This window comes from Callithrix jacchus, chromosome 1 (genome assembly GCF_049354715.1).
Source record: "Callithrix jacchus isolate 240 chromosome 1, calJac240_pri, whole genome shotgun sequence".
Lineage (NCBI taxonomy): Eukaryota > Metazoa > Chordata > Mammalia > Primates > Cebidae > Callithrix > Callithrix jacchus.
Genome location: NC_133502.1, coordinates 67,040,733 through 67,112,821, shown reverse-complemented (window position 1 = coordinate 67,112,821; position 72,089 = coordinate 67,040,733). Strand labels below are relative to the sequence as shown.

The 72,089-nt window shown below is 39.7% G+C and overlaps 1 long non-coding RNA gene across 1 annotated transcript; it reads left to right on the top strand.

The window, feature by feature from the left end:
• Positions 1 to 67,508: 67,508 nt before the first annotated feature.
• LOC118151557 (uncharacterized) lies at positions 67,509 to 71,741 on the top strand. The gene is made up of 3 exons (XR_004739935.3): positions 67,509 to 67,673; positions 70,877 to 70,970; positions 71,344 to 71,741. It is a non-coding gene; the product is annotated as an uncharacterized LOC118151557 (long non-coding RNA).
• The last annotated feature ends 348 nt before the right edge of the window (positions 71,742 to 72,089 follow it).

The following is a 72,089-nucleotide window of genomic DNA, read 5'->3' as shown; positions in this document are numbered from 1 at the left end:
TTTGTGCCCAGAAATTGGCCATTGGGGAGTGCTTACACCACAAAAATCCTATAAATCAGGGGTGAGGTCCCTCTAAGAGCTGGCTTACCATCACATCACTGGACCTGTCAGCTTTTCACCAACATGTTAAAAAGTCTATATTTTGATTTAGTAGGCATGAAGTCAAGTCTGAAAATTGAATACTTCTAACTTTAGTAATAAAAATAAAGTTTTAAAAGTTTCAAAACATACATAAGTTTCTCTTTTTAAAATTTCAATAGCTTTAGGGGTACAAGTGGTTTTTGGTTACACGGATGGATTGTATAGTGGTGAAATCTGAAATTTTAGTGCTCCCATCACCCAAGTAGCATACATTATACCCAATATGAAGCAAAACATACATAAGTTTCTTAATCACATTTTCAAAAGAAAAGAACAAACAGTAACCAACACTGTCAATTGATGGTAGTCCATCATACTGACTTTTCCATATCTAATTGGTCTACATGGAATGAGCATACATACTAGTTATTTTCTTTTAGAAATAATTTTCATTTTATTACAGGAATGTGGCTGTGTGCAGTGACTCACACCTATAATCACAGCATTTTGGGAGTCCAAGGCAGTCGGATCCCTTGAGGTCAGGAGTGTAAGACCAGCCTGGCCAACATGGTGAAATACCATCTCTACGCACAAAAATTAGCCAGGTGTGGTGGTGCACATCTATAATTCCAGCTACTCAGTAGGCTGAAGCAGAATTGCTTGAACCCGGGAGGCAGTAGGCTGAGGCAGGAGAATCGCTTGTACCCGGGAGGCAGAGGTTACAGTGAGCTGATGTCATGCCACTGTACTCCAGCCTGGGCAACAGAGCAAGACTCTGTCACAAAAAAAGGAAAAAAAAAATATAAGAATGCAATCAGCAAGATCCAGACTACAGGAAACTGTACAGGACATAAGATCAATTTCTTTAACAAATACATTTCCAGGGTGACAGAGAAAGAGAGAGGTGGAAGGAGGAGATGAACCTAAAGATTAAAGCAGTATTTTCCAAACTTTTATTACACATCAGAATCACCAGGGGGCTGCATGTGGAGTCGCACCCCCAGATTTTTTAATCAGTTGGTTGTGCTAATGCCAGATAATTTGCATTTAGGAATAAGTTCCCAGGTGATACTGCTGCTCATAATTGTATTCTAGCTGTGTTTTTGTTCAAAGGCATTTACATTTTTATATGGGCTGCATATGTGTCCCAGCCCAAATCTCATGTGAAATTATTATCCTCAGTGGTGGAGGTGGGACCTGGTGAAAGGTGATTGGATCATGGGGGTGGTTTTCATGGTTTAGCACCATCCCCCCAGTGCTGCTCTTGTGCTAGAGTTCTCAAGAGCTCTGGTTGTTTGAAAATGTGTGGCACATCCCCCCTCACTGGCTTCCTCCTGCTCTGGCCTTGTAAGACGTGCCTGCTTCCCCTTTACCTCCCACCGTGATTCTAAATTTCCTGAGGCCTCCCCAGAAACCAAAGCCAACATGCTCTTTATACAGCCTGTGGAACCATGAGCCAATTAAACCTCTTTTCTTTGTAAATTACCCAGTCTCAAGTATTTCTTTATAGCAGTGCGAGAATGCACTAATACAATTTTAAAGACATATTCTAAGACATTATAGATAAAACAATATAATATCTGTAATTTATGGCCAAATTATCTGTGGTGTGGTGGTGAGTAGTGGGGATACTGCAAATGAAATGAGATTGGGCAGAGTGATAATTCAATATGGGTGATGGGTACAAGAGGCCTTCTTATGTTCTTCTACTTTTGTGTATTCCATATTTAAAAGTGTTAAAAAGGAAGAATTAAACCTAAATTCTTTTGAATGTCCCCTTCACACTTCTAGAAAGAAGTCATCTTTCTTATTTAATCACTTCTCATTATAAAAAGAAAGACAGAGGCATCATTCATAAAAAGGGCGAAGCTTTCATTAATTATTTTTTTAACCAGAAAATGCCGTAAATTCAATCAATCTCGTTGTAACTCAGATGTCAAGGATAACAAATGGTTCCAGCACTTCCACCTGCCAGTATGCATGTGGGAGAGACACCTGTCCAGAGCAGACACTGCCCTTTCTCTTCCTCACCTTTTTTCTTTCCTCCATAGCAAACCTATCCTATTCAGTGATAACGCCTAGAAGCCAGATAGACCAGAAGGTGTCTTCCCATCCATTTTCAAAGCCTGGGATAGGGGAGGCTATTCTCCCCAGCTCTCATTACTAATAAATCTTCCACGATCACTGGATATGTTTCTATAGGTTGTATCTGCAAAGGAGCCCCAGATACAATTCTCATGCTCCTTTATATAAAATCATCAAAGCTGGGTACAGTGGCTCATGCCTGTAATCTCAGCACTTTGGAAGGCTGGGGCCAGCAGATCACTTGAGGTCAGGAGTTCAAGACCAGCCTGGCCAACATGGTGAAACCCCATCTGTACTAAAAATACAAAAATTAGCAGGGCATGGTGGCAGGCACCTGTAATCCCAGCTACTCGGGAGGCTGAGGCAAGAGAATCACTTGAACCGGGGAGACAGAGGTTGCAGTGAGCTGAAATTATGCCACTGCACTGTAGCCTGGGCAAAAGAGCAAGACTCCATCTCAAAAACTAATAACAATAATAATAAATCTAAATCATCAAAGTTTGGATTTAGTCAGAGTTACAAATACCTACATTTATTATGAGGACTAAGCTCTGATTTTTTATCTGGCTCAAATTCCTGTCTAAGGGGTCTGGGGAGTCATGCCCTACAAACCACAAATTCTCATCAGATGGGTTTTATTTAACCCTATATATTGTAACTTACTTTCCAATCTGACTCTGGCATAATATTCTGTGACAAAGAAGAAAACAAAAATATTTTACCCCAAAACATGTTTCTGTGCCATATTTTGAAGTGTCCCTGCAAAGCCATCCTTGGTGGGGAACAATTTGCATCTGTAAAGAAACTCTATTAACATAGCTAGATCTTCTTCTTCCAGGACCTCCCAATCCTGAAGAAATTAACTGACAGTCTAGCAACTTTTACAGATCTGAACAGGAAACATTTGTCATCTATTGTCTCTAAGGACAGACACTATGAGACTTCAAAAGAACCTTACTCTCCACCATCTTTTATCTTAACCTGAACATTTCCTAGCTATGAATTCCAGGTCTTTAGACAAAACCAATTGTAAAGCAAACTATAGGGAGCCACCCCCACCTCCACCCCCACCCCACTTAGAATTGTTCTGCCTTACTGGACCAAACCAATGTATTTCTCAAATGTATTTAATTGATCTCATGCCTCCCTTAAATGTGTAAAACCAAACTGCACCCCAACCACCTTGGACACATGTTCTCAGGACCTCCTGAGGGCTGTGTCATGGGCCATGGTCACTCATATTTGGCTCAGAATATATCTCTTTAAGTATTTTACAGAGTTGTCTCTTTCCACTGACAGTTACAAATGCTCAAAATGGGAAAAGAGAGACGTAATGAGAAGAAATTGTATCTAACTAGACAGTGGCTTTTCTTTGTATGAAGGTGTTTCCTCCTCCCCATGAGGCAACCACTGATCACTGCATTTTAGAACCGGAAGAAATCATCAGAATCTCTAAGACCTGTCCCATCCACTTACCAAATGAGGAAACCAATACCCAGGGAAGTCAGATGACATGGCCAGAGTGTAAAAACTAGCTACTGGCAGAAACTTACCTACTTCCTAGTGAAATAAAAATAAAAAAGTAAAGAAGTAGGGGAAAGAGGATTAACTCACAGAAGAGCTGCTTTCAGGAAAGTTGCCCATACAGTGAAATTTTTAAATAAAATTATATGTACCGGTTGATTTTTGTTCTAAAACTGGAAATACAGATAGGGCTGTAGTCTGTCAATGGACTCAGTTGAAAACATTTGCTAATTTAAACATCAAAGAGGGAGCCAAACACCCCTGGAATGTTGCTGCTATTGGGCTCCAGTGTTGGGAGCAATAGCACTTGGGGTACTTTTCAGTCAATAACGATTACCAACATTTGTGAGCACTAAGCACTGGAGACTAAATGCCCTTTTCTTTATTCCACACTTTGTCCCCATGACAACTCTGCAAGGTAAATTCTACAGATCTCCTCATTGTGTAGATATGGAAACAGAGACTTAGAGAGATTAATAAGTTCCCAGGTTCATATGTGGGATGGATCTAGGCTGTCCTCCCCAGCTCTCAATACTAATACTTCTCCCAAGATCACTGGATATGTTTCTATAGGTTGTATCTGCAAAGGAGCCCCAGGCTGCAGATAGAGAGGGTAGGGAAATACAAAGGCTAAAATGTGGCCCATGGTTTGCTTATCAACTTATGGGGCTGCCTTATACTGGTGGAGGCAGTCATTTAAAATACACACAGACACTTTTATGAGCCAATGGTGGCCCAACTCCTTTCCCAACTAGTTCCCATGCCTTGGGAATCCTAACTACAAGGAGTCAACATTCTTGGAATTTTGTCCTGTGTCTTAATGGCTATTACCTAACAGAACCAGAAATACTATAGCTCATGCATTTCGTCCATAGGGGTTGCTGTAGAATGTGTCACAGTCAGCAGCATTCCCTGGGCTGGGATGAGAGTGGGAAGTGACTGCGAGTGGGCATGAAGTAAGTTACTGAGGTTCCATGAAAGTGTCTAAAACTGGAATGTGGTGAAATTTAATAAAAATCCAACTATCCACTTACAGTGAGTGAATCGTATGAAAATTATACTTCAATAAAGCTGATTTCTTAAATACTATGATCAGATCAGCAACTCCTTAAGTTGGAGTCATTCTATAAAATCACTCTATAAAGATAAAACATGTCCAAGAATGGATAAAGTCATGATAAGATTAGCTAAGTGTATGGGATCTAGAGACTCAAAGACCAGGGCTTCTTGGGCTTAGGAGACCTACACAGTCACACAGAGCTCTAAGCTCAGAAGACTCTGCCCTAGGCTTAAAGACATGTGGTTTCCATCCATCTTGATATTCTTAATGATTTCATTTTTGAACTTGTGCTTTATAAGTGAAGACCAACAGGACAATGATGCACATGGATGTGCAGAGGAGATTCCTACAACATGTGTCCACACCTTGCCACCCCTTTGGCTTATGGCATACAGCACTCAACGTGTCCTGTGAACACAGAATTCTAGTGACCCACAATGCGTGGGAGTTCCGTGAGATTTAAAGCCAGTCAAAACAAGCAGATTACTTCTATGACTAAGCATGAGCAAACAGGGGAAGGACAGCCCCCAAGAGGCCACACTTTCTGTTTGAGATGGAACATGCTTCAAATGCAGACAGAAGGCTTTCTAAGAAAGACGAATGACCCAGAACCATAACATTTCCTTCCTGACTCGTTAATTCCCTGCATGAGCCAACCACTCTGAAAATGCCGACATCGGAGGAAACGAAAGATAGAGCAACCCATACTTCCTTTTCCTACAAGCCTTTCCTTACTTATCAGTAAACTGAAGGTGGAGAGCATTGGTAGAATGTGCCCATATCAAAAGCTGAATGAAAACAGTTGAGTCTCTTTTGTGCAGCATTTCCATTGTTCTAAGAATGAAATGCATACATATGCAAAGAGCTACGAAATACAAATCGTATGTCAGTAATTCCATGGGAATTTAAATGTCCTTACGTTAGCGTTAAGGCTGTCATTACACAATATAAAGATGAATGCTAAAACTCATGTGAATTTAAAATTTTTAAAATTTTGTTTTTTTCTTTACTTAGAATGGCATTAAATAGCGCATTTTTTAAAACACAAGTTGAGAGACTATAGAAGAAAGGAAAAGGTGTTATAGTACCTGTAACAGCACTTTGTTCTTGCATTTTAAATAAGGGCTCCTGTGCTCTCATTTTGCACCAGACTTCACAAATTCTGAAGCAGCCCTTTTAAAGATAAGTGTCTGGCCGGGTGCAGTGGCTCACACTTGTAATCCCAGCACTTTGGGAGGCTGAGGTGGGTGGATCACCTGAGGTCAGGAATTCGAAACCAGCCTGACCAATATGGTGAAACCCCATCTCTACTAAAAATACAAAAGTTAGCCTGCTGTGGTGGTGTGTGCCTGTAGTCCCAGCTACTCAGGAGGCTGAGACAGGCGAATTGCTTGGGTCGGGGAAGCAGAGGTTGCAGTGAACCGAGATCCCATCACTGTACTCCAGCCTGGGCAAGACAGAGAGACTCCATCTCAAAAAAAAAAAACAGTAAGTGTTCAACCTCCTCACTTGACATGACAAAAATGAGGCTGAAAGAGATTTCATAACTTGCCCAAGATCACAGTTAGAAGCAGACGTGGCCCTATAGCCCAGGTCCTACTCCCAGGCCAGTGGTCCTTCTACCATTGTTGTAGTCCAAAACAAGAAGTTGATTTAAAACTAGGGATTTCTATAAGAATAATATTTCAAGGCCTGGCACAGTGGCTCACACCTGTAATCCCAGCACTTTGAAAGGCCAAGGTTGGCAAGTCATATGAGGTCAGGAGTTCAAGACTAGCCTAGCCAACATGGTAAAACCCTGTCTCTACTAAATATACAAAACTTAGCCAGGCATGGTGGCAGGCACCTGTAATCCCAGCTGCTCAGGAGGCTGTTGCAGGAGAATCACCTGAACCTGAAAGTCAGAGGTTGTAGTGAGCTGCGATCACACCACTGTACTCTAGGCCTGGGTTAGAGTGAGACTCCAACTAAAAAAAAAAAAAAAAACCTTTAGTTCAGCAAGTTCAAAGAATGACCAAATTAGACACAGTTGCAGCAAATGGCTCTCAGAGGCTTTGAAAAACGGCATTGTGGCATTTTGTTTTAAGCAAGTAAACATATTTTCTGAGCCTAGAATTTTCCGTGATCACTAGAGAGCTTAAATAGATTATAAATACAGCATAGAGAGTATTCATGCAAAACCATTGCAGCTAAATGCCTATTTGTAAAGCCAGCTGGTTTCCAGTTAAAAGTTTGTAAAAGAGAAAAAAATATATACTTTATTCAAGTATGAACAGAGAAAGGCCTAGGTCCTGCCTCTTTCCTGAGTGTTTAAAGTTCTGTGCCCATAATGGATACAGGAATCAGATGACCATACTGGACAGAAGAAGTCAGAAGTCTTGCTCCTCCTTTGATGTGAACAATAATCTTGGTAATTATTGACAGAGAAGTAAATAAAACCTGCCCTCTAATTTTTGAATTCACAGTAGTAATTATTGTAAACAAGCTCTAAAACACCTTCAAAAAATCTGTCTTTAAAAACACAAGATGTGATATGCAAAACAAATAAAATAAAAACCTAAGTCAATCTGGTTTGGGTTAAAAAGAATCTTTTTGGTGAAATGTGTGCCACTGATTAAATCTTCATGTAGCCCGTAATGCTTTGAGTCCCATCCCAATGTGGCTTATTCATTACCCACTCTCTAGTTTCCCTTCCTCTAAACCCTCTCCTCCTGCAGTGCCACGGAACCCATAACCAGCTCCAACGGTGTGGCAGGTAAACACCAAGGATTAGAGCCAAGAGTTGGGAGAGGGGAGTGACAAACATAAAAATTATAGCTAACATTGTGTTGAGCCCTTCCTATTTGCTGGGCACTTTGCCATGTGGTTTATGTTCATTATCTTAATGATTCTTCACAACAGTTCTATGACGGTTATCCCATTTCAACATGAGAATACAAAATCCCAGAGGTAAAATCTTGTCCCCTAGGTCACACCAAATCTGGAATTCAAAGCCTATCTGACATCAGATAATGAGATGTCTGTGTATTTGTTTTTCTCTTTACTTCCACCCTGTATCTTATTTTCCCCATATTGCCCATTCTTATAGCATCCTGATGCAGAGACATTGTTCATTCAGGTGGTCGAGTATGGATGGTGATGTATGCAAAGCACTTTATCCAAGGCCACCATTGACCAGGGGAATTATAATAGAAAAAGGCACTCTCCTTTGAGCTGATGCAGAACAGGGTAGATTTACTCCCACTCTTTGCTGGACACCTTTGGAGAGGCACAACCTCTGCAGTATACACCAAAGTCCTGAGCTTACTGTAGTCATTTTGAACAATGGTCATCTGAATGTCCAGTAATTTTAAATGACAGTGATATGATGACACTTCACATGATTACATGTGGACTATCATGTGGTCTAGAGAAGACAAATATGTCCTTGTAAATATACACAAGGGGCCAGTGGCAGTGGCTCACGCATGTAATCCCAGCACTTTGGGCGGCTGAGGCAGGTGGATCACAAGGTTAGGAGTTAGAGACCAGCCCTGCCAACATAGTGAAGCCCAGTCTCTACTAAAAATACAAAAAATTAGCTGGGTATGGTGGCAGATGCCAGTAATCCTAGCTACTTGGGAGTCTGTGGCAGGAGAATTGCTTGAACCTGAGAGATGGAGGTTGCAGCAAGCTGAGATAGCGCCACTGTACAGCAGCCCAGGTGACAGTGTAAGACTCTGCCTCAAATAATAATAATAATTTATAGGCTTGTTTCTGTAGTTCTCTCTCTCTCTGAGCCTTAACTCCCAGGAAACTGAATAAAGCCTAGAGACTTGGGTGCTGTTGAATAGACTCATTAAACTCAATAGCCCTTAATTGGCAGACACGCAGGAGGAAGCTCCATGTGTCTTCTATATCAGCGTTCCTGAGAGGAAGCGGAATGCAACCATTATGGAAATAAATTGAATCAATAACAGTTTGCCCAAACACAGTGCAAGCCAGTGGGTAAGATAAGAACTAGGTCTGCTTTCAAAACAATGGTCTGATTCTAACCCTGTTAATAACTTTCTTCCTAGTCAAGAACTATGCTCTGTTCAACTTGTCTGAACCTTCATGTAGCCATTAATATAGGAAAAATGAGTTGTTTCCTTTGTTGTAAGGGAAGCCCTCAGAACACTTTGTCACTGTAGAATTCTCTAGAATTTACAGCAGGGAATCACATATTTTACTGAGAGGCAAACAAGAAAAAAAAAAAAAGCAGCAGCTAATCATTTGGTATAGCTCAAAATGCTAACATTTCCAGGTGGATACAAAACATTCTCATTTCTAAAGCAGACTGTAAATGTTCATATATTATATTAGGGTCTTGATTTTTTTCAGGAAGTAGTAAATCAGCTATCTTATTACACCACCAAAATTTGGCTAATTGCAAAATCAGTGCATTATATCTACTGTAAACCATAGCAAGTTTTCTGCCAGCATGACTGCAGCCCTTTTGAGGCCCAACCTCAGAGACCCACATAATAACAATGGCTGCCATTTTAGGTGACAAAGACTTGGACTGTATAAATCTCAAATCGAAAGAGACTCCAGTGAACCATCACAGTCTTGCTAGTCTTCAATAACTGGAGAATAGAGCTATAATTTAGTTTGAAGTGTGTATGGGGAGAATTCACGGTGGGAATCTGAGCCTCAGAGAATGCAAAGTCAACTCGCTACTAATAGAAGTCACATCAGTGGCAGCAAATCCTCTGAAGTGGCAAGTTTCTTTCAGGAGACACTGTGCTAAGATTAAAGAAAAAAAGTTTGTAAGGAAAGGAAGCAAGTGTCAAACAGATAGCAGACTTATTTTCAGGATTATGTAAAGCACAAAAATGAAAGGACTTCCACCGTGCAGTGTTGTCATGGTTACCTGATCTCTTATCAAAAAGGAGAATAAAGCAGGGAAGGGAAACCTGGAAGAGGCAGTAACCAGAGACGCCTGCACCTCCACATGGGCTTTTCGTCTAATTGAGGTTATTTATGAGGGTATAAAATAATTTTGCTGCTATAGATAATTTTTAAAGGAGCTTCTTTTGCTATGCAGAGTAAGTACTTCATTCTGCTGCTCTTTCCAAAACATGAAAACACGATGGCTAACCCATCATTGTTCATGAGAATCTATGAACAGAGGGAAAAAAAGGTACGTTTAAAATTTCCCCCCAGTGCAATAAAAATAAAAAATCGTTTCCCAAACTAGAAACTTAGTATATAGGATGAGTTCCTTTCTTAAGAAAGCTGCATTTATCTCCTCCAAAAAATGTTAGAGGATTTTATTTGGAGGTTACCAGTTTAAAAGAAAAACTGGTAAATTCTTTTTAGAGATTAAAAAGAAAAATCAGGAAAGATGGGGGTGGGGGTGGGGGGGAAAGAAAAATCTCCTTGGTTTCCATTTCACAATTAGCATAGAATGAAGGACAATTTACCAGGCTGTCCTTCCCCCTAAGCTCCACCTATGTCTACAAATGTGTCACCTTTCTGCCCATCACCTCCCCTAACCCTCATAAACCATTGTCTCCGATAAACATAAACATTGCTGGGCACAAGGTTTTGCTTTTCCAAATCACAATCTTGCTCTCAACACACCTCACAACAGCTTGCAAAGTGCCCTTTTCTCCAGTGACAGGTAGTCAGAATATCTATAAGGCCACTAGCATGAAAAGACTCAGCCTAAGAAATGGAAAATTGACCCTATTTATTTTATCTGCTTGGGAAGGGGGAGGAGGAAGAAAGCAATAAAGATCAGTTATTTCTTTAACAGCTCTGAATTGCTCCCACTTCTCATTTCCCCTGGTAGAAAGACAGTACCTCTAACTGGGTAAACCTTGCAAAGGGGACAAATAAGCCTTAGATTCACAGTAACTTTGACTTCTCTCATAGAGAACATGTTGAGAATTAGCATTCATTGAAACCCTACTATGATCTAGACATCGTACTAGGTGCTTTAGTGGTAATAGTCTATTTATACAAATTGCATCCCTGGGAAACTGTGTCCTCATTAAATATGAGGAAGCTAAGGCTCAGAAAAAAGAGGTAACTTGCCCTAACTCACAAAAGCTTACTTCTAAACTCACTTCTAAACTCACTTACTGCACCACCTAACACTAGAGAAGGCAGAGCACTAAGTGGTTCTTATCCAGATTCATTCCACTCCCTATGAAATGTTTTGGAAATTTATAGAATTTCTCTTCAGTTTTATCATTTACATATTGAAGCACATTATTTTCCATTACTTTTTTTTTTGAGACAGAGTTTCGCTCTTGTTACCCAGGCTGGAATGCAATGGCGCGATCTCGGCTCACTGCAACCTCTGCCTCCTGGGTTCAGGCAATTCTCCTGCCTCAGCCTCCTGAGTAGCTGGGATTACAGGCACGCGCCACCATGCCCAGCTAATTTTTTGTATTTTTAGTAGAGACGGGGTTTCATCATATTGACCAGGATGGTCTCGATCTCTTGACCTCGTGATCCACCCTCCTCGGCCTCCCAAAGTGCTGGTATTACAGGCTTGAGCCACCGCGCCCAGCCCATTACATTTTTTAACTTTCTATTTTATATTAGAATTTGTATTTCATATTTTGTGTGATTATGTGGATAATTAGGTTATATTATCTACAAATTTCATTTTAGAATAGAAAAAGGATATCTCAAAATATATGTTACATAAAGGGAGTCTTTGGGCCTGAGAAGGCTGAGAACCACTGCACTAAATTGTTATTCCCAGAATAATTGAGAATTGACTCTAATTTTTCCTTAAATTGTGGGACACAATCATTTCTCAAGTGTAAAAAGAGAAGTCCTTGTTAGTGGCATATAAGTATTAGTTTCTTACAATAAATTAAACATATTTCTGAATAGTTAATGATGGCGCAGGATAGGTGGTGACAGGGAGAAGAAAGGAAATCCAAATTCATTTGTAAGGAGACATCCCTGCCTTTTCACTGGAAAGTTAATTTCTTTGATACATTGACTCCTCAAACATTTATTTAAGGCTAGGTACCAAGCCTAGTGCCCTAGCCTCAGGGAGAGAGAAAGCAAACTGCAAATTGAAGCTACCATTTCAATGCTAGTGTTATGCGCTGAGCTAGAAATAAGAAATAATTAAGCCTTCACTTAGCCACTAGGAAAATGGGATACAAGGTGGCTTCTCATTCTTTTGTTTCTGAGTATCCTGCAACCGAAGCCATTAGAAGGACATTCCCAGGTTATTTTATCTGAAGAGTCTCTAGAATCCTAGCATATTCTCTGGAATAAGCACTCACTTGGGAATTGCTCCAGGGAAACCTGGACTTCAGGGCTACTTTAATGTAGCAAGTAGTTGCAATTAACTCACCTATTTGGTTTTCTGTGTGATACAGAGATACTGCTTTTTTCTCCAACTCTTTTAGAAAGAAGAGCTAAAGATAATATCAGAGATAATAAATTCTTTCATTTTTCTTTTATTATTTTAGGTCTAATACCTTTCAACAAGTGCTTTTATTCAACATGTATACAATATAAGAAGAAACCACAGGATATCTCTAGAGCTAAACTGACTTCTCAAAGTTTATTTCTTTTGATAAGAAACCATGTTTTAATGGAGGGAGGAAACTTTATGGAGAGGAGCTGAGGTTTCAAATTTTATTCAGGTTGTATTTTTACTAGAAACAATATTGTTTTTTCTTTGTAGAATACTAAAAGATTAAATTTCATATTTCAATTTTTGTGAAGACTCCAAGATCCAAATCCAACTCTAAATGTGAATGTTTGACCCTATGTCCTCCTTACATTAACAATATAGCTTACACATAAGTATGAAGCAATGCACAGCCACCCACAACCAGCACAAATGATACTTGGGTCTTATAGCTACATCCTGTAGAATGGACTCATCTAATATTTTCAGCACATCTAAATAGGAGAGAATAATAGGAATAAAATATGAGTCACAAGCTGTAATGAAAATGAGATTAGCATTTTATAAGTCTCTATTTTATGTAATTATGGATTTTAGACCATCGTTCTGGGTTCCACCTTTACAAGATAAAATCCAAATGTTCAAAATTGAGACAGAGACTATAATTGTTTATACATAGGAGATGTTTAGATAAATATATTTTTCATAAAAGAAGCAGCATGGAGTAATAAATGGTCAGTTACATAAAAACCCTATCTGGTATGTTTTCAAGGGATTTGATTAGGATGGCCACATCAAAGAACATTTATTTATTATAGGTATACAATCTTCCTAGGTCCACTGGGCAGATTTTTGATAAGCTGTAGCAATCACAGATGTCCCAGTGACATCCATAGAAAACTCTGGGTAGCCTAAGTTGTCTGGATGACCTCTTCAAGGGCATCTCTTCTTACCCTAAGAAGTCTCTTCTCTGAAATGGATAGTCCTCAAGGTCAAAATCTACTTGGCATCAAAAGCTACTATAGTAGATGTATTAGTCAGTTTTCGCACTGCTAAAAAAGCCTCCTTGAGACTAGGTAATTTGAAAAGAAAGTGATTTAAGTGACTCAGTTCCAAGTGGTTGGGGAGGCCTCAGGAAACTTATAATCACAGCAGAAGGGGAAGGAGAAACAGGCACCTTCTTCAGAAGGCAGCAGGAGAGAGAAATGAGCAAGAGCAGGGAAAATTGCCTTGTAAAACATTAGATCTTGTGAAAACTCACTCACTATCACAAGAACAGCATGGGGGAAACTGCCCTCCCCACCCCCACCCTCCGCACAACTGGGAATTACAGCTCTTTCCCTCAACACATAGGGATTACAATTAGAGCTGAGATTTGGATAGGGACACAGAGCCAAACCATATCAGTGGACTCCAAACCAGGTCCATTAAAAAGTCATTTGATTTAGATCCCTGTGGCGCATCAACAAAACACAGTGAAAACATCAGAACTTTGTTGTTGTATTATCTCAATCCTGTCTAAACTCAACTTGCGTGCCTATTAGTATCTCTAGTTTTATTCTACCACCATTTCTTTGCACATCCAGATTATTCTTGTTTGTTACCCCTATATTCAAACAAACTGAAGCACGAAATGATCCCGACGATCTACCTTATGTGACAAAGCAAGTCATCCACAGCAGAAGCCTGCTAAATGCCCAGCAACCTGTTGATGAATTCAGGACAGGGTCTAAAAGCCCCTGGAACTTCTTGAATTGACCTTATCCATGGCAAACACATGCTTACTTGTCTTTGGTTTTCTGCAAATGTTTCCTCTTTATTTTCAAGTTGCAAAAACCATGCAGACTTGAGTATATGAAAGATGGCCACAAAATAATAAAACCAACTGTCATGTGTGGCTCACATGTACTTAGCTCCTGTAAAGGTTCATGTCTACACTTAGGTAAAACTTTAAACAAAATTAATCTGACAAATAGTATTTGAAATATTAGTATATTTATATCCAATCCTGTTCCAGAAAATATTTGAAATATTTGAATATATATTCAAGAATATATATATTCTTATAAACTATATTAATATATATGTGTGTGTATCTATATTATATATATGATAGAGGAAGATTGGTATATATGTGGAAGCAATAGGGACCTACACAGTTATTAAAATTTGTTCAGAAAATGGCCCTGAGTCTCCTGTAAACCAAAGCAGAAAGAGAAACATGATCACTCACAAAATTCATATTTGCCATAAGGAAAGGGCATACCAGATCTTCCAATATCTAATAATTTACATAATTACTGATGCACAGTATGGTAATAAGGCATAATTGGTTAAGTAATATACAGAAATTGCTACAAATTATTCATTTATTCATTTCATAAACGTAATGTGCCAGGCCTCGGGGATAGTAAGAAAAAGTCCCTGACCTTGAGGAATTTTCAGTCTAATGAATGAAGAGAGAGACATTCAAATAAACAGTTAAATCACAATATATTGACTGTTAAGGAGAACCGTGAACAAGATGCTGTGCCTTCATAACCTGAGTTCGACATAACCAAGCCAAATTTTGATTTCTTCCTCCTACTATTTTGTGTATTTTCCAGAATTCAGGATCAACATGCAGCATGCAGTCCTGACCTTTACACCATGGAATCAGTAGCATCACTGAGACCAGTAGGTGCACTTGCCCCAAGCACAGCCGAGCTTCCCATGTTCCTGCTCATACCCCAAGGCTTCCAGCCCTCTTCCTGATCCTCTCTTCTTCCATCTTTGCCACCCTTCTCCCCTGTACTTGGCCTTGAGCAGTTATGTAATTGCTCCCTTCTCTTGGTTAAAGACCCAAGGCCAAGGAGAATCTGTGATTTGGGGTTTGGAATTATTTACTGGGATTCTCAGCAGGATTATCATGTTGAAGGGGGATAAAGGTACACTCAGTGAGGAAAAAGGGCTCAACAATGTTGGCTCTGGATCCTTAGGATATGAAGAGTCTTGAATCTAAGGGATGGAAGAGGATGCGATGGGACCAGTGCTGCTAGTCCAGCCTCACAGCCGGGCAAGCCAATAATAATTATAATAATACTAACAGCAAAAACAACAATAATATCTGTTTGGTGCTTCAGAAATGATATGTGTTCAAGAGTAAATCAGGTTTGCCTCAGGTGTAAGATGATGTTAAAGTCAACAAGAAGGCTTTCTGGACTTTCTGAATAAATCTCCACCGGGCTTCTTGACAGTGCATGCAATTCCTTTAACACAGGGACAAAGCGTTTCCCCTTCACAATTAGAGATAAAAGCCTTAAAAATGTAAATGTGTAGAAAGGGTGACACATTGGTATTGATTTGCTTCCGTCAACCTGCAAATGATGGTATCAGAATCTTTCTCAACTCCCTTCTCTGCTTGGATTCTTAAAACAAGAATTTAGTAATTTTTACATCTGTCCTTGCTCATGCTCCCTGGATTCCACCCTCCTCTGAATCTTGATCCATCAGTGATTCCTCTGCCCTCCAATATTACAAAGCTTACTCATTCAGCATCCTAATTGCTAAACACTATCCTAGACACATGGGATACTGCAGTGGACAAAACAGACAAAAATCCTTTCCCTAAGGGAAAAGATAAAGCAGTAAAGAGAGAATTAGGGGTTAAGGGGAGAATGCTGAAATTTTATATAGGGTAATCAGGAAAAGCTTCAATAAGAAGGTGCTATTTAAGCAAAAACTTGAAGGAGGTAAGGGAGTACGCATTCCAGGCAGGAGACACAAGTGCAAAGGCCCTGAGATCTAACAGCCCTGGGACAGAATGTGCATACTCAAGAGATGGTAACCAAGGAGGCCAGTCAAATGAAGTCACTGAGATCTTAAAGGTCATGACAATTGGCTTTTACTCTGAGTGAGATGGGAAACTACTGGAGGATTCTGAGCAGAGGAATGATATGATCAGAATTGTATTTTAATAGGATCGTTCAGCTGCTGTGTTGAGCACACACTGAAGGGCAAAAGGATGAAGGCAGAGAGTCCTTTTTGGAAGTGAATGCAACAAATCCAGGTAAGAAAAAAGAAAGTGGCCTGAACGGGGCCTTAGTCACTAGGGAGTTAGCACTGGAGGTGGTATGAAGCGATCAGATTCTGGATGTATTTTAAAGGTGCGGCCAATAATATTTGCTAAGAAATCAGATGTAAAGTATGAGAATAAGAGAAGAGTGAAGGATAACTTGGAGGCTTTGAACCTGAGCAACAGGAAAAATGGAGCTCCTGTTTCCTGGGATGGGGAAGATTTGGAGAAGGATTAGGCACAGGGGTAGAATATCAGGAGCTCAATTTTAAATGCTAACTAGACTTCCAAATGAGATGTTAAGATAGGCAGCTGGATATGTAGTCTGTAGTTGTGAGGAGAGGTTCAGCCTGGTATTTGAAGTCATGATACTAGGGGAAAACCACCATGTGAGGAAGTATAGGTTTAAAAAGACAAGAGGACCAACTGGTCTCTGGCACAATCCAACCTTTAGAGTTGCGGACATGGAGAGGAACCTGCAAAAGAGAAGGAACAGCCAAAGAAGTCGAAAAACTAGGCAAATGTGGTGTACTAGAGGCCAAGAGAAGAGATTATGTCATGAGAAGGGACTGATCACATGGGTCAAATGCCACAGATGGGTCATGGAAAATGAGGACTTTTCATTGACCATTGAATTTCGCCATCTGAAATTCTTTGAGGACTGACAGGGAAGATACAATAGAATGATGGGCACATTCCTACACTCCACCACTGCTCATTGAAGTTAATTCAGGAGAAGAAGAAAGACGAAAAATAAGAGGTAACTAATAAACTCCTTCGAGGTGTTTTTCTGAGAGTGGAAGGGGAGAAACAGACAACGGCTTGAGAGTAAAACGGCAGTTTAGCGGCTGATGCAAATAGAAAAATAACTGTTAAGACAAGAGAAAAGAGAATTCTGAAGCAGTGGTCTTGAGCAGGCAGAAGTGATGGGATTGAATGAAAGGGAAGATAGATTCTGTCTTAAAAAAAAAGAGGTGGGGGAAGGGATTGGTTTTAGGAATATGGATAATGACCCATCTTTTTTACTAATCCTTCCTCTCAGCCTTTTTTAGCATCTTTTGGCTTCCCCATTGCAAAACTAAGAGCAATAGACAGAATGTTTGCATCCCTCAAAATTCATATCTTGAAATCTAATCCTGATTTGATGGCACTTGGAGGCGGGGCCTTAGGGAGGTAATTAGGGTGAAGCCTTCATGAATGGGATTAGTGCCCCTACAAAGGAGATCCCAGAGAGATTCCCTTGCCCCCTCCACCATGTGAGAACACAGCAAAAAGTGGCCATGTATGAATGAGGAAGTGAGCCCTCATCAGACACCAAATCTACAGCCACCTTGATCTTGGACTTCCTAGCCCCCAGAACTGTGAGAAATAAGCATCTGTCATTTACAAGCCAATGGTACTCTATCAGAGCAGTGTGAACACACTAGGTCAATATGCAATCTTCAGTTGCATCTAGCTATGTTCTGTATCTCTGCTTCCTTCTCTTTATAGTCTATTGTCTTTAAAACATTGCCCACATTTGCTCTGCTCCTGTGGTTCCCTTTGTTTGTTGGCTTGAGATAGCCCGGCTTCTACATCCCAGTAGCTCTGGAATTGCATATTTCAAGGAACTGTTTATTTTTTTCCTTACTGAACCGCTCTAATTATTGACTGCTTTCCTTTCTAGAAACCTGTCACCCTTTACTATATTGTGTACCTCTATCCACTGGCTGGCCTTCTGCCCCATTCCCTGGACTCCTGTTCCTCTGCCTGACACTTCAAATGTTGGTGTTTATTGATTTTTCACAGACATCTTCTCATTTGACAAAAGAATACCACTTATCTAATCCCAGCCGGGGACTCCAGAATTTTCATACAGGAAGAGCTAGGTGATTTGTCTAGATGCTGAGTCTGCAGAGTAGGCTAACTTCTTCTACCTGCATTCTCTATGTGTTTGGGGTAGCTTGTTAAGTGGTGATGTAGATTACAGGATGACTTAATCCTCCCCCATCTCATTACCCCTTGTTTCTCTGCTGCCAAAGCTTCAACTGCCACCTACATGTGGAGCTGTTTTACCCAATAAGTACTAAAGGCATAGTATCTTTTCAAAGTCAAAGAAAATAAGAAAAGAAAGAAAGAAAGGAGGAAAAGAAAGACAAAGACATGGAAGGAGGAGAGAGGAAAACTACAAAATGAAATTAATAAAATTTGAATCAACTGCCTACAACTATGGCAAAAGTCTACTTAACTCGTGTATGATTATGTGCTATATTGTACATTACATATTTAAGTATATTTTTATATGATATAGGGAAGAGCTTCCAAAAGTAACAGTGATTAGGGCCTATCAAACAGTTATTTACTGAAAATGCAAGCTAAAACTTCTTCCTGAGCTCCATACTTTTCTTTCCAATTGCCTACTACACGTAGTCACCTCAACGACCACAGGAATCTCAAACACAACACATCCCTAAATAAAATCGTCTTTGTTTTCAAATTTCCTGCTGGAGTTTATGCAGTAAAAATAGCATGATCTTGAGCATCAGTCAGTTTTTTAGATTCAAATTTCCACTCTTTGAGTTAGACATTTTGTGAGAAATGACTTCTAAATGGGTCTTTGTGATTTACTAAGAATTGCATTTCAGGAAGGCAAGGAAAAGAGTACTTACCAGCTAGAGATGTAAGCACTTGAAGGCAGTAAACTCTGGTAAGGGCTATGAAAGAAGCTCATCAGGATATAGTGAGGAGCAAGGTAAGGAGAGGTCAAGAATGTATTCGGTGGGGGAACTGGAGAGACTTCTCTCAGAGAGTAATAGTAGAGCTTTGTCTAGAACAAGAATGACTTAAGCAGCCCAGGGCTTGGCTAGAAGAGGGAGAGAGAAAACAGCATGAATTAGCATGGTCACCTGGGACCACCAACAGATTTCTGAGGACAACAGGGGAAATTGGGAAGGGGGCTTGCATCTGATCAGGAATAATGGAGGACCTTGCTTACCCGTAGCCAAAATTTATCCTGAGGCTACAAGCGAGACACAGAGAACTTAAGCAGGGGAATATTATGATCAGATTTGCATTTGAGAAACATAACTTTGGTAGCCACAAGGGGGATAAATTAAGACCAGATTGGAGGTGGAGAGAATCCTAATAAATGACTGTGAGCATTCCAACTAGAAACAATGAGGCAATCAAGACAGAGGAGTGAGAAGGAAAGAAAGGGAAAGTTTTAGGAGGGTGCTAAAGGGTAATTCTGATGGGTGTGACTGATGAGAGCCAAGAGGAAGTTGAGAACAGGACTTCTGGGTCTGTGGCTCAGAGGTCCATCCAATTATTAAGACAAAATGAAATAATAAATGACTGGTATATGATAGAAGTTCAAAGTATATTCTTTCCCCTCCCTGTTCTCTCTTATTACTGGCACCATCACCTACTCAGTAACTGAGGCCAGAAATGTGGCAGCAATTCTAGTATCCTCTGCCCTTTATCCTCCACACCCAGAGCTGATGGCACCAAACCAGGTGAGGGGAAGGCAGAGGCTAAAAAACGGGAAAAGTCCTCAGGAGTTCAGTTTCCTCTGGCCTGAGTGTTTGTTGTTTGTTTGTTTGTTCAAGGAATGGGCCAACGGGAGCCCAGTTTCAAGGTGTTTGTGGCTTGCATAGGGTTAAATGCCAAGTAAACTCTGGCACCGCCCACTGCAATGCCGGCTCCTTCCCCATCCAGCTGGTTCTCTTCCCAATATCCCAGCTCCATTCTGGCTTCTAAATTATCAGATGCTTGGCTAGTGTCTGAAACTTAAAATATATCAGAAAAGTCCATTCCCTCCCCAAGGGAAATGGTTAACCAGATTTTAAACCAAACTGAATAAAGTTTGGAGTCATTTTTTGAGGAAGAAGCGTTTTACTTGTTTAAGTAGTGAGGGCTGGAAAAGGCAAGACTACAGGGACAGAAAAAAGATTCACTGTTGCTAGGGACTAAGGGTGGGGGGAAGACGACCCAAGAGAACTTTGTGGGGGGTGATAGAAATGTTCCAGAAATTGATTGTCAGGTTGGTTACTAGACTGCCATACTTCTTTTCAAAAGGCATGAAACTATACGAAAAAAGCATAAATTTGACTGTATGTAAATTACATCTCAATAAGCCTGACTTTAAATTAAAAAGAAAATGAAGAAACAAATTTCTAAGCAGGTAGTAAGGGCTCAGTAAATGTTTGCTAAAGTGATAGTGATGGGTAGTGATAGAGTAGCTGGCTGTCAAAGCGGCAGATTGTACTCGCTCCTTGAATGTTTGCATTTTAATAGAGGATTCTTAAAGCTGGAAAAAGCCTTTAAGGCCCAAAGAAGTTTGTCTCTAACAGGATGCATTCTTTTTTTCAAATGCAAAGTATTTTATTGCGAGCCAGAGGGGGAGTTCTAGATGAAAGGGAAGGCTAGCAGGAGAGCTGGGAGGCCGGGAGTAAGGAGACTTTACCTGTCTCTAAATTTGCAAACCTCTGAAAGGAGGGTATACATTTTAAGTAGAGGCGCTCTCCTCTGCTGTTTATCCACCGTTTCCATCACAGGCTTTGCCTGGATTAAAATCCTGGCCCATAATATTGGATTCTTATTGGAAAAACAACTGGTGTTGATGGACAGAGGCAGAAGAGTACTACATTTAAATTCAGTTTGGAAAATGAGAGTGGAGTGAATTAGTGCCCAGCAGCTGGAATAGGGGCTATTTAAAGTTAACCCAGGCTAAAATCTGTTTCTACCCCACCCCATATGGACCAAACCAAATGCTCGCCTTGACCTACCAACTTTTTCCTCTCCTGTTCATTTGCCAATCAGGTGCCAGAGGATTAGAACTGATTTTAGCCTCATTTTGCCAGTCACATCTTGCTGAGAACCAGGGAACAAACTGTCTGATCTTTGAAATGGATATTCTCTCCTGTGTTTCTTCAAAAATTGCTCTCCGATCTTGTAATATCAAAGCATCTCGATTTTCTTTTTAATTCAAATTTCCCCATCTGACAGGACGAGGATTCTCTTTTATAGGCCACTCAGGGAACTAATTTCTTTCTAAGCCATTCAAAGCCCAAAATGTCGAACTCTTAATTTTTCTTCTGTCACCCTGGACACGTTTCTCTGTTTCATTTCCCCAGAGTGTATGTGAGCACTTGTTTGAACCTACGTGGTAATATCTGTCATCCTTGGCAGCAAAAAATGGAGGAGTCAGGAGAGTAGGAAGAGTCTCTTTCCACTGTGTCTCTGGCACCCCACCCTGGGGGAGAGGTGGTGGGGGTCCTGCTTTTTCCTTCGGCTAAGTTCATCAGTATTGCCAGAACTGTCCATTCCTCACCCTTTCCTGAGTGGTAGTTCAGGAGAAGGGGGCATTTGACTGCTGGGCTGGAGAAGAGGTGCCCAGTGACAGGAACAGCAGTGGCCTCCTCTCCTTGTCTGTCAGCAGCAGCTCCCACAGCACCGCAATCAACTGCCCCAAGACAGTTATCACCTGGCTCTGTCCACCTCTGCCCTCAAATTGCCCCTCCATCATTGACCCTCCCTGTCTCAAAACACTTGACCTGGTGCCTCCAGCTCTGTTTTCCTGGCACAACCCTCTGGGGCTTTCTGAGCCCCTACCCCCTCTCTACCCTCACCAATAACAAAACACAAGACTCAGCCTGTTAATTGCTTCCTTCCTACCAAGATGGTAGCTAGTTGGCTACACCTGCTGACATTGTTCTAACTTATGCCTGCAGAGTTGATGAAAGGGTTCTACTCCTTTTGAAGTTCAATAAGAGTGAACTTTTATTGAGTGCGACTACAGTGTCAGGCAGGGTGCTAACTTCAGTTATGTCAGTTAGTCCACATATGGAAACTAAGCAGCAGAGAGGTAGCAGCTGTGATTGACACCAGTGCCTGACCCATAACCATGCCCAGACTAATTCTACCCTAAAAGGTCACTAATCCTCCCCACCCTCCCTGCCCCAAATCCCAGGCTATTCTATTTGTAATTAAGCAGGACCCAATGATGAGGGACATCAAAGGAATTTTACTAGTCTGAAGGATTTAGGGAACTCTTCTAGAAAGTTCTGTCATCTACCTAATCCAGTGATTGTATGGACCTACAAAATCAAAGAAACAAAAATGGCTAAGAAGCGGTCCAGGGCAGGTTACAGACTGTGGAGCGCCACTGCTCAGTTCCTTTCTTTTTATTCTTTAAATTTAGTAGAGACCAGGCACGGTGGCTCATGCCCGCAATCTCAACACGTTGAGAGGCTGAGGTAGGAGAACTGCTTGAACCTGGGAGGCAGAGGTTGCAGTGAGATGAGATCGTGCCACTGCACTGTAGCCTGGGTGACAGAGTGAGACTGTCTAAAATGAATGAATGAATAAATAAATAAATAAATAAATAAACCTTTAAAAATTGTAAAAGCATTTTTCCCTATATGCAATACAATGGTTCTACATATAGGTCTTCTTCATATGATTGGCTAAAGAAAATGTTGAGCTTATGCCAAATATCTGCTTGTTACCTTCTTATGGTTAAAGCCCTCTTGGTAAAATTATCATGTTGAGGCTGATGAACAAATCTTAAAAAAAAAAAAAAACCCAGGAAGAAAAAAAGAAAGAGAGAGAAGAAAGAAAGAAAGAAGAAAGGGTAAAAAGAAAACAGCTGAAAGTCATTTCCATCTTTAGATGGTATTAGGGGTTTGAAGGCTTCAGAAAACCTTGAGAGAATTTGTTATGATTGAAGATAAGGTCTTCAGGAATAGAAAAAGAAAGATTTTTCCCTAAAATGAGGCGTTTCGTAACAAGAAAAAAATGAAAGCAAGAGAATGTTGAATTTGAAGTGAATGTGAAACTCGAAGAGATTCTTGAATGCTTGATTCATTGCTTTCTAAAAGCCTTTAAAGATGTCAGCTTCCTGAGGTTTTTATGTTCTCTGCTGCGTTTAGCAGACCAGGTTAATTGTGGATGGTACAGACTGTCAGGAAGAACACAGTGCTTTGATGAGTCACTACACTTAACCTTCAATGGTGAGGGAGCCAATTATCTGCTCCCTAACCTGTGTAGACACTTACTTTCTTTCCTCTTCCTAATAGTTACCCAGATTTATGATCATTGAACATCTCCTTAGGTCCTAGTGCAAACGTGGGCAGATGACATGAAAGAATATCAATCTTAGATCTATCGATTTTGTTACAGTCAACCCTAAATGGAGCAGATTATCTGTATGACATGGGCAATACTGATGAGTAGCACCTACTCCCCTGAAAGAACACAGCTGGATGCTGCAGAGACCAGTCGACGGAGACAGCTGCCAACTGGGCCTAGGATGCTGTGAAAAGACTGCACCAGAGAAGGCACTGTATCAGCCGCTGACATGGGAAGCAGTGATGATATTCACAATATACTTCACATTTAGGTCGTGTATTCTACAAATTTCAAAGCACCTTTACATCCTTGTGATTATTTAAACCTCCGAACACTATAAAGATAAAATTACCCATGTTTCACACACGGGGACACAGACCCTAGAGAGGTTTAATGCTTTGCCTAGTATCGCAAAGCCTGTGAGCTACAAGATGAACTGTCAAAGCCAGGTGTTCTAATTGCAATACTTGTGTTAAACCAAACTAAATATGGCCTGAGAATGACTCTGAACTTTGTTTTTAAGAGACGGAGCCTCACTCTGTCACCGAGGCTGGAGTACAATGGCATGGTCTCAGCTCACTGCAACCTCTGTCTCCCAGGTTCAAGCAATTCTCCTGCCTCAGCCTCCCAAGTAGCTGGGATCACAGGCATGCACCACCACACTCAGATAATTTTTGTCTTTTTAGTAGAGACAGGTTTCCATGTTGGCCAGGCTGGTCTTGAACTCCTGGCCTTAAGTTATTCTCCTGCTTCAGCCTCCCAAAGTGCTGGGATTACAGGCGTGAGCCACTGTGTCCAGCCTGACTCTGTACTTCTATATTTAGTCCTTGTGGATGAAATGCAACCTAACTTAACAGGTAGACAAGATTGAAACCCTAACTTAGAGGTATGCTCCTGCAACAATCGCTGAGTCTTGGCCAATCCCAGCAGCCATACTTTAATCACTCCCACACTGCTGAGTGTTCAAACTGTTTCAAATAGGGCAAACGCGGAACTATGACCAATCCAGCTGTTTCTGTACCTCACCCCCGATTTCTAAATGTCACTTTCTTTCTTTGTCTATAAATTTGTTCTGACCACGAGGCATCCCTGGAATCTCTCTGAATCTGCTGCAATTATGGGGGCTGCTGGATTCGCAAATTGTTTGTTGGTCTATTAAACTCCTTTAAGTTTAATTTGGCTGAAGTTTTTTGTTTTTTTTTTAACACTTGTGAACTTTCACATTACTTGCTTACAACAAAATTTTATTCAGTATTACTGTGGGCCAGATCTTCCATTAGCTAAAAGAGGATTGGGAAAAAGAAAGGAATAGATCTTTTTTTTTTTTTCAAGGAATTCAAGACCTTTCAAGGGGGACAGACAGAAACTGAGGCTACAATCCTAAATGATGAAGCAATAACTATGGCAGATGGTAGGAAGGCACTCTGGACTTCAAGTGGGGCCAAACTGTTTTCTAAGGAAGCAGCAACTTGTGTAGAGGTAAGAAAAGACTTTAGACTTATCATGTCTTCTCCTTTCCAGTTCTTGCCTTAAACTCCTTAACTACAGACTAATTCTTTTGACAGTACAAGATATGAGGTTAAGAACTTGGGCTCTAGGTCACACAGTTCTGGGTTTAAAACCTGTCTCTGCCTGTTACTAGCTTTTTGAGATAGAGCAAGGTGACCTTGAGCCACATTAAGATCCAGTGCACTCCTTTGTCCAGGGAGAACGGTAACAAAAGTATTTGCCATTTAAGGTGACTGTGAGGGCTACATGAGAAGATGTGTGCAAAATGTTTAATACCTCTCCAGGTGTACAGCAAGGGCTCAATTAACATTGGCATGATGATGATGATGCTGCTGCTGATGATGATTAAATACCTTGATTATTGGAGAAGAAAAAGGAGAATGAAGAGAAGGAATAGAAGAACTTGGGTGATGGGGGCTTAAGAGAATTTTTACTTAATTCATATCTTGCAGATTCCAGCTAGAAATCAAGGAATCTGCACAAATTGGGAAAACAGGTTAGAGAGATGAGGGTGGAGCACTGGGGTTCCTTAAAAGGCAGTAAAGCTGGATACCCAAGGTATAATGGTTTACGAGGCAAGTATAAGTTTCCCCACCAGGCAATGATGATATTAACAAACAGCTCAGTCACTCTGCCTCTGTCACCAGAACAGATCAGCACATTCTGAAGCTTCTACTAGATCCATCAGCCCTTTTCTGGCCCACTCACAGCCCCTCAGTGATTCCTGCCCTTGCCTGAAGTCCCCACATGAGTCAGGCCATGTCTTTCCCAGAATACCCAATCCAAGATCTGACTTCCCAACTCTAGAATTCTGGCTTTCTATATATCACTCCACTGTGGCATAATTCAGTATTAAAGAGGATGGCCCTGGACTCCCTGATTTCAAGTCCAGGCTCTGCCACTTACTAGTTGTTTAACCATGGCCAAATTCCTGATCCTGTGTACCTCAGTTGCCCCCATCCATAAAATGGGGACAATATTATCGATGGCATAGGGTTTTATGAAGTTCAGCTGAGTGCCCAGAATTGCGGCTGGCACTGAATTTAAGTGCTCAGTGAATGTTAACTGTTATTAAGATTTTTTTTTCCTCCTTGGAAAATTCCAGTTCTGGTAAATGATAAGTAGGGAAACATATGACAATAGTAACATAAAATATGGAATTATTCATATATTTCAATTATCAATTTTAATTGCATATTGTTTCATGCATGAATGATTGAGAGCTCTATCTTGGGACTTTTTCATTTGAACTGGTTCCCAAAGATGACACAAATGATGTTGGTATATCCATGAATAAAGAAGGGACACGGTAACTATTAATGACACAGAAGTCTGGCTGTCAACTTTTCTAAACATCTCCAAAATCCTAAAAGTTAAAAATATCCCAAAAAGGCTTTTGTGTGTCTATGTGTCCCTTACATCTTTCAGAATTCCACATGAAAGCATCTAGATGAGATAAACATAGGCAAGGATTTACCCACTAGGAGCAGAATTAGAATTGCTGAGACTCAAATCAGAGGTGCTGCTGTCTGCGCTCTTGCCCAAACAGCCCCTTGACTACTTACGTGCAGTAGAAAGCTGATTCCATTTTTTTATAGTTCTGAAACTTACATATGCTTATTGTAAAAAGTAAAATAAAATAAAAACAATAATTATCTGTAATTACAATTCTTGGGAAGCAATTCTTGGGATCATATAAACATATTCTTATATGATCAGCCAGTCCTTTTTCTGTGCATAAAACACATAACCAGAATGGACCACAGTAGGAATGGCATGCTTGTGACTTGATCAAAGGCAAATTTACTGGGAAGCTAAAAAAGCTTAAGCTTTAGGGACTCTCCTTTCCACAGGTGTTTTCCAAGGCCCTGGCAATCTGTTCTTATGGTAATACATTTGTATAAATTGTAGAAATCTTAGGGTTCCTAAATCCTGGTTCCTTCCCAGATGCTGCTAACTGCCATCCCTTTTCCTTCCCCATGCCATTCTGTGCTACTGAGTGAGCCCAGACCCAGGCTGTGTTCACACTGAGCTCCTAGCAGCCACTACTAATCAAACAGAGCAGCATCCACTGAAATCTATTTGTCACCTTTCCAATTCCTTTTGCCAAAAGCTGGGATTGATGCAGGGCCTGGGAACTGCAAGCAGGTATAGGTTATAAGGCTTGGAGAAAAGAGAACTGTGGCAGGGGAAAGATGGAATACAGGGTTGACAAAGACCCTCCTTGACCAGCTTTAGTCGGGCTCCTCTGAGGCTACTTCTCAACATGCCCCAGCCTTCAGACTCCCGTGTCCATCTTTACAATGCCAAGAGTTAGCAAGAAAATTCTGTTAGGTGAGTTTAGCAAGAATCACCATCTTTGATATCTCATCAAATTCCTAATTTCCTCTCTTGGAATCTGATCCCCCAGCCTGCCTTCAGTAGGAATCCTACCATCCATCGGGTTAGCCAGAATCCCTCTTACCCCTGATATTTCCTCTTAGTAGTTTTCTATCCACTGGTCCCTACCCTTGTCCTTGGCTATAAATCCCTACTTGTCCAGACTGTTTTTGGAATTGAGCTCAGTTCAATAGTGAGTCTCTTTTCCTCTATTGCAATATTTGGTTTTTTAAAAATAAAAATTTATCTTTAATTAGAGCCCAGATCTGGTTCTCTTTAACAAGTATCAGGCAGGACCTGATACCCACCAGAATTCTAGAAATGCTTGGTTTGGCTATGACAAAACAGGTTGATGTGTGGAACTGAATGCCATTTATACCCAATTATCATCCAGCATGATATGATTTGGCTGTGTCCCCACCCAAATCTCATCTTGATCTGGAGCTCCCATAATTCCAACATGTTGTGGGAGGGACCCAGTAGGAGATAATTGAATGTGAGGGTGGTTTCCCACATACTACTATTGTGATAATGAATAAGTCTTATGAGATCTGATGGTTTTGTAAGGGGAAACTCCTTTCACTTGGCTCTCATTTTCTCTCTTGTCTGCCACCATGTAAAATGTGCCTTTCACCTTCTGTCATGATTGTCAGGCCTCATCAGCCATATGGAACTGTGAGTTCATTAAACATCTTTTTCTTTATAAATTACTCAGTCTCAGGTATGTTTTTATCAACAGCATGAAAATGGATTAATACACAGCACAGTGACAGTTACATATACTACTATTAAATATGTTCAATTAACTTTCAGGACAACCCTAAATTCAGTTGAAGTGAGAGCCCTCTTCATAGTCTTGCTCACCCACTTTGGTAATCCAATTGTAACTTTAAAAATAGAGAATGTTGCTTTCAAGCCACTTGTTTGAAAGTAAGCTGTGTTACTACAGTGCCACAGTTCCCACATAGTACTGGAAGTGATTCATTTTCTTGTTAACTTGTGCTATATATACTCCAGAAAAATGAGTTGGCATTTCTAAGAATACCTGATAGAAAAGGACAGAAGTTTTTCTTTCTCTTCCTGTTATCTGAAACTCAAATCATAGACAGTACAATGTGTAGGAAACTAAAATACATTATTTGAGCTCAAGCTCAGAGCTCAGAAGTGCCTGCCATAGCAGGGTTTGTCTTTTTTTTGTTTGTTTGTTTTTCCCTCGATATCAAGTAGTTTCTCTAACTCTGAAGAAATTTTCCCTAGAAAAATATAACAGTGGTTAGATATCCTGCAGAATGCAAAACAACAAAGAACTATTAAATACCTAAAACAAACACAGTTTCTTCTTTCCCTTGAAGCTTGTTTTTTGATCCTTTGATTGAAAACTTTGGCTAGATAAAAAGGAAGCACAGAACTACAAGTCATCACCCACAAAATGTTCCATTATCTTACCTCACAACTGTGAAGACACCTGCGAAAGATGAAGAGAAATAGGTAGAAGAGTGACAGTAAAAAAAATCCATCCATTTAAGTAATCTGAAATGAATTGAAAGAGTCACACATGTTAAAATGTAATTCCTGTCTAAAAATGTTCCCTTTGTGGAAACTGGAATTACGGAGTTCTAACCACAAGACTTTTGTCTTGTTTAGTTGTGTTTTGGGAGCACCTCACAAGGTTAGGTTAACTAGGAACCCACACTGGGAAACAATGCACTAAGTTTTCAAGAAAGGATTATGTTCTCTGCATCATTCAGGAACAGGACTCATGCATTTCAGGAAGGCTTCCATCCCTATCCATACCTGGCTGCATACCAAAAGTCTGTGCTCCTCTTTTTGTTCGGGGTGGAGTTATTGCTGAAAAGTGGGTGAGCAGCCAGGGACTCTATTTCTGCCCACCCCTCCCCGACCTTTGCAGCTTGATACAGTCATGCAATTAAATCTTAGCAAAGAAAGGAATGTTCACCAGCATGAGGTCCCGCCACAATCCTTAGTGTTCTTTATTCCTCTGCTACGTGAATGTTGACATTCAGGGCAACCTTGGAAGCCTCTCATTGAAGACAGCAAAGCCTCCGTCCGTTGCGTCTCTGAATGATTGTAGAGTAGAGTACTTCCCCTACTCCCACAGCAAACTCACATGTAGACACATACATATGCACTACCACCACCACCACCTCCGCTTGACCTAAAACTGTACTGTACTCTTAAGTGAGCATAAAATAAATGTCTATTATGTGAAGCCCTAAAATAGCTAAAGTAAAATGAGGTTGATATTTTGAATGGTAACTTGTAGTTAGAGCTATGCTTTGGGGAAGGCAGTGCCCTAGGCCCCATAGTGATGGTGTTGCTGTACCTTATACTTCTAATTTGGAGCATTATTAAAATTCAATTTTTTAATTTCTGTCTTAAATAAAGATAACCCAAGGGAGCCTATAAAAGATGCTGACAGGGTGATTCCTTTCAAGTGTGATGATCTTAGGAGCCTGCACAGAGAGTGTTGCCCAAGACCTCTCATGCTTTAGAAAGAACGTGACTTTCATTATTTGGGAAACCCATCACACTCTCTGGACGTGACAGATAAATTAACTTTTTGGTAGATATACCCATTCATTTAGTAGTTGTGTAAACCTCTTGATCTCTGGAAATCTTGTTTGAGCAATACTTGATTCAGCAAAGGTTAATCGAGCACCTACTATGTGTCTGGAGCAGCAATCATCAAATATCCAATACACAAGAGACTTGAAAGCCATATTTCTAGGCTAAGCTGGGAAGCCTGCCACATTCATCTTTAGTGCCAGCCCTGAAGTATAACACCTTTATCTTGCCATCTGGCTGTCCCTCTACCCACTTCCCTACATCAATGACCTGTGGTACAAGTGTAGCCTTTCAAAGCAATGCCCAGTGCTCCGGATCAGTGGTTCTCAACATGTAGTCACAAACCAGCAGCCTCAGCACATCTGGGGACTTGTTAGAAATGCAGGTTTCAGGCCTGTGCTTTTACTGTACTCCAGGCCACATGAGGTAGCAGCATGATGCTTTCCCTCAATTGCAGAGCTAATCACTTGGACTTCAGGTGGTAGCCACCCAAGGAAGCTGGAGGCATGGTGGCACCATCTCCAGGCTGAACCTTCTTCTCACCTGCCACCCAAGACACACTTGGCAGTAGAGTGTAGAGTGGTGTATGAAAATATCAGCAGAGTAAACTTTAAAGCAAATTCTTCAGACCTGGGTTCTTAGATACACCAGTCCAGGCTCCCTCCTAATGTTTAAAGAGCTTGAAGTTATATATAGTACCAATAGAGGCCCACATTTTATATGTCTAAATATTTTAAAGTTATTGAGCAAACTAGCAAACTTTTAAAGTAACCTCCCACCTTTGTAAATACACCTTTATAACAACTTGGAAGTCCAGGTTCAAATGTAGAATTCTTGGACTCCATAGAATTCTGCATTGGAAATTATTCCCAGGTGAAATTATTCCCAGCCATTTCATTTCTCTTTCTATCCTTGGCCCCAGACCCCACCGAGAGAGCTTCATGTATTCGTGTGAGGATATGACAGTTTACATCCAGCTTTGTCTCCAAACCCCTGCAAACAACTGGCCCTTTGTTACCCCCCAAGGCTTGGATGAAAGGGGAGTCCACTCTTTGGAGGACAAACTAGAATAGAAACTCATGCAGACCCAGAGCATGATGTTTAAAGGGGCACTATGATTCTGAGTGAGAATATCCCTATGGTCTTGTGGGAAGGAGCATAGCCAGAGGAGGGTCTTACTGGGGCCTCTAAAGCATGGATCTCAGGGCAGACACCTTTCTTGCTGTACCTAAGGATAGTCCTGCCCCCACCCTCCCCCAGATGCACTGAGAAAAACAATTCCTATTCAAATAAGTTTGAAAACACTGGATATTGCACAGCCTTCTTGGAAATTTATAGTTAACATTAGTATGGTGTCTTAGCTTGGACTGCCATAACAAAATGTCATCAACTGGGTAGCTTAAAGAACAGACATTTATTTCTTAGCATCCTGGGGGCTAGGAAGGTGCTGGCTGATTTGGTTCCTGATGAGGACTCTCTCCCTGGCTTGCAGATGGCCCACCTTTTCACTGTGTCTTCACATGGCAGAGAGAGAGCTCTGGTTTCTCTTTCTCTTCTTATAAGAACACTAAACTCATCATGGGGGACCCACCCTCGTGACTGCACCTAAACTTGATCACCTCTCAAAGGCTCCACTTTCAAATACCATCATATGGAGAGTGAGAACCTCAACATATGAATTTTAGAAGGACACAAACATTTAGTCCACAACACACAGGGAAGACTCAGAGAAGGTCTGATGCAAAGAACTCAGTGCACAATTCCCAGAGTACCAGTCAAGCATATTTTATTCACATTTACCAAAGTAATAACAGCAATATTACCCCATCATAACAACCAAGCAGGTGAAGCTGTGATTGACTTCTAAATGCAATCACTAAGCAAGTGGCCAAAACTGTGACTTCGTAGAATAGACTCAAAACAACTCTCTGAGTTCACTTTTCTTCTCTCCTTGGCATTTTACTTTGCGTTTCTTTTCATTTGGCTGTACATAAGTACAGCCTGGCAAGTAAGATTATAAATGAAAAGTTCAGAAATGCAGAATTGAAAATTAGACAAAAGCTACAGTTTTCTGTAGCCTAAAACAAATTCTCCAATTTCTTTTTTTCCATTTCTCCCACTAAATTGCAGGCTATTATGAAGATTTACTTAGCATTTATAAAATCCAGAAGAGCAATAAGAGTGGAAGTATTGCATAAAAGCCAAGAGGAGGGTTTCACGTTGAAGAACAACCCCAGTGCATACTTTTGTTTATTAGGAAAAATATAAAGGATTCCCAGAAGGCTAGTACTGAAAGTTAGTTGCTATTAATTCTGGTTGAATCCATCCTCACAGCTGCCCTTATTCCTCTGCTGAAAGCTCCCAAGGGTTCTAGCCACACCGTTGCTGTGGTGACTGCTGCAACCACTTGCTCATTTCAGCTAAAAAACATACTCAGGTTGTCAGCCTGTGCCACCAACTGATTTTGGCTCAGAACATTAAGGTCACTGACATTGCCTTCTCAAAGCCTGTTATCAATCGAACCTGCTGCAGTAAGAGAAAGTTGAGACAGAGTTGTTGTCTAGGTCAGGAACCAGTCAGAGTCTCAGGGGATGACAACATCCTTGGTCATCTCATTTAGAGTCTAATCCTCAACTGCACGGCCAGAAGGTCAGTTCTGTGGGTATACATAGGGAGAGCTGGGCTCTATGGTGCTGATCAACATTAATCAAATTCATGCAATAATAATATATAAACTAGAATGTTTATTATTGTTGTTATAAAACATATTCATATGTAAAATGTAATCAAGAATCACAAAATATAATCAAGAGTACCAGAATTCCCATGCTCATGTGTCAGTAAATTCTATGCATGATACTTACAAAACCCAATTTGAATGAGAAGGTTGCTTAGTTATCTGGAAGCCAAAGCCAGAGTGATAAATAAGACTATTTTGGTGTTGTCATCATGAAAACCAACAACTCCGCCTCATCATTTTCTTTTTCTGTTGTTGTTTTGAGATGAAGTTTCTCTCTTGTCCCCCAGCCTGAAGTGCCGTGGTGCGATCTCAGCTCACTGCACCTTCCACCTCCTGGGTTCAAACGATTCTCCCGCCTCAGTGCCCCCAGGTAGCTGGGATTACAGGTGCCTGCCACTATGCCCAGCTAATTTTTGTATTTTTAGTAGAGATGACGTTTCACCATGTTAGCCAGGCTGGTCTCAAACTCCTGACCTCAGGCGATTGCCCGCTTTGGCCTCCCAAAGTGTTGAGATTACAAGTGTGAGCCACCGCACCTGGCCACTTTCATTTGCTAAGTTCACTATAGTATATTTCCCTGTGAAAACCATCTTGCATTAGGACAAAAACCAACTAAGTCAGCTGTATCTTGACTAATATAGCCATACTTTTCTGAGTTTACAGCTCAAATACTTTAACTTAGCTTTAGGTATTCCCCAAACTTCCCAGGCTCCCATTTATAAATCATTGCTTAGAATGTGTGGGTTCTGCAGATCAATGGTGTCAGATTGACTTCTCCTAATGTAGCTTTATGTTCAATTTGGGGGAGGCCTATATCAAATATAGAAAACAGTTCAATGTTTCATATTTTAGAAAGAAAATCAGAAGACATTATAGAGAAAAGACTTAATACCAGTTTGATGTTGGATCCCTAGCGAGGCATTTGATTTTTAATATTTAGTATCATATCCTAATATGTTCTGAAAGATGGAAGACAGTCAACATTTATGATAGGCAGGATCTAAGATGGCCTCCAAGATACCCATCCCCTAATATATAGGCCTGCTGTAGCCCCATCCTCTTGAATGTGGGCAGGACCAGTGACTATGATGAGCTATCACTTCCACAATCAGATCCTATTCAGTTGACTTTGAGTTAATTAAAGAGGAAATTAACCTAGGTGGGCCTACCTAATCTGGTGAGCCCTTTAAAATGTGAAGCAGCAGAGAGATGCTCTATTACTGGCCCAGAAGAAAATAAGCAGCCATGCTGTGAACTGAACTGCCTATGGAAAGGGTCATGAAACACCATTACTCCAATATTCATGCCCTCTCATATTTCATTTCTGTCCATTCCTCCAAAGAACTTAAACTCTACATGACACAAGAAAAATAGTAAAAATTTTTATATGTCATTGGAAAGAGAACACTGGATATATGGTTGTTCTGAAAACATTTTTCAAAACGTTGTACTTTGTCATATTTCCTTCCAAAAACTGCTAGTTGCAGAAAAAGTTCAGGCCTTACTATAGGGTTGTGTCTCTATAAATAAACCTAGTTAAGACAACATTCTATAAAGGATGTAGCTATATGGTATTGCCCCTTTAGACAAGTAATACCTATACAGAAACAAGAGATTTTCTAAAGGCAGAGTATTAGTTGATAACTAAAGCAACATTCAGAAATCCCAGTGAGGTACATTTCATGCTGAATATGTGTATGTGTATGTGTATGTGTATGTGTATGTGTATGTGTATGTGTATGTGTATGTGTATGTGTATGTGTATGTGTATGTCTATGAATAACGAAGACTGGGGAAGAGATTCTGATACTGCTCTGCAGTTCCTCCAGGGCTTGGCTGGTTTTGGCTGGTTTTGGTTCAGATTGGATCCCTCTTGTACCAATCCCAGAGATCCCCTGTGAATTTTGCCCATACCACCCTGTCTTGTGCCATACATGCTGACCGAATGCCCACCTCTCATTTCAGAGATTATGATGCTCAGTTTTTAGTCTTCGCTTATGCAGTTGGCCAAGATAGCAACTTGAAGTGGTGAATCCTTGCCAGTTAATTTCTGGGGAAACTGTGAAAACCAAAATGCTTCTTACCAAAATGCTTTACAAAATTCTGGCAGCCTTTATTCTTGTGTGGCAAATAAATGAAAAACCACTTCTGCTTCCTTAGGGCCATTGAGGTAGCATAATCGACCCAGAGGGGAGATAAAGTCTTAATTCCTGCTGCCTTGCATATACAGAGACTCATGAGAAAGGAAACCACACCTAAGTCTTTGATCCTATGACAGGGAAGACTGCAGTGGTGCTTTGTGTACCAAGACAGATGAGTTTAGCTGAGTAGCTTAATGAGTTATTTCTCCCATCTCTCTGGTATGAAGCCCAGAGCTGTGTTTTGGGATAGAGGCAAGAAAGAACCAAATTCCCTAGAATAATACAGTGAGAGGGAAGTTGAGCTTTAGGAATAAGAAGAGAGTTGAATAAGATAGTGAAAAAGAGTCCTGTGGAGGACAGAGCCAGTGAGAAATTTACTTGAGCAGGAATGGCCAAAGAACTTGTAAGATAAGGAGCACTCGACATAGGTTTTAAGTTGTTTGCTATGATGTAGCCCTGCTCCTCTGACTCGGATCAGTGGGGCTTCAGAGGATAAAGGAATCGGGCAGCTCCTAACAGGGTGTAATGCTAAGGGGAGGGGATGGGCAACTATGCAGGGGATAAGAAGAGAGGTGAAAAAGAATTCAGATGAAGCAGAAGTTTTGATTCAGAAACGACGTGAAGTATAAACTCCCCAAACCATGAGATATCTCAAGGCTTCTGGGACACCCACCACCCACTCTTCCATAAGTAGAAGAGGATTTTGAATCATTTTAATTTGAAAATTATAATGAAACAGATGAACCACTAATGCTGGAGGACTTAGGAACTCCCAGACAGTTGGCATCAGCTGAAGGAGATGGACCCACTGTGTGATGGTGCAGCTCTCTCCCCACCTCTCTAATTGCAGCACCTGTGGCTGCATTTCTCAGTGGGGAGCAACACTCACAGTGGCAAGAGGAGGGGCATTTCAAACTTCTTTTTGTGGGAAGAACCACTTTTTGCTTAGAACATTAGCCGAAAACAAAAACGTGGTGCAAGACCAAGGATGCCATATCACCATCACTGGGTGTGACCCTGACCACAGATCATGATCAGCTCTCCTGTTTAGAGCCCTTCATTCACCTCCTGCAGGCCAATCAGCCATCATCCAAGTTGGACATCATCAGATTGATAAGAAGTTTCTCTGCAGGCAGTGGAGGGGAAGGACATTAACTCTATGTGAAAGTCCATGCAAGACATTTTAAAAACTCTCCCCACATTCTCATCTCAGGTAATAGATGATGTCAAAATGAACCTATTGCTCCCATTAAGACTAGTGAGTCAAACTTTGGAATAACACTGTCAAACATTGCACTTCTCTTCATGCCTATCTTAACAATACCCCATACAATATCAAACTCCTCTCTCACAAGACTCCTAGGGTTGTATTTTTTGAGCAGTGATTCTGAATAATCTTGTACTTTTAAAAAAGATTCAGATCCAGGCAATAAAATGATAGAAGTTCTTGCTAAATAACTTCAAACATGCACAAAGCAAACTAAGCAGTAAACTTCATGAGGGTAGAGACTTTGGTTGTGTCTGGTTTGCCATCATCTCTCAGGTCTTAGCACAGTGCCTGACAAATAGCAGGCCCATGATGACTCGGCCTCTTTAGGCTTCCTGAATGTCAGGATTCATTTGTATGGTCTGGTCTCCAGTCTTACGGCTGTCTCTGTCTCCCTGAAGATGCCCAAGACAAGAGGCTACATAGCGCCCTGGGCCGCTGAGTCATCTTCCTATCAGGAAGTTGTTTCTGCCTTAGCTAAATATGTAGGCAATTTTCTGCCCATTTCAGACAGAAAATCTAAGTTTAAAAAAGATTAAGTGAATAGCTCAAGGTTATATGCAAGCTCTGGCCCAGTTAGGAATAGAACCCAAGTGGTTCCTAACATTCAATCCTATGGTTACTTTTGCAGAGGAGCCTATCTTTGTAATTTACAGATATTGCTCCCAAATTGCTCACTGAAAATTCTGCCTAAATATTGAAGGTAAAACAGTTTTATGTATCCAATAGAGAGAAAGAGTGTATATAAAAAGAAATTTTTCCCACATGAGGAATGAATCACTGTAAAGAACATTTGTTCAGTTGTTTCATTATAAAATAAGAGCATTCCTCCCGGCTGCCACAAAATCCAAACGCTCCATTTTGTTACTAAACACTCCTTTTAACACCAAGCCAAAAATAAGTCACAATGTTAATGCAAACATCTTGCAAGCCAAATAAAAAAACTTGTGCCAAATTTATCAGAGTTAGAGGAAAATTGTGTCAGACCTGTCTATGAGAAAGTTTCTATTAGATCACCAGTCAATAGGATACCAGCATCTGCTGATCCTGACTGAAAGACATGAGTAATAACAGACAGCTTTAGAAAATACATTTTTCTTCCATAGTTAGCAATGCGTGACTCACTAGAACTCTCCAGACACTATACTGCATGAATGACTCAAAATTCTACCAAGGACAGAGCACAATCAGTTCTCTCTTCCTGTGCCAGGATTTCTCGTTCCAATTATACTGATTCGTTAGCTTAGTTCAAAGACAGAAAATCTTGGTCCATTCTCTTTCCTCTTTCAAAAACAGTCATGTATATTTTAATACAAAACAATTATTAGGGTGCTACAGGAAAATAGAGACTAAACATAATAGCAAATGCTGAAAGCAATCTTCAATTGGTTCAACTCTCACCATTTGGGACACTGGGTTGGGCAATGACCATGGTTAAGTTTTTTTCTGGAATATCGACTAATGAGAAGAGGTTGTTGGAATATAAGAAGTATCACATTATGTCACACCAAGAGCCTGCTCATCCAAATCTTTGGTAGCTGATAGTGGTATCAAGGATATTTTGAGAATATTTGAGTAGTTACTCTCCATGACAGAGGCCTTATTTCTTTCAAATAACTGTTTTCCTCAATAACTGCAAAAGCCTCCCGGTGAAAGTACACACTTCTAGGCTCTTTCCTTTTCATTCTATTCTTGGCATTCTATCTCCAGATTAATTTTATTGAAGGATAATTCTGATAATGACATCAGCATGGCATAGTGACTAAGAGCACAGGCCTTGGAATTAGGCCACCTAGCCACAATTAATTTTTTTTTTTAAGAGGAAGTCTTGCTCTGTCACCCAGGCTGGAATGCTGTGATACGATCTTGGCTCACTGTAACCTCCACCACTGGGTTCAAGTGATTCTCCTGCCTCAGCCTCCCGAGTAGCTGGGACTACAGGCACTTGCCACTACACCCGGCTAATTTTTGTATTTTTGGTAGAGACAGGGTTTCACCATGTTGGCCACGCTGGTCTCAAACTCCTAAACTCAGGTTATCTGCCCACCTCAGTCTTCCAAAGTACTGGGATTACAGGCATGAGCCACCACACAAATTACATGTTTAACCTCTCCATGACTCTGTGACATGGAGTTTGTGAGATGCTTGAATAACTTTTAACTTTGTGTTAAAAATGAGTATGTAAGCAAACAGAGCATTCATGGTTAAGAGAATAGGTTCGAGAATGACATTTAGGGTTTAAAATGTTGCTTCTACCATTTAGCTCTAAGACTGAACTAGTTACCTAATTCTGTATAGCAAATCACCCCCAAAACTTTCTGGCTTATGACAGCAATAATCATTTTTTTTTATTTTCCACAGTTTCTGGTAGGTCAGATTTGGGGAGAAGCTTGGCTGGATGGTCTTGGGCACGAGGTCTCTCATGAGGTTGCAGTCACATTTTGGCTAGGGTTGCAATCATCTGAAAATTAGACTGGGGTTGGAAGATCTACATTCAAGGCAGCTTACTCACATGACAAGTTGGTGGAGATCAGAAGCAGGAAGATTAATTTCCTTTCACGTGAGCCTCTCCACAGGCTACTTGAGTGTTCTGATGACATGGCAACTGGCTTACCCCAGAGTGACCAAAGAAAGCAAAGCAGAAGCTCCAATGCCTTTATGGCTTCACTTTGCAATTTATATACCATCAACTCTGCCACTTTCTACTGGTCACACTGTCCACCCCAGATTTAACGTGAGAGGGGACTACTCAAGGCACTAACCCCAGAAAGTGAAAATCATTGGCAGCTCTCTTGGAAAATGACTATACAAAGACATTGAGTGTGCTGTTTTTAGCTCTTTAAACCTTAGTCTCCTTATTTGCCAAATACAGACAGTAACAATATGTGTATTTCATAGGGTTGTTATGAGAATTGATAAGATGATACATGTAAAATCCTTAGTACCAACTAATTACCCCAAAAATATTCCTTATATAATAATAAGTAATATTTGAGTTTCATTTATTTCTCTCCCTTGATACCTCTCCCCCTCCTTTCTAAGTGTATAGGTTGGTGGTGAAAAGACGGTTGAAAAATCTTCGGGAAACTAGGCAAGAATGCATATGTTACCTGTTCTATACTTGGGTCCTCTGTGTATTATTATAATCCAGTAATAATCAAACTATTCCGGGGCTGCCATGAGGAAAAATATTTTACTTCCAGGGAGCAGATAAAACTGTAAATCCTCCCCATTTTTCTGGCTCATTCTTACTTCTTTCGGTTGACTTCATTTTGTCTTACATATATTGGGCTTCCTCATAAGATTTTCATTTGAAGAAAGGATTATTCAGCTTTTTTAAAAAGTAAACTACTTAAAAAAAAGTGTTATTGACTATTATTTATTTCAAGCAGTAATTAAGAATTTTAGAAAAGATAAATGTATGTTTATATCTATATAATTTCCATGTAGATAGCATTACCTAGCTAATAGTGATATACTACAGCTGGAAAGCAGAGAATATCAGATTGCATAAGAGACCACCTAGTTCAGTGTTAATATCCTTAGGGCTATTAAAGCATTCATTTTCCACAGCAGTCAGATGGAAGACCTAACATTTGAGGTTGTTGGATGAATGATTAAGTAAACTCTTGCACATCCCAAAAGTTCATTCATTCACTATGGTATGTATGTACTCAAGCACCTACTTTGTGTGTGCACTTGTCTAACTGCTAGGTATATATTAATGAACAAGATGAATAAACTTCCAGTTTCCATTGAGCTTTCATTTTGTAAAGGAAAAGACATGGAATAAACAAATAAATGAGCACTGTAATTTCAGGCAGTGATAAATGCTATAACAATGAAACACAGTGATGTGGTAAAGTGACCAAAGAGTTGGAGGACTGGGTTAACTAGGATGGTCAAGGCAGCATCCCACGAGAAGATATTTGAGCTGAATTTTGAACAATGACAAGGAACTTGCCATGTCAGCAATTGACAGAGGAATTCCTAGATATGTACTAACATGGCATCTTGGGAAGATTGAGCCATCCATCTTTCCAATGGAAATCTTACTGTTTACTAAAGTTGTAGAAATTTGGTTTGAAAGATACTCTGAATAGACTTCTTTCCCTTTGGTGATGCATCTTCATAAAGACATTTGGCTAAAGTTGCTGATCAGAGCCAATATTTCTGACAAAAAAGCAATTGAACTGGCAATAAATGATGTGACTAAGACCAATGCCTCCAAATTAAAAACTAGTTCAATCTGGGCCACTTTGAAAATATCCTAGAATATCTGAAGGATCAACTTAAGCCTATTTTAATGGGCTTAAGTTGAAAACAGAAGTCAATACATAGAGGACCCATGTATATGGGTAACATATGCATCCTTATCTGGCTTCCATAAGATTTTCAAACTTCTTTTGACCACCAACCTATACATTTAGAAAGGAGGGGAAAGAGTGTCAAGGGAGAGAAATAAATGGAACTTAAAAGTCTTGAGGAGGAAAGGAGTAACTACAAAGTAAAATCAAATCTGGGAAGCCAAGACAGGTGAGCTGCTTAAGCTCAGGAGTTAGAAACAAGCTTGGGCAACATAGCAAAACCCCCTTTCTACAAAAAATTAGCGAGATGCGGTGGCATGCACCTGGATTCACAGCTGTTTGGGAGGCTGAGGTGGGAGGATAACTTGAGCCCGGGAAGTAGAGGCTGTAGTAAGCCATGATGAGGTCCCACTGCATTCCACCTTGGGCAACAGACTGAGACTCCGTCTCAACTTTTTAAAAAATGAAATCACATTCGAGTTGGAAGAGACCTTAGAGATGGCCCCTTCCAACCTCCTGAGCTTATAAATGTGCAAACCAAGGCTCAAAGAAATTAGGCAACTTCTCAAAAGTACACAGTCAATAACTAAGCAGCAACCTCAGACACCAATAGGGAGAATGGGTGGCAGGGATGCTCCCTTACTTCCCATACAGCCGCAGCTTTATATAAGGTGAACAAGGACCTCTACATCCTGAATTCAGGGAATGCTCCACCCCCACTTCCCACTCTCAGCAGGTAAAATGCCATAGTCTGTAGAAAAACTCAGTTTGAGTTGCCTGTGAAACACCTACATAGAGATGGCCCAGGAAGCAACTGGACATAGGGTAGAGAACTTAGGAAAGAGATCTGGGCAAAAACATGAATTCATGAGTCATCAGTATATATCTGAAGATAGGTCCAATTACAGTACTTCCTGTTTTTACATGATGAATCTGAGACCCAGAAATATGATGTAACTTGATTGGGGCCATATTGGTAGGTACAGAGCAGGGACTTAGACTCTAGTCTTCCTGATTCCCGTATCTGTGCCCCTTCCAAGAGAGCTTGCTGATGTAACTATGTGTTCTGATGCGGAGTGGTAGAAAGGTTGTGTTACAGCAGAGCCATACTCTTTTAGTTTCAATTGCATATTTCTATTTATAGTACATAGCTAAATATAAATATGTCTAAAGTGGGTAACTATATACATTTTGCAGCTTATACAGCCACCAAATTGCCACCAGCCACTCACCCTTATCCTTTGGATATGATTCCAACAAGAAACTCTGTAAAGCTGAGAGAAATCTCATAATGTCTTCCAGATAGTCCCTTCTGGGTCCTGTAATCCATCCAAAAGAGTGAAAGGTGCCTGCCAGGTACTGTAATTGGCCCCATCCTTAGCTATGGAATGATGACTTATCTCACAGAAACCTGGTGACTCCTGACTGTACTACCCAAGGAGACTGTGTGGAAGGAAGGAGCAGACAACAGTGTGTTCATTGCACCAAGACTAGAAGCCCAACCAGTTATTTCTGCAGCAGTTTCTGAAGTTCCTGTGCAAGTGGATTGAAGGCTTCTAAGATAACTCTATATTGAGTATCAAATAAGGACCAGAAAAGACTTAAGAGTGAATTAATCATTTCAGCTGCATTATTACTTTAGGACACAATGGAAAACAATGGAAGGTCCACAGCTATTAATTAAAACTCTGGGGGTACTGCCAAGAACTTCCCAGATATGTAATCGTTGATCCACTGTTCACCCTTCCTTGTTCAAAAAAGATTTCCTGAGCACCTCCTCTGATCCTTACCCTCCCTCCTTACAATCTTTTTTTTTTTTTTTTTTCTTTTGAGACGGAGTCTTGATCTGTCGCCAGGCTGGAGTACAGTGGCGCAATCTTGGCTCACTGCAACCTCTGCCTCCTGGATTCAAGCGATTCTTCCGCCTCAGCCTCCGAGTAGCTGGGACCACAAGCGCGTGCCACCATGCCCGGCTAATTTTTCTGTATTTTTAGTAGAGACGGGGTTTCACCATGTTGGCCAGGATGGTCTCTATCTCTTGACCTCGTGATCCGCCCGCCTCAGCCTCCCAAAGTGCTGGGATTACAGGCGTGAGCCACTGTGCCCACATCCACCCTACAGTCTTTTGGTCTTATCTTTTCTGTTTCTTTGCTTCAAGCCTAAGGAACTTTTCCCCAGACTTTCAATATTAACCTAAGACCCAAAGGGTGAGGTATTTATCACTGTTAACACCTTTGTTTCTCTTGCAACTCTCAGCCACCCTGCTTTCTCTGACACTACATTCCTCTTTCTCATTTCCTGCCTCTCTGTTGGCTCTTCTCTGCCCCTGTCATCAACAACCCTTCTTCATGCCCTTTATATAGGACATTTTCTAAGGTTGTTGCATTGGGTCTGCTTTCTGAAATTCTTACACTTAATTCCTTGGTGATCTCATCAATTTCGCCCCTGCCCCAACCCAGTTTTAATTATTTGAAGATGACTTCCAAATCCTCATCTTCAGTCCTGAACTTCAAGTCATACATTTTCTAATGCCTGATAAATATTTCTACTTAAAAGTCCTGCAGGCCCCTCTAACTTAAAAACATGGCTTCTTTATTGTTGGTAACAGACTATCACCCTTCTACCTATCTAGACTTGAAACTTAGAGCCATGGCACCATTCCTTTTCATCTTAATCTCCTGAGTTCACCGTGTAGAGAACAGTATCGGCTTCTCAGATAAATTCACAGCTCTACATCTATCTTTCCTACCCCTATCTTTACACCTAATCCAGTCCCAACCTCTCTTTCTTGCCTCACCTTTCACATTTCTGTCTTCCCTCCTACCCTAATCCTTTCATCCTACTCTTCTACTTTTGTTTTGTACCTTGGATTATATTACTCCTATCTCTTTCATTCCATTATCTTTCCCTTCCCCTTAAAGAGCATTTCTCGTCTCTAATTGATAAGATCGGACCCATTCTCAGACCCGTCTCAAGTACCATTTGCCCAGAAATAGTAAGTTTCCTCCAGTGTGCAGCCACCTGTGAGAGAGGATGTCTTTGATGATCAAATGCCTTCTTTCTTACTCTCCAAGTTAATCTACCACCCTGGAAATTCTACTTCCTTATTGCTTCTTAAATCCATCCATTTTCCTTTATATGTTTACAAAACTTTTGTCCAAGTTACTACTGTTTTCACCTAGGCTACTAACATGGCCTTCTGGCTGACCTCCTGTTCTCCTCTCTCACCAGCCTTCAGTTTGCGTCACACAATATATGTTGTTAGAACATGACTTAAGTCAGACTTCTCTTTCAGCGCCTCCCCACAGTGCCCAAACCCTCAAGCCCTTGGTACATTGGATTGTGCCTGCATCTACAGCCTCTTCACCATTTTTCTTAAAGACAGCATCTCTCTCTGTGACCCAGGCTGTAGTGTGATGGTGGTGGGATCATAGCTTATTGTAGCCTCAAACTTTTGGGCTCAAGTGATCATCTCACCTCAGCTTCCTGAGTAGCTAAGACTTCAGGCACACACCATGTCCAGCTATTTATTATTATTATTTTCAGTAGAGATGGGGTCTCACTATGTTGTGCAGGCTGGTCTTGAACTCCTGGCCTCAGGTGAGCCTCCTTCCTATGCCTCTCAAAGCACTGGTATTACAGACATGAGCCACCAAGCCCAGTCTCAGCTTTGTTTCAGTCAGCACCATGCCCATTCTTACCATGGGACACTTAAATCTTCTGTTCTCTCTGCCTAAAATTCTCTCCTCCTTTCTCACTCTGCTTTCTTAGCCTTCAGAATACATCTCAAATGTCCTTTCTCTCGAAAAGCCTTCCATGCCTATATTCCCCCAGCTGTCAGTGGTACTGTGCATGTACTTTCCCTTCATGGCAGTTCTCCCAGTTTATTACAGATGACAGCTAGAGACTTACAGTGGGGTTATGTCCCAATAAACCCATCCTAAGTTGAAAATACCATAAGTTGAAAACGCACTGAATACATCTAACTTACTGAACTTCATAGCTTTGCCTAGCCTGCCTTAAAGGTGCTCCAAAAATGTATATTATATTACAAAATTATCTAACAGAAAGCCAATGTTAAAATGAAGTGTTGAATATCTCACATAATTTGTTGATACTAAAAAAGAAAATTATTATATGGGTACTCTAAGTACAACGTCTACTGAATGGCTACCACTTTAGCACCATTGTAAAGTAAAATATTCATAAGTTTAATCATCATAAATTAGGGACCATCAGTATTTTACTATATATTTCTATTACTTGATTCATGTCTGTCTCTAGATTAAATGTTCCATGAAGAAAAAGACCATCTCTGATATGCTCATCATTTTGTCTAAGCTTTTATTCCAAGTTTTCAACAATGTCTAGACAGTAAAAGCTACTCAACAGATATTTGCTCACTGAAGGAGTGAATTGTTATTCTCTGCCCTCAGATTTCCCAGGTGAAAAGGAACTCCTTCTTTACACCAATTTCTTTCTGGCAACATTAACTATGGTTTTCTGAAAATAAAAGTGAGAAATTTTAAGCCACTTCGTTTAACAAGTTCTATGTGTATAAACAACAGCCATAATTCCATGCTTTAGCTTCTCTTTTAAAAAATTATTCATGGCTACAAAAACTGGCAAAGAGAGGGAAAATACAGGTGGGTGTAAATGAGGTTAAGGAAAGTACATGTTTTGACTCCACAGCAGATAAAAGTCATTTATATGTCTTTCCTTCATCCCACCCAACACTAGGTTTCAGAAATTGGAACCAAACTAGGAACTAATAAATGCAATGTTCATAGGTCACAATGACATTTTTTAAAAAATGCTTCGTTTTCCACTCAACCAATTTATTTTAAAGCTCTTCCTGAAAATGATTTACAATAGGTTTTAAACTAAAAGTTTCAAAATATTTTTACCTCTGACATTTCCATGAAAACCAAAGATAAGAGTAAAAGTGACATTGAGTTAGGGAAAATATTCAATGCAAATACAAATGCATTGTCCTTCCTTACATCTGACTCTAATGATAAACGTACATGCTCAAAATTCAGCTTGTAAACATTTCTGTTCAGCTGCATTGACTTCCACTGATAGGACTGAGAGGACATGAGGTGATGAAGAAGTGGGGAGAAATGATAAGACCATTAGAGTAGAAAGCAGAAAACCAGTATTCTTGTTCTACCACTTAATAGTCATTTGACAAAGCTGTGCCCAAATTTCGGGAATCATAAAATGGTAATGATAGAGCTTTGGTTCAGGAGAGCTGACTAATATCACATGGGTTAACAGTAAAGGTGTGTAACAGGGGACACATCCATAATAGTCGTGAGCACTGAAGTCATTAAAATGACTTCATGTTTAGGCAGAAAGTCATAACCCAGGACTCTTACAGAAGACTGCAGTAGAGATACGAGTTGGAATTGTTCTTCCCTCTGAGACTCAGGAGTGATGCAAGCCCAGAGTTAGCATATTATGAGAGCAGTAGTGGGCTGGGGATGACAGTAAGTACAGTTAATTAAACATCCTCTATTGAAATGACTATACCAGATTTTCTCCCTCTTTATGAACCATGTCCAGAGAGGCTGGCAAAATGGAGTTGGCAGAGGAAAGTCACACTAGCTCTCCATAATAATGACCTGGCACTGTATTCATAAATATAAATGGAAAACCAAGGATTTCTTCCATTTTTGTAAAAATACAGCAACAGCTCAAAAGAGGGGGACCAAAATAGACGTAAAATTGTAAAAACCTTCCAGAAAGTTGAGCATTTTTTTTAGTGTTTAAAGAATACCAAGAGAACAAAAAGTTAAGGAATATGGAAGATAAATTTTGTGTATCTAATATGAATTCTGGAAGGAGAACACAAGAGCTTTAACAATTAAAGATATAATTGAAGAAAATGTCCTAGAGCTGAAGAAAATGTGGAGTTGTCAGATTGAAAGAGGTTACTGACTGCCCCTATGGATGAAATTTCAGAAAACCCAAAAGTAAAAAAAGCTAAAATCATCTAGGGAAAATAATAGATTCCTTACTTACCTTACTGCTCAAAAAAATCTGATTATTTCACCTCTCAAAAGAATCAGACTGATATCTGATTTGCCATCAGCAATCTTAGAAACTAAAATACAATACAGCATTGCTTTTGAGGAATGAGAGTAAATTATTCTGAGGCTACAATTATATGTTTGGTTGAGTTATCAAATCATAAAGTTAGTGTAAACAGATTTTCAGACTCATTATGACTCAGAAAATCTGCCCCATTTCATAATCTTTTGTGAAAATTGCTTGAAATTTCACAAGGAACCCCAAAGAGGGAAGATATATAATATGTGTGTCAATCTAACCCAGGAGTGAGGTAATTAAGGAAATCGCAGTATTTTAGATGCATAGTATGCCTAGAGAGCAACTGATACAAACTTCATCAGGAAATCACAGATTTAAAAAAAAAGCAAATTCCTTTTTAAAACACAGGAAGGTAAATATATATATATATATATGTATATATATATATACACACACACATATATACTAATATGTATGTACTAATACATACTAATACTAATATTATATTAAATATATCTATATATTATTAAATATAATACACACATATTAAATATAATCATTAGTGTTTTGATGAAGACACAATATTCTGTCAACAAGTACATTAGGTTGGGTGCCCTAGCAGTCTGAGAAGAAGATTCTTTCACAAGTGATTTATTGAGGAAGTGCTTTTTGGAAAAGGGGGATGATGGAAACAATAAAGAGCAGGGAAAAAGCTAAGTGGGAACATGGCTCAAATGAATATTCGCTGTACTCTGACTTCAACAGGGCAATAGGGATCACAAATTGCACCAGAGAATATGTCCCATCTTGAGGTAAGCTGCTCTATTGCACACCATGTCAGTCAGTCAGCCAGCAGCAGGTTTGTATGGGAAGGAGTAACTTCCCTAGTGAGGCAGCTTCCATTAGGCCAAAGGTAATTCTTTGGAAAACTGATCATCTGTAAGCTATCAGATGCCAATACTTACTGCAGTGAGGCATGCCTGCAAAGTGAAACAACAGCATTCATTATAACAAAAAAGAAAAGGCAGACAATTTAAAATTCCAGGAAAAACAAAAATCCAGAGGTCCAAATTATAGCATAATTTTGAACAATCAATATCACATAAGCAAATTTATCTCATTTGATTTTGATGGTTAAATATTCTCCTTGGAATTTTATAGGTTCAGTTATAACATACATTTCCTCCATGAATCACTAATTAGACTATGGTAAATAATAATTTCATAATTACATTAACATAAGCATGTTTTAAGTTTGTAAAATCAACTTGTTAAAAAAGCATGTAAGACTTAATCATAGTTATAGGACAGAAGGCAAAATTTAAAACCTTAATATCAAAGTAATGGTAGAGTTGAAAGAAGTTGGAAAGAAAAGGGGGAGCTATGTGATAGAGGAAAGTATAAGAGTAAAGCTTATCTATCTTCCATAAATGGAGTTAATATATATATTTTCTAAAGTTGAAACATCAAGAAATACAGAGTTAAGTTCTTTGTTATTTAATATTACAAATACTTTTAATGAAAGAACTATAAAATAAATGTATAGCCAACAAGAATTAGAACGAGAGAGAAAGAAATATAAATAAGCTAAATTTCTCCTCTTTCATGAAAAGTAATCAATAAATTCTACCTAAGGCTGATAAATCAAGAAGTGGACATATAATGATATTGTTCAATGTTATGGAGATAAATACCAAAAGAGGTAAAGATAGAGACAGCTGAAAAGTAAACTTTTCTTTTTAATTTTTTTAACTTCTTACTGTGGTATTTTTTTCTGTCTTCCATATGTATTACTTTAGTAGAACTAATAAAATGGCAATAAGAATACTTTTCAACCTATCTTATCAGGTAATTAAGAGAATTAATTAAGATAATGTATAGGGAGGCACTCTGAAAACTCTTAAGTGCCAAGATATATGTGAAGTATTATTAAGAGGGCAGTCATAGGCAGTTCGAAATAGGGGGAAGGAATGTAGCGCTTTTCTTGATCAAGCCACTCTTTCCAAGGTGCCAAGATCCAAATTGAAAGGAAGCTGTCTCCAAAACGCTGACTGTAAGATATCTAAAGGAATAAATGTGCTGAGAAAAAGAATTTGGAAGAATGACAACGAGAAATTTTAAATAGTAAGGTGTCGAGGTAGAATATTGGGTTCCCATAAAATACTTTCTCCAAACCAAAAACATTGTGAGGAACTAAACAGCAATAGTGGTACCATCATCTTAGGAAATGCCATAGCAAAAACATTTCTTGTTAAAATATAAACTTACCACATTCTTACATCTGAAACCATGTTCAGAGACTTTTGTAAACAGTCACATAATTAGCATCCCACATATTTTAGAAATACCGTGTCCTCATAACTTCTTAATTAGACAGATAGTTCTAATCAATAGTCTTGTTAGAACTTTGAAATAAAATTGTTGATTCATTCCTCTGTCTCCTTTGCAAGAAAGGAGCTTTCTCAATTTCTCAAAACAAAAAAACCATGTCTCACATTTTGTTCTCTCTCTAGTGCCTACCTCAGAGCCTCCTAACACATAGTAGGTGCTCAGTGAAGTTTTGCTAAATGGATGGATGGATGGATGAAATAACACAGAAAAAAATTATTCTTTATTCTGTAAAGCAAGCCCTTGGTTTGTCCACAATATGAAATAAAAAGTCTGGGACTGTCTCAGCCATCTTTCCTCTGATACCATGTAGCAATAGGGGAGGAAATTGACCCCTTGATAAAATTGTCCACATGAGCACTTTGGATAGAACAATGGCGTGGTCTGTCCTTACTTGAGATCTTTCATGAACATGGTCTTTAGCCTCCAATGCAGGTGGGTTCAAATCCCATTCTCCTACTTAGAGTCTGTGTAATCTTGGGCAAGTTTTTTAGCGTATACATAGTAATAACAACCAGGAACTAACAGATACTTACAGAGAACATACTATTCATATACTGTATTGTGTGCATGCCTCCCCAGAGACTCATCTGAAAAATTAATGTAACAGTATCTACCTCAGAGAGCTGTGAAAGTAACTTACTGAAATAATATATGCAAAGCTCTCAGCACATAGTACATTTTCATTAAATGGCTATTATTATTATTGTCATCCTCCTCATCATCAACCTGCAACTCCTGTTACTGAGTGATCATTATATCTAGTCACTGCCTGCAGAAAAGATAAGCAAACAAGATAAGCAAAACAAGGAGCTCACAGTCCAGCAGGGGATATAATCAAGCTGCTTGGCCAACTTACTCTGTGACCCTTTTCATGTGCTTCATGCACAAGCTCATCTAACAAAGTTTCCCTCTTGGGCCAAATTTTCCCTCCGGGATACCTGTTAAACAACTGGCCAGCAAGAGAGCATCCATATGGTAGGAAAGTGAGTTACAGAGGTCCTGTACTGAATTTTTTGTGAACATTCTTCTCTCCCTCCTCAACATATCCAGGGGCCATGATTGACCTCTGTTCCTCCATAGCCCCTAGCTCCCTAGCATGGGTGGCCCATAGAGTAGTAATGAATATTGCTTGCATGGCCCTAAATTAGTCAAGGCAAGAGACCGAACCGTGGGGAACAATCCAGAATGGTAAAGCAGGCTCTGGACTCAATAATTCACAATGAAAGTGGCATGGGAATCCTGTAAGCCTGAAGGAGTCAGGGTTTGACCATGGGCACAGAGGTTCTCTGTATTCTAGCACCCCCAGACTGTTCGCAGAAAAAAGGCAGATTATTTAAACCATCAGGTTTTGGATCATGCAGTGTTAGCTCAGACATACCAGACCAGACCTGGGAATTCATGACCAACTCTGAGGATTTACAAACAAGCAGGGAAGTGAGCCCTTCATTGGAGCCTCCACTAAAGGCACCACTTTTAAGATCTGTAGGGGGGAAGAAAAGACTCAGTTTCACCTCCAGAGCTCTTGAATTCCCTTCTTCCTGGTTGCCACAGTCGTCACATTTTTTGGAATATGTGATATAGCAAGAAGAACAGTGACATCTTCCCACTGGAGTGGTCTCAGTTCTGTGCTTTTACATTCGTCATGTAATTACATGACAAATATTTTCTCTCTCATCATTTTTTTGAACTCAGACTTTGTTTTTTCAAGAAAGGAGGATGGCACAAAAAACTTGGCAATAGATTAACATCATTTTATACCCAGATTCAGTTTCTCATATCATACATGTTTTATCTTTAGAATGCACATTTTGGAAGAAAGATTGAAAAGACTCTGTGAGAAACTGAATGTGTGAAAATACTGTGAGTCTGAATTATAGAGAGTGCATATAATTCTGTGAACTATAGAGAGCATTCTTCCCCTTGAGTTTATTTCTGAGCCAAGCTGGAATTGAACATGATCAGTCTCCACATCTCTGCTTGGCTTACTTCAATCAGACCCTTATCACACAAGTTCAGTATAATGTCCCCTGATTTTCCAGCACCCCCACTGGTTAAACAACAAGGATCATCTCCCCTGACCCTGTAATGATTTTGCAGTAAAGGACAGAATTGATTTCAGGGCTATGACTCAGGGCTTGGTAAAATATTGGCCAAGAAGTGGGTGTGTAAGCAACCACTAGCACTCTGGAGATTTCTGTACATTGTTAGCAGCTAAAAATACTTATGTAACCAATTATGCTAATTTCAAGAAAACATCTAAGTATTTGAGTACTTAGCGCTTTCTCCTTGGGAATCTTTAAAAGATTAAGTAGTTTGCTGTATTAATTTTCTTTCTTCAGCCATTTTGTGGAGAAGAAAGTAGACTGGTATAGTTATTAAGGAAGGCTTTTTCTTTGCAAGCCTACTATGTGTCTATCACTGTACAGGAGGGTAATCAAAAAGAGAGTAAGAACTGATTCATGCCTTCTAGATATTTATAGCCTAGGTCAGGGGCTGGAAACATTCATTCATTAAGCAAAATATCCCAAAGGAGTGGTTCTGGTGGCCAGTGCCACCAGGGCTTAAGAATGAAGGTAACATGTCCCATGGAGCAGGAGGGGAGATTGTGACAGAGAAGGGGCATCATGGCAGCACAGGCCATGCGGGGTCACTGAGACCACCAGGGCCTACAGCTACAGGTCCTGGCCCGCCACCTCCAGAAACAGGAGGGAATTTGCTGCAGGGTCTCTTTCTCCTGACTCTCCTTTCTTCTTTCACATGGAAGAGTTACCAGTTGCTTTCCTGCTTTAGGTTAATCCAATTCAGAAGTGACAAGTTGGTTCTCCCTCGGACCTCTCTGCCCACACCTGATGCTCTAAACATGGCACTGAAGAGCCTCAGTGGCCTTGCCCTCATCTGCCTGTCCAGATATTCTTCTCAACAACATGCCTCCCAATGCTTATGTACTTCAAAACCAGATCCTTAAAACCTGCCCTGTGCTTTCTCCACCCTATGCTTTCACTGTCACTGCCCTCTACCCAGAAAAGCCTTCCTTGTCATCTTTCCCTGTGGAAGTCACACTCATCCTCAAATCCCACCTTCGATATTCTATCTTTGCAAAATCTTCCCTGATCCAACCTCTACACCACTGGCTTCCTGGCTGAAAGTAATATCACTCCACCAATTACCCCAATAGCACTTCGTTTGTAGCTTATATAACTCTTCACATTATACTCTATACTGAATTCTCTATGAATGTCCCTTTCTCCCCACCAAATTCTTCAAGGGATCAGAAAATGCCTTTCACATCCCTGCCCTTAATTTCCTAGCATGTTTCTACCAAAAAGTACTAAGTAAATATTTGTTGTGTGGCCCTAAATTAGTCAAGGTAAGACACTGAGCAATGGAGGACCATCCAGAAAGAGGTGATAAAGGTGGTTCTGGGCTCAGTAATCAATAATGAAAATGGCAGGGAAATCCCATAGGCCTGGGGCTGGAAGTCTCAGGCTAGAGTCAGCTGTGCTGCTTCCCAGCTCTGTTATTTTGATCAAATTGTTTAAAGTTTTTGGATGTCAGTTTCTTCCTTGTGAAATAGACATAGCGGCACCTCTCTGAGTGTTGGAGAGCCAAGATGAAGCACAGAGTCTAGAGGAACTAGCCCAAGCGTGAACCTTTGTCATCTATGACTCTATGTGGGGTGGTGGGGTTGGTTCATGTGCCCTTTGAGTTGCCCACAACTTGGGGGATGTTTGTTAAATGAGTGTTATTCAGATCTTTCTTATTTGGGGCAGGGAGCTGTTGTTCTAGACTGTAGGGGTAGAGGTGCTGACCTCACCACATTTCTTAGTTCATAGCATGCTCATATCCTTGGTTGCTGCCAGGCCACTCCCATATTAATTAATTATTTATTCATTCTCATGTATCCCCATTTCCTATTCTCACTCCCCTCTTTGCCCCCATATTTTGTGTACCTCCTTATGAAATCTGTATTGTATTATATTCATGTATTTTTAATTTACTCAAGTGGTAGTGTGCTAAATAGTGCATTCTATTTCTTTTTCTCACTTAGCACCCTATTTTAACATCAATCCATATTGTTTTGTATGCATTTGATTCACCTTACCCATCATTTTCCTATATCCATATAGGTATAGATGCTAGATGGCTTGCAATTTATCAAAAATATTGCTATAGAGAACATTATTATTTATGTTCCTTGATGAACTTAGGTAAAAATTTCTCTGAGATATACCTGGAAACATAGCATCTGCATTTTAGGTAGGGGGATTATACGCCCCAATTTACCCAGGATGCCCCATGACAACACTCATTGCTGAGTCATCTTAGGCAAAGGACATGCTACCTAATTGGAGTAAGTACTGCCAGCTTCCCTTCAGCAACAGTTATCAGCTTTGCATGTCGGAATCGTTTGGGGAGCTTTAAAAAAATACTGCTGCCTAGGTTCCACTCCCAGAGACTCTGATGTAATTGGTTTTAGTGTGGCTTGGGCAACAGGATTTTTAAAGCTCTGGAAAATCCTAATAGGCACCCACTGTTGAGAACTTCTCCTACACCAGAATGGTCTTTACCAATCTACTCTCTCATCAGCAATGTTTTTATATACGCACTTGGCATTATCCAGCTGAAAGCATTTTATAAAATGTAACTCTCTAAAAATCAGGTTTTACTACAACTTGTTCAGTTGGCCATGCCAAGGCTTCAGTGACTCACTTTGATTTAAGATGCTACTTGCCAGTGTGATATTTCACATTAGCAATGATTCTTTTATAAAAGCAAATGATAGTTGGGTGAAGAGTAAACAGGATGCTTTAAATTTTTATTTGAAGGTAAATGTAGAATTGTCTGGTTTAATGGAACCCATCCCCTTGAATAAAGTCCCACTCCTGGGCAGCATACCTAGCTCACTGCTGTGTTCACCACTGCCCCAAGCTTGGCAATGGCTCAGATGGGCAGGAACAAGGTTTGAGTGTCTGTATCTTTTTCTTGTCCTGCCAGCTAACTGTTTGTGTTAAGAAGTAAAGGCAGTTAAAAGAGTGCTGGATTTTTTGTTTTAAGTTTTAAAAAAGGACAAAATGTAAGTAGTAATTTTTAAAGTGACATTTAGTAAAACCATAAAACCTTGCAAGGAATTAACAGAGCAGGATAGCAGGCTATTTTGGGTTATAGCAATACCTTCCAAAAGAAAATTGCAACTACTTTAGGTGGCAATCTTTCTAAAATTAATTACAAACCACCTTCTAAGTCAGAGCACACTGAACTGAATTTAATCCCCTTTGTAAATGACACATTCTCATCACTATAGACATCAGTACAATTAGTTTACTGTGTGGAGCTGACCAAAATGTACCAACCTCTTTGCCTTTCTCTCAGTGTTCCCAGGCTGCTATGACTGGAGCTTCTCAGCCCACATCTAGTTTTTCTGACTCCTTCCATACCCTTAGGTTTCTAGCCACTACTTCTTACTACTCCAAGCAAGCCTGTCTGAAATAGCTCCAAATTCTAAAGTCTTCCCTACTGCTGTGCCCCATGGCTGCCTTTGATTTGCTTTACTGGAATGATGTCTACAGTTCACAGAAACAGGCTCTGGCTGAGAGGCTGAATGGGTCTTCAGTAAGCAGAGGAACTTTGCAACAAAACTTTTTACTCAGAGACCTTTGACAGATTATCACTTGGTGCTCTGCTATGTTCTCAAATAATTAGATTTTTAGCTAACTGGATTCTAGCTAGAAAAAGCTTATGTTGATATCTTAGTTTAGCATATCTCATGATACAAAAAGAAGAAGAAACGTTCTCATTTATAATTCTTGAGTATGTCCACTTAGTACCAAGAAATCTTTTTTTAAAAAAAAAAAAGCTTACACACTGTTTCCTCTGCCCAAAAGCCTCTTTCCTCTGTCTCTACCTGGCAAATCCTACTTACCTTTGAAGCATTAAGCCCAGTGCTCCCTTCTTGGGATATCATCCCTGACCCTCCCTAGCAAAATGATCTTTTCTGCCTTTTACACTCCCAAAGAGTGGAAGTGTCTCACCAAATAGACTATGAGCTTCTTGTTCATTCTTGCATATTCAGGACCTAACACTGGGACTGACATTTGGTGCTTAAAATATTTGTGAATAAACATATATATTTTAGAGTATTTGTGGCCATCTCATGGACTGGGAACAGTATAAAAATAGTTGAATGTGGTACAAGAGAAAAACAGATAATAAAGAACAGACAGGAAAGTGAAAGAGAAGGGGAAAGGAAGGTAGGGGGAGAGAAAGAGAATATGTGAACAGCAGACATGTTGAGGAGAGTGAGATTTGATAGGCTCTGGAAGGTCGGATTACCCACTCTCCCAACTTTTCTGTTTAAGCCATACTTTTCAGACTCTGGTTTCCTTTCTTACCTGTTTCCTCTGAGAGGCTAATTCGCTTTCAAAATATTGGCTCATATTCTTTCATTTTTCTTAACCTTAAACCTTAAAACTTCAAGGTTATTCACCCATCACTCCTGCTGTCTTGATTTTAGAACTTCAAGTTTCTTAGCCTGCTCCCTTATCATCAGAATAATACAGTCAGAATGCAGGAAACACTTCCATCATCAGAATATTTTACAGTGAATGGGAGGGAGTTGTTGTTTAAGGACTTACGGTTTATCCTCAATGAGAAGAAATATGTTGTCATCATCGCCAGAGGAAATAAATCTCACATAATTCTTTGGACTGTACCCACTATTTAACAAGTTATTCCTTTAGTTAACAAAAGACAGAAAGGAAAAGGGTGGAGAAGAAGATGCAAAGAGCTTATTTCATATGATCTACAAAATCAAAAGGCAAACAGCAGGGAGTCACAGATAGCAATCTGGGATTTAAAGAAAGAAAATACCAACTTCTGAATTCCATGGTTTCAAAACTAATTTATTCACCATGAACCAATCTTGCAATTCATTAGCTTCATCCCCAGAGACAAGACTGAATGTCAACTCTTTTCCTGACCTATAAATAATAGGTGCCACTTGCTTAGAAATGAAACAGAGCATAATAACAAAGTGAATCAATATGATTGTTACAAAGCTAAAAAAAATAACAGGCTAAGTCCTGGATCTTAGGGGAAAGGAAATTTTCAATTCCCTGCTCTTTATGGAGAAAAAAAAATGCTTGACAGGGAAACTGATAAATTTTTCCTTAGAAGCATCAAGAGTGAACTAAAAATAGTCTAAGAATTAAAAGTAAAATGTCATATATTTCAATCATTTGTTTAGCTTGAATGAATAGCTGGGAACAATGATCTTACTCCATAGGTTAATCATGTTGGTGTGTCATTAACTGTGGCAATATTGAGTTCTTGCCAGTGAAATATGAGTTGTATGTACCACTTCCAGGCCTGGACCTAAAATACCTGACATGCATATTATTCCATGATCTTTCTTCATTTCTGCTAGTGGAAATAAAAACTACCATGGTGACTTGGAAGTTACTTGTTCAACATGGCAAGTCCTTTGCTATCTGGATCCCAGAATGACTGCATGGAATAGAGCCACTACCAACCAACCTGGAACCTACACTGTTTTCTGTTATGTGAGTAAGAACTAAATCTGGTTCTTTATGCCACCACATTCTGGAGTTTTAGTTGTCTGAGCAGCCTACGTTATCTACCTATTTCACTTTTATTTTATTTTTGAAAAGTTTTAATAAAATAAATATATATTAATGGAGAAAAATATTATAAATGCAGAGAAACAACAAAAAAGAGGAAATAAAAATTTCCTGTAATTACTCAACATAATAAGATGTACAATCATAAGACAGGGCTTACACATTATCATTTTGTAAGGCACTTTTTCACTTAAAAAATATCATAACTATCTTTCCTTCTGTGTCATTAAATAACTGTTCTGCCACATAATTTTTAGTGATGCATTATAAAAGTTACACAGATCACTGGGAAACCACCATTGAATGAATAGCAATATTTCTGTTCATAAACTAATGAATCAGAATATTGCTAGGCAACAGTTTTGCTCAGAATGACTAGATGCTGGACTAATAGTACAGGTGAAGACTTAGAAAATTATAATTGGTTCTGATGCATGAACCAGTGATATTATGGTAGAAGTCAAGCTGCTATAATTTTCTGAAAAATCTTTGTCAGAATGTAGGAAACATTCCTATCATTAGAAGACTTCAAAAGGGGTAGAGGAGAGCAGCTGTTAATAGATTGTGACTTCATGATCAGAAGAAAATTGTTGTCACAATTTAGCAAGTCTAGGCCAGATTGGCAGTTCTGCTTTAGTCCACAGAAAGAAGAGGAGTCCAGGGTAAGCAAAATTTTTGGTAAAAGTTGCAGACTTCTCTTATTCCCTTAGAGCTTAGTTGCCTGGCCAAACCTAGCTTCAAGAGCATCTGGGAAATGAAATCCAAACATGGTATTTACCAAATTTTGTATTTACCAAAAATTCCATGATATGCAGGAAAGAGAGAAGTGATTTGGAGAAAAAATAGCAGTCTGCCTCATCCTCCCAAGTTAGCATAGAATGCAATGCAGAAGAACAGGTGTTCCACTGTAATGGCTCTCTAATATCGACTCCCACCTTGGCCAAGTATGAGCTGTCTGACCTAGGACCATGACTTAATCTCAGCTTGCAAAATGGAGACATTAAAATTCACGCAGTTGTTATGGAAATTAACACTGTATATAATTTATAAATGTAAGTTGTTTACACTAAAATGTTTACTGTAATTACTGTTTATCCAGAACCAACAGAAAATTTATGGCATGTGGCCAACTGAGAAAAGTACCCATAATACACCAAGAAGCATATCTTAAATGACACAAAATATAGCCTGCTGGTTAGAAACATAACCCTGGAGGCAGACAGCTCAGATTCGGATTCTGACCCTACCATTTACTAATCACTTCGGCACGTTAGGTTACCTCTGTGCCTCAGTTTCCTCATCTGGAAAGTGGGGATTATAATGAATATCTACCTCTAGAGTTGCTAGGATGATTGCATGGCTTAACGTAGAAAGTGTGTAGCACAGAGCCTAGCACATAGCAAGCACTATCTAAGTGTTAATTTCTACCCATCTTAAAGGTGTGTTGCCAAAAAAAATTAACCAGTATTTCTACGAAATCTAACCTGAGTCTTTGCAAGTGACATTACACCTGCACACACATTGACAATCACCCTAAATATCATGCCATTTTTATTCCTATTCCCCAGTAAAAAGGCTTCTGTGCTTTCCAACACCAATAGATTGGTATTCTATAACATGGGAGGTGGGAATACATTCATCACTCAAATTGGACAGGAATTGCATCTGTGCCCAATTTCATTTCCTTTTGGAGTGCCATGCATGTTCCCATACATCTTCCCTGGTTCTGTTATACAGCCTTCTGAATGAACAAAAGTGTCCTTTCAGATAATGAATTTGCCCAAAAAATGTCCCTGTTGATTCTCAGACTTTAGGATTGAAAGCTATTCTCAGAATCCAGAATTGAATTAGGTCATGTCTTTCTTTTCTATCATTTTTAGTCAATGTATTCTTGAATAATGATATGTTCCAAAAAGCCCGTAATTACAATGGCTACATTTTAGCAGCAATTAAATGTATCCATTTAAATCAATGATAACTTGTAATCAGAAAAAAAGAAAAATAGTAAGAACACCTATCTGAATGTCAGATTCTATCAATCTAGTCAGTCAGTCTCTCTGATAAGTGTGATTTGTTTGTGGTCCATTCTCATTTTTGTGGAGAATTACTTTCCTAGGAAAGGTACCATATATCAAAATTATGTAAGGGAAAATTATGTTCCCAGAGATTTAAAGTTCTATTAGGGCATGAAGTTCCTTATCAGATGTTCAGTGCCCAGCTTCTTATTAAAATGTGCCTAAAGACTATATTTAATTGATTATGAATTATATACCTAATATACGCTACAACCATTTAGTCCCATATGCCCAGTTTTTACCTTCTGCATAATTTCTGCCTCCGTTCATTGCAGAATTCTGAAGATGAAGGCATACCTTCACAGAATTCAGAAGGACTCTTCTTTCCTAACGTTTTATTTAGAAGCCATCTGAGACTTACAAAAAAGTTGCAGAAATACTGTCTGGAATTCCATATGCCCTCACCTGGTTTCCTTTAATATTAACATATTACATCACCATAGCGCAATTATTAAAACTGGAAAATTTAACTTCATACTATGAAATTAACTAATTTGTAGTCCTTGTTTGAATTTCATTAGTTGTTCTACTGGTGTTCGTTTTCTGGTCCGGGATTCAATCCAGCATCCTACATTGCACTGAATTGTCACATCTCCTAGTCTTTCCAATTTGGAACAGCTATTCAGTTTTTTAAGAAGACTATAAGCCCATCTTTTGTAAAATGTACCTCAGTTTGCACTTTCTAATGATTAAGTTGAGGTTGCACTTTCTAGTGAGAATACCACAGAACTAAGACCTTCAGGCATCACACCGAGGAACATCCTGCTCCAAGCTCCTCCCTGCCAGCACCATTTTATTGAGATCCCAATATGCCTGGAGTGTTTGTCTACCATTTGCCCTTCCAACATATACACAGGAAACAAGATCAAATCCTGACATGCAGAGATCATCCTGACAGCTCATACTTTCTACCAAGCTTATTTAAGGCAAAGACCAATTCACATTATTTTTTTTCCACAGTACTTAGCATCCTGCCTTGAAATTTATAATGTGTAAGCAGATTGAGAGGTTCCAGTTTCAGGTAAGATGGAGTAAGCACACTCCACCTATCTCTTCCAATGAATGCAGCTACAGAATGAATGGGCAGCTGTTTGAGGACTACATTCAAAGTACCCTCATACCTTCAGTGAGTTTGCTAATCTTTCCCCCATAAGGGGGAAGAGTTTTCCCTGGCCTGGACTCAAGGCTGCCCAAAATCCTGAAGTGGGCATTGGTATGAGCAGAGAGGCTCCAGGGGAAGATCTGTAGTTTTGGCTCAAGGGGAGGCCAGGGGTCTCCCAGAAGTGACAGCAGAGGTAATGGGGGCCCACAGTGCCTGGTATATAGTTGGTGATTAATTGACTAATAATAATAATGATAATAGCAAATTACATACTAATGATAATAACACTAACATTTATTAAGTCCCTGCTATGTGCTAATCTCATATCTGAGCACTTTGCTTATGATCATAAAAATGCCATGAAGCTGGGCATGGTAGTGCACACTTGTAGTCCCAGCTACTGACGAGACTGAGGCTGGAGTATCGCTTGAGCCTGAGAGTTCGAATTTAGCCTGGGAAACATAGCAAGACCTTGTCTCTTAAAAAAAAAAATTAACAGCATGAAGTAGGTTATTATCCTATTTCAGGGGCCTGCAAACTTTTTTTATAAAGGGTAAGATAGTGAATATTTTAAACTCTGAGGACAAAAGTCTGTGTCACAACTACGCAACTCTGCTCTTGCAGTGCAAAAGCATCCACGTATTTATTCTTTACTTTCCAGTGACAAGTTTTGCAAGCGGATGCTCTGTGTTCTTTTATTGGTTAAAGGTAAACTAACCAGGCAGCTAGTGTATGTTTACTATAGGTTAAAGACAAACTAGAAAGCACTCTTTAGAGAGAACAAAGGAAGGAGTCACATATCCTGTGTTCAAAGAACTAATTCATCTGGTGTGAGACATATTCATACTGGTTACTGTTTTATAATGCTTTGAGCAGTTTTCTGCTTTGAGGGCAGTTTTCCACTTTGTGGGGCCAACTTGGTTTTCCTTGCCGCCACTCTCAATATGATTTCTCAGCAAACAATAGGATTTTTCACACACATCAGAATTAGCTCTCAACAATGGTTTACTGATGATTGCACACCTACTGAATGAGGAGGTTCTTCCCAATCCAATCCACAAAAACAGGTGTCCTTGGGTGTCTTATGGATAATATTAAGAACTGTTTGACCCAGGAGCCTGAGTTCTTTATGAGACAAACCTGAGTTCAAGTCTCAGGTTTTCTCCTTACTGATTTTATCACCTTAGGAAGATTGAAACAACACTTTCTTTATCCTGAGGATTAAATAAAAATGCAGACAAATGTTTAGCCCAGGGCTTTGTGCACAGCTGGCAAGCAAACATTAAAAGCTTTTACTGGCATTATAATTACTAGGTTGGTGCAAAAGTAATTGTGGTTTTTGTTGTTACTTCCAATGACAAAAATTACTTTTAAACCAATCTAAAAACTGATAGGCAAGATCATAGCAAGTCTTGCCTATCAGTCATAGTATGCATTGCAACCTTTCCTCAGAATACTTTCCCAAACTGGGTTTCAAGCAGCCACTACTAAGTAGATGGCATTGTCACATGACAGTGCTCCCATTGTCATCCTTGGCTTGGAGATGTAGCTGCACTTATGCAAATATAAGACATGTTGTAGGGACAGTGGGATGGGGTGGGCAAGCCAGGAGGGGTCAGAGCCTGCTCTAGGGCAGAGAAGTCCATTGGGATGAGCAGGAGGAGATGAAGTCAGTCATATGAATCAGGAGTGTGACGCCATGATCAGGACTCAAACCAGAGGAAACAGGGGATCAGAGAAGGAAAGCCAGAAAGAAGTTCAAAGCATTTGTGACCTAGAGGAACCTGAATGTCTTGAGTTGAATCTAGGCCCAGGGGAAAAGAAGCAGGATGAAATCCAGATAAAGAAGCCCAGGAGGCCAGTCATGCTGGCTCACACCTATAATCCCAGCACTTTGGGAGGCTGAGATGGGCAGATTGTCTGAGCTCAGGAGTTCGCAACCAGCCTGGACAACATGGTAAAACCTGGTCTCTACTAAAATACAAAAAAAAAAAAAAAAAAAAAAATTAGACAGGCATGGCGGTGTGCACCTGTAGTTCCAGCTACTTGGGAGGTTGAGGCAGGAGAATCACTTGAACCCAGGAAGCAGAGGTTGCAGTGAGCCTAGATCATGCCACTGCACTCCAGCCTGGGTGACAGAGCAAAACTCCATCTCAAAAAAAAAAAAAAAAATGCCCAGGAATGGTGATCCAAGGATGGTGACACCAAAGTGAATCCTCCTAACAGTGTCTTAAGTTGTGATTTGACTTGAAGATAGATGTTGTTTGTCTTCTGATGTGGTTTCTGAGCAGCCTCCTAAGGCTCTACAACATAAGGCAGGACTATATTCATTTTAACCCATTTTCTCTGACACAGATGAAGCTAGTGTTTATCTAAAGCAAGCATTCTTTTATCTGTCCAGATTCTTAGTTCCAAAGGGAAACTCTATACCTGATGAAGAAATCCACGGTGAATTTCCTGTGATCTAGAGATGTGTTTTATTGGTGTTTTGAGTTTGATTGCAATGTATTTTCCTATAGACACATGCTCTACTTCCACATCAGGAGTAAGTGTAACATTGGTGCAAGGATCTGAAATTTAAAAAGTTTAAGAGCTGCATCCTTATGGGTAAATTTTAAAAAATAAAATAAGAACTGTATAATTTCAAATATTTAGTCTCATTGTCCTTGAGAGTTCTAATATTTTTAGTATTTCATCTTGTTTTAAATCCTGAAGATATATAAAATTCCTTTGAAAGACCCCATGCTTTGGAAAATATAGTTAGCATATAATATGATTCAAAAGGGCTTCTGAATGTTGATTTAGCAATGAAGCATTACATAATATCATTTCTTGGAAAGAATGATTATGAAGTCACGAGCTACTGACTTTCAAAGAAGCATTGTAAAGACAATCTGTTCAGGCTAGGCACTGTGGCTCATGCCTATAATTCCAGCACTTTGGGAGGCCAAGATGGGAGGATCACTTGAGGCCAGAAGTTTGAGACCAGCCTGGGCAACATAGTGAGACCTCATCTCAAGAAAAAACTTTAAAAAAGATCAGTGTGTGGTGGTGTGCACCTGTAGGTCTAGCTACTTGGGTAGGCTGAGGCAGGAGAACTGCTTGATCCCAGGAGTTAGAAGTCACAGTGAGCCATGATCACACCATTACACTCCAGCCTGAGCAATAGAGTGAGATCTGGCCTCAAAAAATATATACGATCTGTTCATATAGAGCAGATGAACTGTTTATATATGTCCTCTCACAGCTGCATAACTTACCTGAAGCCAGCTTATTGAAAATGCACCTTTGCCACAGGAGGAAGAAAGCTTCCACCTGTGTGTCCTTGTCTATCTACTGGACAATCCCTTCTTTCACAAACCATGTCCTTCCCTTATAAGCTATTTATATGGTATATTTGTCAGGGTTTTCCTGAGAAACAGGATACAATATATGTAAATATGTAAGAGAAGATTTATTAAGGGAATTGGCTTGTCAACTATGGTGGCTGAGAAGTTCTATGATCATCCTTCAAGCTAGAGAATCTGGAAAGTTGATGGTATAATTCAGTCTGAATTTGAAGGCCTGAGATTCAGGGGAGCTGGAGATCCAGGAGCTCTGATGTCTGAAAGCAGGAGTAGATGAATGTCTGAGCTCAAGAAGAAAGGGTGAATTGATCATTCCTCTGTATTTTTGTTCTATTTAGGCCATCAGTAGGCTGGATGGTGCCCACTCATGTTGATGTGGGCAGTTCTTCTCATTTGTCTCCTGATGCAGTTGTCTTCTGGAAACAACTTCACAGACACACCCAGAAATAATGTTTGAACAGCTATCTGGGCATCCTTTAGCCCAGTCAGGTTGACACAAAATTAACCATCACAGATGTCTCTTGGGAGTTGGGTAGAAGAAGTGGCTTGAGTCTAAAGTCTGCATTTCCTGGGTATTTTTGTCAGCTGGCTACTGGCTGGGTCTGGCCATTGGAAGGCTTTGGAGAGACAGAAGAGCAAGAGGGAGAAGCAGTGAAATTTCTCGCTTCCCTCTTTGTCTTGACAGTGTTTCCACCAGTGGCTGCATCTGTCCATCTTCACAGGACAGGTCTTGAATGGTCCTAGCTTCCCTGGCTCCAAGGTCTAGGAGCACTGTCTCTTTTATTTGTCCTTCCAGCCTAGGGGTGGTGGCAGCTTACTGTGGATGCTAATCTCTGGTTGTAGTTTCACTGTTCTCTCATTTGATTCTCAGCCTCCTTCATTACTTGTTAACCAGTTTGATGCATTAAATTCCCTCTATTTTTAATTCTGAGTTTCCTGGTTGGACCCTGACTGACAGAGTGTTGTATTCTCTTCTATTTTGTCTGTTTTACCAATAAAGATGAAGTGCCCAAGTGGTGCTGTCCAAGTGCGACAGGAGTGACATGCAGAGGAATATTTTAAGATGTGGGAAGAGGTTGTGGCAAATAAGAACGAAGGTAAAACTGTCAAGTCAGCGTTTCTTTTTTTCTTTCCACCCCACTCATTTTCTTAATCTCTTTTTCTATATCCTTTTTCATCATCTCCCATCCTAATGACTTTGAATATCTGGACTATTGTCTCTCCATTCACCTCTTTTGCTGCTTTTCCCATTCTCCCCCATCCCTATCCTGGCTTATCTCATTCTCCAGTTACCCCTGGATCCTGAAATGTAAGGGAAGGGGAAAAGGCTGTGTTGCTAGTTGATGGGGAAGTCACCAGTAAAACCTAACCCTTTAACCTCTTTTCTATTTGTTTCCTGATCTGTCTTCTGATGTATCACTGTGTACTTTACTATTTCCTCTGAAGTCTTTCCATGATTTTAAGGTCAGCATTTTAAAAGAGGAGCTTGTCTACAGAGCTCAACTGGGTAAATGTATACTCAGCACCTAAGCTACAAGGTTATCTTCAAAGTACAGTGAAGTTATAAAAGGAAGGGTATGTCTTACCTGTAGAGAATGTGCTAGAGGCAGAAGAGACCCTTCCTTCCCTCTGTTTTCCCCCAGGCTGTGTTTCTATCAGCCTTCTTGCTGAATTTGCCATTCTGTAAGGGCACTATTTTTTTTTTTTTTTTTTTGAGATGGAGTTTCTCTCTTGTTACCCAGACTGGAGTGCAATGGCGAGATCTCGGCTCACCACAACCTCCACCTCCTGGGTTCAAGCAATTCTCCTGCCTCAGCCTTCCGAGTAGCTGGGATTACAGGTGCGTGCCACCATGCCCAGCTAATTTTTGTATTTTTAGTAGAGACGGTGTTTCACCTTGTTGACCAGGATAGTCTCGATCTCTTGACCTCATGATCCACCCGCCTTGGCCTCCCAAAGTGCTGGGATTATAGGCGGGAACCACCGTGCCCGGCCAAGGGCACTATTTTAAACTGATTGTCCATGAAACCTTTCATTTGCAGACGATTTTTAATTTATAGTTAATTCATATTCTCAAGATTTCATCCCCTCCTCACATCCTCTTTAGAATAAGCTGGGCATAAACACATGTTTACCAGGAGCCCCTTCAGCCCTGCAGCCTCTTGAGTCTTGGGATAGAGTGAAGAACAGATTGTTCAGCTCAGAGGTCTTTAGGGGAGCACCTTTCCCTCGTGATGCTGATGGCATTATGGGAACAAGTGCCATAACAAGCTCAGCTCAAATATAATAAGTACATCTGACCAAGTAAAAAATTCCTTGGTCCTAATGCTTTCTGAAGTAGTATCTCCTCCTTCATTCTCATACATTGCTCCATATTTGTTTGTAGCAATATTCTCAGTTTCCTCTTAGTTTCTTCTCCTTCCCCCCACTGCTCTTCATTACCATACAATGTCAAGAGAAGATTTTGAGATAAAACCATGTAGGAAGGATATAAACTTACTTTTAAAGAAACTCACAAAGAAGGTTCTAGAAGAATGGCTCATCAACTAAAAAAAAAAATTGAAGTATTTGTGTAATGATTTTCTTCTCAAGATTACAAAATTCCAGAGAGATAGCCATTCTCCACTGCACAAATCTGCTTTAGTGTTTAACAGACTCCTTACCAGCAGGGGAGACCAGAAAAACAATTCCACAATTTCAGAGCTTCTGCTGTATTCAAGGCTCTGTACTTAACGTAAGGAACACAAAAATGCAACGGTCTGCCTTTCAAAGATCTCCACAATGAACTCCCAATGGCTGGGTGCTTTGTGAATCAATGACCCAGGAGCTGTTTTAGTTTTTTAAAGACACTTGCCATATTGCTTTGTTCAAGACAATATTTATTGATTTTGATTGCTTGGATCCCTTCTCCCATAATATCCAATATAAGCTTAATTATTCTGTTCCATAAATATTAATTGCTTAAGCTATTGAATTACAACAACATTTTATCATTCTAAAGGGCACCCAGATATGGCATTGAATGGTTTAAAAACAAAGACATATGGCTCAATATCTTTATTTGATAAGAAAGAACTACCTTTTTCACTCTCCTTGCTGGTTCGTCCTTTATCTCATCACCAGAAAAATATGGAAGTCTGTTCTTGGGACCAACTCAACTCCATCCCACTGTGCTGCACTCCCAAGTTCTCCACAAAAAACTACCAGCAATCAGACACTCCTGGGTCACAGTTATAGCAGCATGATCCTGCAGGGAAGAATCTCGGAGTCACATCCAGTACACAGAACACAGATAGGCAGGCTAGCACGAGGCTCATCTGGTTTAGTTTTAACCTATTTAGCGACCACTTGTCCAGCCCACTACTTTTTGGCCCCCAGTTCTTGCTAGATTCTAAGTCCCTGGCCACCAATGAAAAAGCTCTCATCAACGATGTTTCCATGGATAGTGAATCCAGAGGAACCTCAACGCTCTGCAATGTTGATTTCCTCATAAATGAGGGAACCATTTATGTATTTAGCAATGAGTTTTAGAGCCTTCAGTGTGTACCTTGAGCTCTTTTAGGCTTTGAAAGCACAATGAATAAGAAAAAGTCATAGCGGAAGGGGGAGTCAGATAACATGCAATTATAATGCTACAAAGAAATATGGAGCAATGTATGAGAATGAAGGAGGAGATGCTACTTCAGAAAGGGTTAGGACTAAAGCTCTGTCTAACAATGTAATACTGTAGCAGAGAGCTGAATGTGTGAGATAGAAGAAGAGTCGATGGGTAGAGATAACTGTCAAACAGTTTTGCTGAAAATGAAAGCAGAAAAGGGTACTAGTAGTTGAAGAGGGGTCTGGAGGTTCTGGGAGGATCATTTCAGATGGAAGACACTGTAACTTCCTTGCACACTAATAAGAATGATCCAGTGGAGACAAGAAAATTGATGATGCATGAAAGGAGAAGGAAAATTTCTGGTCAATGTCCCAGACTAGGATTGAGTGGAGGAGGCCTGTGTGCAGGTAGTAGGTTGGCCTTAGACAGGATTTCCAGTGGGGTGCTTATCTTCCCACCCTAAGAATAGACAGGAATCTCTTACTGAAATTTGTTCATGCAACTGTTTTTAATTTTTATCAAAATATCAAATAAAAAGTGTTATTTTATTGTCAATTGAGCCCTTCTTCGTGTAGTTCTCATCCACTTGCCTTCCCACTTCTATTCGTATCCTTTGTTCATTTTTTAATTGTCTTTCTTTTTGACTAGCAAATAATAACACACTGATGATTTTGGACATTGCAACTGCTTTCTCCTGGTTTGGCATGAATTCATTAAATCTATCACAGTGTACTGTGTTCAACAGAAATTTCTAATTTTTACCTAGTCAAATCTATCTGATTTTTACTTCATGGTTTAGGTGTTTTGAATCACAAGGGTATTCTCCTACATGTACTTTTATTAAGTTAACAAATTTACCTTTGCCTCTTTAGTTGAATAACACTTATGTCTATTAGACAAACTAGGGGTTCAAGAAGGTCAAAACTGAGCTTGAAGCATATCTACACATGCACATTTCTAGCTATGATGGTTAATATTAGGTGTAAACTTGCTTGGATTGAAGGATGTGAAGATGGCTGTTAACTGTCATCTTAGAATTCTACACCCAGCAAAATTATCCATCAAGAATGAAGTCAAAGTGAAGACATTGTCACACAAACAAAAACTGGGAGAGCTGGCCACCAGGGGCCTCATTGAAAGAAATTCTAAAGTCTATACTTCATGTCAAAGGAAAGTGATTGCCAATGAAAGAAATGAAAACCAAGGAAAATGGTAAATACGTGGTAAATTTAAAAGAATATCATATGAAACTATAGTGATATTATCATATGATGTTTTAGGCAAAATGAAAAAAAAATTAAAATATTGGCCACCAGTAACATATTGGTCAGGAGAGTTAATGAAATCAGTTTAAAAATCTAAAGTCTTCATATAGTTGAGAAAGGATGATGTTAACTTTAGATTTAAATATGTTAGGATTCATGATGTGCATTCTGGAGTGAAAAACACTGAAAGAATAGAAATGATTGTGTAACTGTTAGTTCAAGTCCACAGAGAAGAAGATGCCAAGACAGGGCTAGAAATGCAATCCTCCCTGTTGGAGAAAGTGCCAGGGAAGGGCAAAAGGGAGGAAGTCTCAGAAAATGAGGAGAACCTTAAGCCTATGATGCAGGCTGACATCTGTGAAAAGGGGGAAGGAGGGACTGAGTTTGATCCAAACTATTAATTAGGGAGAATGTTCCAGGGAAAAAAAAGGAGCAAATACAAAGCCAGAGAGGAGAGAGGGCTTATGAAACATTTCAAGACATGCAAAGGTTTCAATATAGCAAGAGGATCATGCAGGGAGCTCTAAATAGCAAGGTAGGAGGAGACTGAACAGGTCAGTAAGGGCACTGTTACAAAAGGCCTTGCATGCCATCCAAGAAGGAATTTGGATTTTAACCTGAAAGCACTGAAAGCAATGGGAAGTCATTGACTGATAGCTTCTGAGAAAACATTTACTCAACAAGTATCAGAGCATATTCAACATCTCAGGCACTCTGTGGCTACCTCGGAACAAGACAGACACAGACCCTGACCTCCTGCTTCAATCAGGATTGGCAAACAGGAAACGTAGGTTTTGGAGTAGGGCCAATCAGTAGATGCTAATGTGGGGGAACAGTGGGTTACAAAAATGAAGCCCTGTGAGTAAAAGAAGCACAAGGCTCAACCAGGGGCAGAGCTCCACAGTGTATCAGCAGGGCTTGGACTAGGGTAAGGCAAGCAAGGTACCCAGGGGTCGAAATGTAATGAGGCACTTACTCTGAGGCTCATGCTCATGCCTGAGAATGAGTACCTCCTTATATTTTTCTTTTTTTAATTTTAATTTTAATTTTAGAGACAGCATCTCACTCTGTTGCCCTGGAGAGAGTGCAGTGGCACCATCACAGCTCACTGTAGCCTCTACCTCCCAGGCTCAAGTGATCCTTTCATCTCAGCCTCCCAGGTAGTTGGAGGCATGTGCTACCATACCTGGCTAATTTCTGTATTTTTTGTAGAGACAAGGTTTTGCCATCTTGGCCACGCTGGTTTCAAACTCCTGGACTCAAGTTATCTGCTTGTCTCAGCCTCCCAAAATGCTGGGATTACAGGTGTGAGCCACCATGCCCAGACTCAGTTTTCTTTGAAATAATAGTTTTATTAAGATATAATTCATATGCCATACAATTCATCCCTTTAAAATGTGAATTTCAATTTTTGATATATTCACATCCATCACCACTAGATAACTTCAGAACATTTCCATTACCCTCCCATACTTTTTCCAAATCTCTGACAACCACTAATCTATTTTCTGTCTCTATGTATTTGCCTATGTGGACATTTCATATAAATGGATTCAGACAATATGTCTGTCTGGCTTCTTTCACAAACGTTCTCAAGGTTCATCCATGTTGTAGTGTGTATCAATTCTTCCTTCCTCTTTATGCTGAATAATTTTCTACTGTATAGATATACCTTTTGCTTATCCACTCATCAGTTAGTAGATGTTCAGGTTGTTTCTACTTGTGGCTATTATGAATACTGCTACATGAACATTATGGACATGTTTTCACATGGATGTTTGTTTTTATTAGGTTGATGCAAAAGTCATTGCAGCTTCTGCTATTACTTTTAGTGGCAAAAAAACAGCAATTACTTTTGCACCAACCTAAATGGCTCTCTTGTATATATACCTAGGAGTTGAACTGCTGGGTCATATAGTAACTCTGTGTTTAGCTTTTTGAAGAACTGCCAAATGATTTTGCAAAGCAGCTTCCCCATTTCACTTTACCACCAGCAATGTATGAGGGTTCCAATTTCTCCACTTCCTCATCAACACTAGTTATTTTCCTTCTTTTTCATTATAGCCAACCTAGTTGGTGTGAAGTGTTATCACTTCATGGTTTTAATTTGCATTTTCCTAATGACTAATAATGCTGAGCATCTTTCATGTGCCCTGAACAAGTCACCACCACCTATCATCTTGGAATCTAAAGAAATGAGAGAGATAAAAGCATCTCCTCAATTATGTAGGACATTCTGGGCATACAGAGTTCTGTGTCTCTTCTATACCAACAAGGTGCTTAACTCCTAGCAGGAGTTCAAAACTGATACATTTACCAATATGGAACAAACATTCCTAGGTTTTAGTCACAGGTTCTGGCTTATATCAAAATCGCCCTATAATTTCATTTAATTTACTGGTTAACAGAAGTCTCAGGATTTCTTTAAAAACAGCTTGCTTACAAAGCCCTTAGAAAGGACGCTTTTTTAAACCCTCTTAGTTGGCATAAACTACTTTTTGCTTGCACAAAGTCTCTTCTCAGACACAGGAGAATAAACCTGGGCTTTTGTTTTTGCTTTTCTGAGTTGAATTTAAATGTCAAATATTCTTGGTTTAGACAAAAACACTTGCCAGACTATCAGGCTAGCACAGTTAAACTTAAATGTTCACGTGTGATTTATTTGGTAGCAGAGTAAATTATACGACTTGTTTATATCAGCCTTGTCAACAGCAAAATGAAGCCATTTACCAAAAAGCCATATTGATGCAGGATGCCTCTGTGGCACAGGACTGAAATCTGACTAAAAGATATCAAGACACACCATCTGTGTTATGATTTATGACAATGCTAAAGAAAGAGGCTGTTAGACTCTTTGCTAAATACTAAATACATTAAGGGCTAAATGCAACACTTGGTATTGCATTTTATTATTTGAATTCATATTAAGCATATCTTCCTCTGAAATGCACTGCAGTTGGGGGGAAAATATTTTCCTTAAATCTGATTTGTTTTGAATGAGGACATTCATGGAAAAGTTAGACATCGGCTTATTAAAAAACTTCAGCTAACATTCAGAACAGTTTAATTACAGAGAATTCTTGCAATTAGACCCTGCAGAAAACTTATCCCTGAATGAAATGTTTCCATATTTTGCTCTTTATTTTTAAGGTTGACTTCATCAGCTATGAATCTATTATGAACCACTGCACTGGAACAAACGTATCCTAAGTAAAAAGAAAGACAACCTCTTGTAACTAATGAGGTATCAATTAAATTTGAATTTTGCCTTTTAAAAGAGTTTCATCACAGTAAGATTTTATATGGAATCAGTAGCATGTCAAATGCCTGCAAAGTATAGAATAAGGACAAAAATAACTTCTACATTGAAATGAAATTCCAACTTACATTTTTGTCTATTATTTTCCCTTTTAATTAAACTATTCAATCCTACATTTTTTTTCAGATTTCATTATTTCTATCATTGGAACATGAATTCCAGTTCTGACAAGTAGTAAACACAATTCTTTAAAGATTTTTGTTTATTAACATTGAATTCCTGAATAAATATCTATCTCTAACAAGGTAATACTTATTTTTAATGGTTTGCAAATAAATGTTTCTTTGATTTCTCATAGACTCAGAACATCCTCAAAGAACAGAACCTTCAGCCCAGAATTTCATATCCAGCCAAACTAAGCTTCACAACTGAAGGAAAAATAAAATCTTTTATGAACAAGCAAGTACTCAGAGATTTTATTACCACTAGGCCTGCTTTACAAGAGCTTCTGAAAGAAGCATTACACACAGAAAGAAACAACCAGTATTAGCCTTTCCAAAAATATACCAAAAAGTAAAGAGCACCAACATAAAGAAGAATTTACACCAACGAATGGATAAAACAGCCAGTTAACATCGAATGGCAGTAACCCTAAATTTAAATCGACTAAATCCTCCAATCAAAAGACACAGTCAAAACCCAACAGCATGTTACATCCAGACCTGTTTCACATGCAAGGATACACAAAGACCCAAAACAAAGGGATGGAGAAAGATTTACCAACCAAATGGAGAGCAAAAATAAATAAATAAATAAATAAAAGAAGGAGTTTCAATTCTTGTATCGGATAAAATAGATTTTAAAGCAACAAAATATAGTGGTAAAAGGATCAATGCAACAACAAGAGCTAACGATCCTAACACCCAGATACATAGACTTAGATTCAATGAGACAGAAAATTAATAAGGATATCAAGGACTCGAACTCAGATCTGGAACAAGTAAACTTAATAAATATTTATAGAGCTCTCCACTTCAAATACACAAAATATACATTCTGTCAATACCACATCACACCTACTCATAGGTTTAAATGAAACATTGA